This window comes from Juglans regia, chromosome 13 (assembly GCF_001411555.2).
Source record: "Juglans regia cultivar Chandler chromosome 13, Walnut 2.0, whole genome shotgun sequence".
In the NCBI taxonomy this organism is placed as follows: Eukaryota; Viridiplantae; Streptophyta; class Magnoliopsida; order Fagales; family Juglandaceae; genus Juglans; species Juglans regia.
Genome location: NC_049913.1, coordinates 15723166 through 15780783, shown reverse-complemented (window position 1 = coordinate 15780783; position 57618 = coordinate 15723166). Strand labels below are relative to the sequence as shown.

At 37.4% G+C, this 57618-nt stretch overlaps 2 protein-coding genes across 2 annotated transcripts; both read left to right on the top strand.

Moving 5' to 3' along the window:
* Positions 1-33643: 33643 nt before the first annotated feature.
* On the top strand, positions 33644-38319 carry LOC109014804 (uncharacterized protein At4g28440-like). Its single transcript, XM_035684687.1, has 3 exons — positions 33644-33730; positions 34565-34794; positions 37662-38319. Exons 2-3 carry the CDS (start codon positions 34572-34574, stop codon positions 37850-37852), a joined length of 414 nt encoding a protein of 137 aa, XP_035540580.1. The 5' UTR covers positions 33644-33730; positions 34565-34571; the 3' UTR covers positions 37853-38319.
* An 11256-nt stretch (positions 38320-49575) lies between these two features.
* LOC109013693 (polygalacturonase 1 beta-like protein 3) lies at positions 49576-52133 on the top strand. The gene is made up of 2 exons (XM_018995871.2): positions 49576-49856; positions 49978-52133. The coding sequence occupies exons 1-2, from the start codon at positions 49809-49811 to the stop codon at positions 51793-51795; spliced, it is 1866 nt and encodes a 621-aa protein (XP_018851416.1). The 5' UTR covers positions 49576-49808; the 3' UTR covers positions 51796-52133.
* Positions 52134-57618: the final 5485 nt, after the last annotated feature.

Here is a 57618-nt window from a genome sequence, read left to right as displayed (position 1 = left end):
TTTCATAAACGTAGATACGTTATCGAACCACATACAAATCTAACAAATTAATAATATTTGTTTTATTATTTTATTCTTTTGAGATCAATTATGCAGTGACCAAAAAAATCTAATATTGGCTTCCCCTCCTCTCATGTATTTCTAAAGAGCTTTACTACACAACCTCCACCACACTCCACACTCCACACTTTTTTAAATTTTTTAAATTTTTAATATTTTTTTTAAATTTTTTTTTGAGTTTATTCTTTTTAAATTATTTCAAATTTTTTATTCATTATTCATATAATAAATATTTAATAAAAGAAAAAAATAATAAAAATTAAAAATAATGTGGAGTGTGGAAGTTGTGTGAATAGTAAGAAGTTGAGTAGATTTTTTGATTTCTAAATTGCTTTTGCAATTTGCAATTTGCAATCCAAAGTATCAACTTTAGCAATAGGCATTCCGGGCCAACTCCCAAAGCGTACATGCAGGTCGGATGTCGATCGGGAATGACTTTATTCGGGGCCCAGGCTTTTTAAACCAAATTCTACGTAATAAAATTGATTGGGCTGCTAAATTTTATTGACGGTAGCAAGCCCAAAGTCTGTTTGGGGTATAAACCCTCTTTCATGTTGTGTGCATGTACGTAGACATTGTTTTATGTGTACATGTTTTGCCACTCCACTGCATGTAGACCTAACATTTATCTTCTTTAACTGTTTATGTGTATGTAGGTAGACATTGTTTATGTGTTTCATTTGAAGAATTTTAATCTTTATTTTTGGTTTTATCATTTCTTATTCTCATTCGCTGATTCCGACTGTATAACTAGAAACCAAGTTTGGGCAATCTGACAGTCAGGAAGGGGGAGAAAATACGGTTTCAAAATCCACAAATATTAATACCTGCATACAAAAATATGTATGTATATATATTAACAAAAATATCACATAAACCAACAATTGTAATGGAATAAATCTCAACTTCTCATAACAAGGTCATTACTAGGCCTGTGCACATGGGCCGACGAACCTCCGATTTATTCAATCCGATCCGTCCGAAAATACGACCGGTCATTACAAATTGGTTCTCAACCCGCCTAATGTCGGATTTGTTCTTCGGGTGTTAATTCCACCGACTCTATAAATTTAAAACTTGCCACGGAAGTTCATGCGTACGAATACAACTCCCGTAACTTTTTTTATTGGCTCTGACACCATCTTGCATTGTTTTTCATATCTTACATCTTCTGTAAAGCTTAACCATTTCTAGCCATTGATATGCCTTGAGAAGCACAAGTTCTGAAGGTTCAAGTTCATCATCTCTCTCTCTCTCTCTCTCTCTCTCTCTCTCTCTCTCTCTCTCCTCTCCATTGCCTTTGCACCCTTTATACTCATCTCTTCCAATTTCTTTCTTTTGTGCATTAAAAGCCTTTTCTCTCATGGCGAAGACTCCATTAAAACGCCATAGAGAAGAAACCCTTTAGAATATGTTCCGTCTCTATTTTTCTAGCATTGTTTCTCCTTTTAGGTTTGAACAAATATCATTATTTAGGACATTTGATTCCTCAAACCCAACCCACTAGCTGCCCACACAGCCTACATGCAAGCTCACCATATAGAAAATTTGCTAGACGAAAACCAGAGATGAATTGGGAGAAAGAAAATAAATTAATTAGAGATACCAAGAAAAATTCTTCCACGAAGGCGGGTCTCCCCCTGATCAAATTCAGCATTCCGTTTATAGATCTGGTTCTCTGCCTTCAGTGTAACTTTGCTCGAGCTAGACGCCGCCGTTTGCAGATTTGCTGCCACTGTTGCGGCTGCTGGTGCTGGGCAGGTCAAGGCTTGGGGATGCCTCACCTCAGCTCAAGATCTTCTCATTTGATCCTAAGACCACTTCTCTCTCTTCCTCTCCCGTGGTTTGTAAATCATTGAATCGATTTTCATTTTTTTTTCCCCTAAGCGAATCGTTTTTCGTTTCTGGAAGCATGAAAACGACCTTGTTTTTAAAGGTCGGGTCATACGGGTTTGACCCGGCTTGATTTTGTTCGGGTCGAGTTGGTTCGGGTTGGAGCCTTAGATGAAGGTTCTCGGGTCGGGCACAAACTTGACTTTCCAAGGTCGGGTTGCAGCCATAGTCATTACATCATAAACTCTTATTTGTATTCTTTTTTCATTTTTCCTTCATATGAATATTAGTGGTGGACGACAGGCCACCGCATTTGGCCCATTCCGATGCTCGCTTGTCAAGGTGGGGGCACCTGTCAACAAACGGACTGGGCAACAAGAGGATGGGGCTTGGGCTGGGATCAACCCGCCTGGGGTCTCCCTTGTCCTGCTTGGCCTAAATTATATATATATATTAAAAAATAAATTCTTTTAATAAAACAATGTCATTTTGATATTTGACTGAGTAGTATATAAAGAAAATTACAAAATCCTAATTCATTCTTTCCTCTTTTGTCTCTCTCCCTCCGTCGTTTTGTTTTACCTCCCCTTCTCTCTTCTTCCTATTCGTCTCCTCATCTTCTTTTTCTCCTCCTCCACATATTCTTCTTGAATGTTGTGACTATGAGACACCCACGGGCCACAATGTGGCCGTGGGTTTATGAAGACGAAACCACACTCCAGAGCCATGCCGGGTTGTGGGTCTCTACGTAGACCCACGATTAGTCTAGTCATGATTCTTTGCTCAGACCCATGACCACACTGTGGTCTTGCCTCTTGCGTCATTGCTATTTTTGTTTTGTTTAAGAAGATATTTTTGGGTCTGTGTTTCTATGATTGTTTGATGATTGATATGTTGCTTTAAGGAATAGATATGTGGGTTTGGTGAAGGATTTGTGAAATTTGGATTGTATGGTGGACTCTGCACGGCTTGCAGGGCAAACCTGCCCCCAGGCTTCCAAACGGGTTGCAGGGCTAGGGGGTTCACTGTCCGGGTGGTGCGAGTAGCACCCCTAACGAATACTCAGTAGTTTATAAATGATGTTAATACACTATTGAAAGAACATAAAAATCTATAATACATACATTACGATGAAGTGTTGTACTGAGTTGGTTAAGGCCTTGTTTGTGTAACAAGTATTCTCAGATATTTTCTTCCCAAATATCACTTAAACACAAAATACTTTTCAATTTTAAATATTTAACTTTTTCATCTAATCATTACCTAATCATTACAACTTTCCTAAATTTCCAAACAAAAAATAAAAAACAATACAATCCTTTCAAATTTCAAAATAAAAATAATATTAAAATTTTTAACTTTATGTATTCTTATTCAATTTTCTTCTCTCATTTTTCAATAAAACATCTTCAATTAAATCATTTCACTACTATTCACAGATATTCTGAATGTCCAAATGAGATATAATGAGATTCAAATAATTTCAATACTATTCACAAACTATTTTACTACTATTCACAAAATATTTCACTACTATTCACAAAATATTAGGAGATATTCTAAATCTGTCGCTGATGTACTCCATGTATTCTAGTATTATTTTTTCAAATAAGTTACAGCTCAATATAGTTTATTTTCAATCACATAAAACTCATTTGAACGGATGAACCAAACCCACTTTGAATTAAAGTAATCATCCTACATTTGGGAATATGTAAGGAAGCTTTAAAATCTCAATCAATACTTTTTTTTTTTATAAGGAAATTGAAAACTAACCTAACGTGGGAATATCAAAATAATCTCAATTGTTAAAACATTTTATTCTCATTGTTAATATCATGTTTCGTATGTCTTTGGGTCGAGTTCCAGCAACTAGGGTCTTGACACTTTCACCTGCACACTTAAGAAAACACGGAGAGTGGGGGGCCTTGGAGGAGGTCGGGGGTCTCTGATGCTAAAGTCAATATATCTCCTTAGTAGTTTATGCGTGAGTTTAGAAAAATCAGAGAGCGTTCTTTCGTACCTTGGGTTCAGCTTTTATACTAGGTTTTCGGGTGGGGACATCTCATACCTGGCTTCGAAGAGTCCATGTCACTTCAACTATTCGCTTAGTTAGAATGCTTTAATGTGACGTGATTTTTGGGGCGGCATCATTAATGCGGCGTAGAGTCCGTGGAGTGGCACCATTAATGCGGTGTGACTTCCTAACTCACTTTACCCTGTGGTCGTTTCCGGTTAAGCTCATTCATGCATGCTATCAGGAGATCAAGAGTTCTTCATATTTCCTACCCATCTGCCTGTGTAGATTTCCAAGGATAGAGTGTCATTGAGGAGGTGGCAGGGCGACAAGGCTTGAGCACCGACAATGTCGGAGTCGAAGTGCCTTACCTTTGACTTCGACTCCGATTACGATTTGCATAGCCTCTGATCTCACTCCGACTTGTCGGAGCGGAGTTTGATTTGGACTTTTTTATTGGACTTTTTTCTTAGTCCATTTTAAATTTTAATTTAAAAATCTTGGGCTCTCACTAATCGGATTTGGGCTTCCAGATTTCAGTTTTTTTTTTTAAAAATATTTTTTCAATTTCAATTTTATTAAAACATAACCAAAATTGAAAAAATAAATCATTGTATTGATTATTGTTATTGTACATGTTATTATATATTAATGTTTATACATAGTATTACATGTTATTATAAATTTATATATTTGTGTTTATACACAATACAATAGTATTAAATGTTATTATACATTAATTATGATATAATTAGTATTGTATGTTATTATACATTAGTGTTTAAACATTAGTGTTACATGTTAGTAATAGTTAATAGTATGGTGTTCACATATAATAAACTATTATTAGTGAGTTTAGTCTATTTGTATTATAGTCTAAGCATATTATTTTATAATAATTTGCTCATACTAGTATATTATTGAATTTAATTAACTATATAAGTTATAGTTATATAAAACATATATGATTAATATATAAAAATACATATATTTTTATAAAATATGTACAATATTGGAGTCGGAATCGAAGTAGGAGTCGGAGTCAGATAATTGAAGTCAGAGTGAGTACATTGCCACCTTTGACTCAGACTCTGAATTCTTTGGTTAAAAAAACTCTGACTCCAACTCTGATAAGTCGGAGCCGAAGCGGAATTGGTGCAGAGTTAGATTTTTAGATTTTTGCTTGGCCCTATAGGGCGGCGAGTCTCATCTGCCCTTACCATCCGCTTTCCCCATGCATGAGTTGCTTCGTAGGTGAGTTTCTCTCATGGGCCGAGTACTCTGCAGAAGCCCACTGACTCCTTTTAGAGAGGGGCCGTTGGGCTTGGCTGGGCTTGGTCGAGCTCTCTGACTTACAGTGGTCCATCATGGGCTTGCTATGCGGGTCAATAGGGGAAAACCCCCTTACAGTTATCTCGTTAATTCTTATCGTACTAGTCCGATAGGAATTCTTTTTTGCCTTTGTCTTCATGCTATATATTTTCCCTCAGTTGCTGTGGTTGAGATCCTATTCCCTAGAAATGGGCAATTATTACTCTCTCGACTCTTCTACGTGCTAGGCCTTTATGCCCTTGTGATTTTTTCGTTATTTTAACGACGTTAGGCAATGGTTCCTCTCCAGACTTATTAGCAGGTTTTCTGACGATTAGATTTTGTACTTGATTGCGTCCTTCTAGTTCCCTCAGCACTGATAGTGTTAAGCGGCTCCTTTTCTCCATGTCACATTGTACAGTACATGCCGTGGGATCGTGCACATCTTGCCAGCTTTGTGGGTCCATGAGTTCCTTTTAGCTGTCGCTGGGGTCTATTTAAATCCCCCTTTGTCGTTGGAGCTCTTTTCTTTGCCCTTCTTCTCCTTTCTTTTACATTTTTACCATTCTCAGTCTAACGACTAGACTCCTCAAACATGTCTTGATGCACCGTTTGGTTTCCCACATCGCATCGCGTCGCGTCATGCTTTTCTTGGGATTCGAGATCTTTCGCATCCTCATCTGACACATGGGTATGGAAGGCCAACTGTCACTTCCCCTTTATATAAACACAGTTCTGCCTTTTTTCCTCCTTTACCACATCCTCATATCTTTTAGTTCTAATCTTCTCGTTCTCTTTGCTCAACTTATTTTCCTCTTCGTCGTTTTCCTCAACTTCAATCTCAATGGCTCCCAAGAAGGCTGTTCAACCCAAGATTCTTGGGAAACTAGAACAACCCAAGGTTCACACCGCGGAGCAATTCTATATCAGTCACAATTGGCATTCAAATGTCAATCATGAGTTCTTGTTGTCGCTAGTTTTCACCTTCCATGTCTCAGAGAAAGTGGTTTTTAAGGCTCCTGGATCACTTGAGGGGCTGTCGACAATGAGGGTTATACCTCGAAGGCTACCCTCTTCCCCAACATGTTCTCTTTCGAGCTGTGGTTACCCTTCTCTGATCCTGTCCGTGACCTACTAGATCGTCTCGGAATTGCCCCCTCTGAACTCCACCCAAATGCTTGGAGAATCTTGATGTGTTGCTGCATCCTCTAACGGCGAGCTTTGTTGAAGGGCTGACCTTACTGGCTACAAGTTTCTCCTAACCCGCAACCTCATAAAACATGAGGGGAACATTTTTAGTTTCAAGTCGATACACGCCCTTGTCTCTTTGGAACAGCATTATCGCAAGGTCAAAGACTGGACCTCCAAATTTTTCTTCGTGTCTGGCTGAGGGTGGGAATTTTTTGTTGGGCAGGTGAATCGCTGTGAGTTTCTCGTTCGGGCCATATGGGGGGTAGTTCCTAACGACAAGGCGATATGACCTAAGGGAATTTTTACCTTGAAAGGATGGGAAGATTCTCTGGCGATTGCCAAGGCTGCTGCTGACCAATAGAAGAGGAGGGTCGACCAAGCATCTGAAGAGTTAAAAGGAGCTGAGAAATGGTTAGAGGATGTTGTTTCCCGCTTAGAGGTGCAGTTGAGGTCGGCTTTGTTCTTCCGTGACCAGGCTTGGTCGTATGGATACATTTAAGGCCTTAAGAGGATGTGAGACCACATTCTGGAGAACCCTCAGGCAGACTCAGAAGCCCTCGAGGCACATTTAAGAGCCCTTGACCCTAGCGATGTCCCTCCATACCCTGACGCGCTTGAGCATGGCTGCAGCTGCGTTTTGAGCAAGTTTTTGGCTGCTGAGTGAGTTCATTACTTCTTTTTTTTCATGCTTTGCCTAGTTGCGTTTTGAGAAAGAGCCCGCTTTGCGTAAAATCAACTTTTTATCGTGTGTTGCTTCCGTCCAAAGTCCAAACACCAAAAGATTGTTGGTGCCTTTTTTACTTGCCTTTTGCATTTCTTGGCTTGGAAAGAAAATAAAGAAAATAAAATAAAAATCAGAAAAAATAAAATAAAATAAAAAGGAAGAATATAATATAAAAAAACGTGTTGTGCATGTAAAGAAAATATTGCCCAATTAAATCATAAGTTATAAAATTAAGTATAAACTATACTATAAATCAATTTAAATCATAACTCGGATTTATGCATCTTAACCATTTTTCATCTAAAATCAGTAATAACGTAATGAAATAATTTAAATATATGGGTCTATATGTATAAAATATGCAATAATTCAGCTCAATCACACCCCTCAACTAGTGTTTTGCTAATCCTTGAGAAAAATAGCTAAAATTAATTAAGATAAATATTGCATAAAAATCAAAATCCAAACAGAAGCAATCAAATACAATTCTGAATTCTTACAAAAGTGACACGTTACTACTCAACCCCCAGGGGCTATACCCACCAAGACTATCTTAGTAATCTTTCACATAGAATTGAGGCAAATGTCTCAAAACTCAAATGTGTGTGTGGAACTAAACTGGTTGTGTGTTCCTCATTACTAGCCATGATTTGTGATAGGATTTTTCAACCTTAAGATTAATCATTGCTAATTCTAACTACCTCAAAGTTCAATGGACTAGCAGTTTTCACACCAGCTCTATCTTTAAAGGTTGAACACTCAACTACTAAAGTCTTGGGTAACTGTTTCTAGCCCTTAATTTAGGAAAGTTCCATAAATCTCTTTCACCTTTCTTTCTTTTTTTCTTTCTTTTATTATTTTTTTTCGTCTTTTTTTTTTTCTTCTTCTTCATTTGAAAAAAAGGCTTAGTAGTCCTGCAGTTTACTTCTCCTGTGTTAAATCAATGAACAGTAAGTTGAGGAACACTACAAATATAAGCATGTGCAAAATGTCCTTTAAAACTTGCCGTTCATTCTACAAAAATTTTACCAAGTCTCATTTTAATGAGTATAGCATCTTGGTGTTTTAAGCTACACATCAACAAAATGTGATGTATCAAAAATCATGTTTTGTACTCAAGCTTGAAAATAAATCTTCACAAAATGATTCCGCTCAACTACTCCACCAAGATGCTCAGATTTCACAAAATATTAGAAATAGAGTTTGTGTCAATCATATGTGTATCAATTGCACATCATATTAATGCAAATTTAAAAATATATATATGTGCACACACGCTACCCCCAACTAGTGAGAGTCATGGTCCTCAATGAATCGAATGAAAGAAAACAAATTGCACAGGAATAAGTAAGCAACACAGACGACCAAACATGCAATATAAAATTAAAGCAAAACAACGAATAAATACAAAAGACAAAATGCAATTGAACAAAGCCGTAAGGGGGAAAAAGATCAAAACAGTTTCTTGGAATCTTGCACAAGCAAGATCTCTTCATTGGGTTTGAAGTGAGTCATAAATGGCTTGAGATGTTGTCCATTGACAGTGAAAGAGGTACCACTCGTAGGATTCTGAACTTCTAGCGCCCCATGAGAATGGATTTTAGTTATAACATAGACTCCAACGAGATTTCAATTCACAGGAAACATATGTAAGCGAGAGTTATAAAGAAGAACTTCCTAACCAAGTGTGAAATGCTTGGGATAAATTTTCTGATCATGTAGAATTTTCATGCGTTCCTTCACCAGCTGAGCGTTGTCATAGGCATCTCGACGAGTTTTATCCAATTCATTGATCTGAAATTTTCTCAACCATGAAGTTTCATCAAGTGACATGTTAACATGTTTTATAGCCTAAAGAGCTTGATGCTGAATATCAACAGGTAAATGACAAGTTTTACCTAAAATTAATCGATAATGGAACATCCCTATATTAGTTTTAAAAGCTGTCCCATAAGCCCACAAAGTATTAAGAAGCTTAACTAACCAGTCTTTCCTATTAGGATTGATAGTTTTCTCCAAAATGATTTTGATATCTCTGTTTGCTAATTATGTTTGCCTATTTGTTTGAGGGTGATAAGTGGTAGAAACTCGGTGTGTGATAACATATTTATTCATGAGTGTAGAAAATGGTTTGTTGCAAAAATGAGAACCCTCATCACTAATGATAACTTTGGGCACTCTAAAGCGAGCAAATAAAGATTGCAAGAATTTTAGGACAACACAGTGGTCATTTTTTTTTGCAAGCGATGGCCTCCACCCATATTGAACATAATTCATAGCCAATAAAATAAATTTGTTTCCAAAGGAAACCTGAAAAGGTCTCATAAAGTCTATTCTCCAACAATAAAAAATTTCTAAAGTAAGAATAGGGAAAAGTGGCATCATGTATCTTTTGCTAATGGATCCCAATTTTTTACAAGGCTTACAAATCTTATAAAAATTATAAGCATCTTTAAATATGGAAGGCCAGTAAAACAGCTTTGTAAAATTTTAGTGACTATTTTTTTTTTTCTGAAAAATGACCACCACATGCACCCATATGACAAAATCTCAACACAGAAGAAAACTCATCATCAAGAATGCATCTTCGAATCAATTAGTCCGAACAATATTTGAACAGGTATGGATTATCAAAGTAAAAGTGTCGTACCTCAGAGGGAAATCGGCGCTTATCTTGGATGGACCACTTAGAAGGCATTCGCTCAGTCACCAGATAGCTGATTATGTTAGCATACCGGTGAGCTCTATGAATCACAAAGAGCTACTCATCCTAGAAACTATCATCAAGAGGGAGGATGACATTTGAAGGGGAGGATGGTGGCAATCTGGAGAGATGGTCAGCCACCATATTTTCGACTCATTTCTTGTCCTGATGCATCTTCGAATCAATTAGTCCGAACAATATTTGAAAATGTATGGATCATCAAAGTAAAAGTGTCGTACCTCAGAGAGAAATCGGCACTTATCTTGGGTGTACCATTTAGAAGGCATTCACTCAGTCACCAGATAGTTGATTATGTTAGCATACCAGGGAGCTCTGTGAATCGCAAAGAGCTACTCATCCTGGAAACTATCATCAAGAGGGAGGATGACATTTGAAGGGGAAGATGGTGGCAATCTGGAGAGATGGTCAGCCACCATATTTTTGACTCATTTCTTGTCCTTAATGGTGATGTTGAACTCTTGAAGTAGTAAAATCCAACGAATCAAGCGTGGTTTTGCATCTTTCTTAATCAATAAATACTTAAGAGCAAAGTGGCCAGTGAAAATAGTAACAAAGGAACCAATAATGTAAGCCTAAAATTTATCAAGTGCAAGAACCACTGCAAGCAATTCTTTTCCAGTAGTGATGTAATTTTTTTGGGCATCATTCAAGATTCTATTGGCATAATAAATCATAAAAGGTCTATTATCCACACGCTGCCCCAAAACAGCACCCAACGCAGAATCACTTGCATCAGTCATAATTTCAAAGGGAATGTCCCACTACAGGAGTTGCATAATGGAGGCAGTGGTAAGTGATTCTTTAAAGGTATCAAAAGCTTTTTGGCACTCTCAGTCCAAACAAATTCAATATCATTTTGTAAAAGAGTTCACAAAAGATTTGCAATAGAACTGAACCCTTGAATAAATCATCTATAAAAGCTAGCATGACCATTAAAAGAATGAATATCCTTAACTGCCCTAGGGATAGAAAGTTTATATATTAATTTAATTTTTACGTTATCGACCTTTATACCTTAAAATAAAAACAATATGTCCCAAGACAATGTCTTGAGTAATTATAAATTGACATTTCTCCCAATTAAGTAAAAGATTTTTTTTCCTCACATCTCTGGAGAATACGTGCCAAATTATGCAAACAACTATCAAAAGATTTTCCAAAAAAAGAGAAGTCATACATGAATATTTCACAAATATCCTCAATCATGTTAGAAAAATACTCATCATGCATCTCTGAAAGGTGGCTGAGACATTACATAAACCAAAAGAAATTCTGGTAAAAGCAAAGGTGCCAAAAGGACAGGTAAAAGTGGTTTTCTCCTGATTCTCAGGCCAACAACAATTTGGTAATAACCAGATTATTCATCCAAGAAGCAATAAAATGCATTACTAGCCACTTTTTCTAAAATTTGATCCAAGAATGGTAGAGGAAAATGATCATTCCTACTGGCTGGATTAAGTTTTCTATAGTTAATGCACATTCTACAGCCAGTAACCATTCTAGTTGGAATCAACTTATTTTTATCATTTTTTACAACAGGTAAACCAGATTTTTTTGATACCACTTGAGTTGAAATTACCCACTTATTATCTGAGATGGGGTAAATGATACTCACTATGAGCAGTTTAAGCACTTCCTCTTTGACAACTTCCTTCATGGTAGGATTGAGCCGACGTTGAGCATCACGAACCGGTCTAGCATCATCTTCAAGATGGATTCTGTGGCTACAAACAGCAGCATCAATACCTTTGATATCGGCTATTGTCCAACCAATTGCGCCTCGATGCTTGTTTAAGATTTCAATCAACTGGGCTTCATCCTTCTGATTTAACTTCGAGGAAATCACCACAAGAAAAATGTCTTCTTCAGGACCAAGAAAAACATACTTTAAATATTGAGGAAGTGGTTTCAGTTACAACTAGGGAACTTCATCCTCTGAAGATTTAAGTATGTCTGGTGGTGGTAGAGTTTCAAACTGTGGTTGTCATCTTGTGCCTGCAAATGGTACTTTAAGTGGTAAAGAAGAATATGCAAAACAATCCAAAAATTCAAGAACATTTTCATTAACATGATCAGTTTTTTCATCAAGTAAAAATTCATGTGTTTGAAAAATGAAATCATCATCAGAGAAATGAAAATTGAGCAAATAAATTCTATTGGTGTCAAACTCTCTACAACATTCAAATCACTTGTGTCATCAAAATGTGTTGGCATCTTTCAAGCATTGAAAACTTTCAACTCAAGTGCCATGTTCCCAAAAGTAAGCTTCAAAACTCCACTTCTGCAATTAATCAAAGCATTTGATGTAGCTAGAAATGGTCTTCCAAGGATGACAGGGTCTTAGTAAATAGTAGAGACTGGCTACTATATATCAAGAACTACAAAATCCACTGGGTAGTAAAATTTGTTCACCAGGACCAGCACATCCTCAACAATACCCCCTCGACACCTTAACTGATCTGTCAGCCAACTGTAGCATGATGAAGGTCTTTTTTAGCTCACCGAATCCCAACTACTCATACACTGAGTAAGGTAGCAAGTTCACACTACTCCCCAAATTAAGTAAAGCTCTCCCAATGCGTGACTCATCGATCATAATGGAAATGTTGGGAGAGCCAGGATCTCTGAACTTTTGAGGAGTCTTCCTCAATATCAATGCACTGACTTGCTCCGTTAGGAAATCTTTCTTCTTTACATTCAGCTTCCTCTTCACTGTGCACAAGTCCTTCAGAAATTTTGCATATGAAGGAACTTGTTATATGGCATCCAAGAGTGGAATATTAATCTTTACTTGCTTGAAGATCTTCTGAATCTCAGTTTGGTATTTGTTCTTTTGGCGAACTGCCAATCTCTGAGGATAGGGAACCACAGGTTGGTACCCCCTACTAGTTTCAGCATCTGCACTCACATGCTTCTTCGACTCTGGTCTCACTACCTCTGGTTCTTTTTCAGCTTCATCAGTCTTTGTTGCATTTTCAGGTGTAGGAGGAACTACCTGTCTGTCAATGGTCATCTTTGGTGGGGGAACTTCCTTTCCACTTATCAAAGTAAGAACAATCTTCGAAGTCTTAATAACATCCCCTAAGACATTATGTACCTGTTGTGGTTGTTGCTGGTATACTTGAGGATTAGACTGAGGTTGTGCGGGAAATTTCCCTCTCTCTAGAGTGCTTAGCGTCGTGCTCATCTTATTGATGGTGCCCCGTAAGTCATTTATGGCCTGAGTGTTCTGATTGTTTGTGGTGGCCTGAATCTCCATGAATTGCTGAAGTGCATTGGCCATTTGTGTCATACTGTCATTTAGAGACTTCTTCGCAGATGATTGATGCTGAGAACTCTGTGTAGCTACGTGAGGCTAAAATCCTGGAGGTGTTACAAAAGAATAGCTTTGAGAAATCTGATATGGTTGATACTAGTACTGAGGAGCAGCCTGAAGAAATGGCTGTTGAAAAGGTGGAGGAGACCGGCCAGGCTGATCATTCCCCGGCAACAGCATCAAAAACTTGACTCACTCAAAAATGAGTAACACAAAGGCTATCCCAAGTGCAGGAAGGTGTCGCGTAATAATTATGAATAAATTCCTAGATAGTCTCTTCAAGAAAAGTTACTTAAAAATCAAATTCGTTTAAAATAGTGAAAATATTCACAAAAAGAAAATAAAAGTGGTGGTATGTGCTAAGAATGGAAGAGTGCAATGGGAATGAAAAAGGCACTAGTCATGGACTAGATTCATATTTTTAGATTTTTTTTAGTATCGAAATGACATGTAAAAGACTAACAAATTGAAATTAACAATCAATGAACCAACTAACTAAACAATCTCAATTAATCATAAAATTAATTAATAAAATCGAAATTATTTATGTCCTAGTTAAACTTTAATCAATCTAATATGCAATAGAACTAAGAGATTAATAAAACTAAGCTAAGAATTAAACTAGATTAGAAAGTAATTGATAAAATACGAACTGAAAATTGAAAAGTCCCAAAATCAAGATTCTAGAGTTCATCCTTGTATTCAAATCACAAATTCTGAAAATTAATCCATAGCACTTGTAATTACTGTTAAATGAAAGCTTAAAAGAGCGAAAAAACAATTACATCAAACTTAAACAAACTGAAAATCAAATATCCAAAATCAAAAAATTCTAAATTAAAAATCTCAAAAAGACACTATAAAATTCAATCTAAAATTAAATAGAGATTATGGAAAGAAAAGAGCAAGCCAAATGAATGGAGATGAAGATGGAAAGTAGTGGAGGCTGGAGCAACTACAGTTTGGACCCCTCGAGGTTCATCAAGCCGCAGCGTTATTCTTCGATTTGCGTCTGTTTCTTCCAAAAACAAGAATTCAAAACTTTCGTCCTTTTTCAGTCTCCCAACCAAAGTGAAAGAAAAATAAAATTCCTCCTGCGTCCTTTGGTTTCTCTCTATTCAAAACCGAAAAAAACTTTTTTTTTTCTTTTCTGTGCAGTGTGCGTGAGTTCATTACTTCTTGTTTTTTTTTCAAGTTTTGCCCAGCTGCATTTTGAGAAGAGCCCGCTTTGCGTAAAATTAAAATCAACTTTTCATCGTGTGTTGCTTTCGTTCAAAGTCCAAACACCAAGAGATTGTTGGTGCCTTTTTTACTTGCATTTTTTACTTGGAAAGACAAATAAAATCAAATCAAATAAAATTAAAAGGAAGAAGAGAATATAAAAAATATGTTGTGCATGTGAAGAAAATATTGTCCAATTAAATTACAAGTTATAAAATTAAGCATAAACTATGCTATAAATCAATTTAAATCACAACTCGGATTTATGTATCTTAACAATTTTTCATTTAAAACCAATAATAATGTAATGAAATAATTTAAATATATGGTTCTATATGTATAAAATATGCAATAATTCAGCTCAATCATTATACCCTGGGCAGAGACATGATTCCTGATGCCTTCTCTTCTGACTCTGATGCTCTCGATCCTAAAACTAATGTGCCTCAACTAGACCCCAATGCTCCTGAGCTAGATCCTAATGCTTCTGCGCATTAGTTTTTGTTTATGTTTTTTTTGTTTATAAAGTTATGTACATTATTTCTTTTCCTTGCAAAGACCTCTAACCAAGTATCTTTAGAGACATCCTTGTGGCCATTTGCTCGCACATTATATATATATTTAACTATTAATAAAATTGTCTTTTTCCTTTGTTGCTTGGCCTTGGATGTTTGTTTCTCCCTTAATGTTCTTTTTCCTCTGCTTTTTCTTTTGTCGGCCTGGCAGATCTGATGCGAGGGATAAGTCAAGTCCGTGGAGAGAAGGTACTTGGCTCCTTGGTATTCTTGTCGGCATCATAAACTAAGGCAAGGGATGAGGCAGGTCCATGGAGACACTATATTTGGCTCCCCTAATCTTCTCGTTGACCTTGTAGACTGAGGCGAGGGATGAGGCAAGCCCTTGGAGACACGGTACTTGGCTTCTCTGGTCTTCTTGTCTACCTCGTATACTAAGGTAAGGGTTAAAGCAAGTTTGTAGAGACACGGTACTTGGCTCCCCTGATCGCCTCATCGGCCCCGTAAACTGTGGCAAGGGTTAAAGCAAGTTCGTGGAGACACGGTACTTAGCTCCCTTGATCTTCTTGTCGGCCTCATAGACTGAGGCAAGGGTTAAAGCAAGTCCGTAGAGACATAGCGGCTCCTGGAATCATGACTATTTAGAGGATTTGGAGAGAATGAGAGATTACGTGCTCTTAAATCCCCGAATCAATTTGAGGGCATTGTAAGTGTAAGAACTCCCTCCGAACCTAACAACGTTGAAGCATGGGGCCTTGATAGGGAAGAAGCTGATCCCGAGTGCATTCTCAGACAAGCCTGCCAGTGTCAACCCTGCCAACTGACTACTTTTCCCTCTTGTATCGATGTATTTCTTTTTTCTTCTATTTGTAACGTACTTCGCAATAATATCAATAGAGTTCCTTGTACATGCTTTTCTTTCTTTGGTCTTAACTTTTCATTCACACACTCTGGGGAGTGCATAGGGCGATGAGTGTAGAGGTGATGCCACTTGTGTGATGAACAACCACAAGTAATATTTGTCTACTATTACAATCATAAACTTGGGTTATCTCGATTTGTTGCTTTCAGTTTTTTGGGGGTGGGGGGGGGGTAGGGCTCCTCGGGAACCTACACTGTGTAGCGGAAAGAACGGACCCATATTTCGCAAGGAGAGAGGCCAAGATGCCTTAGGCTAAGCCCTCCTATTTGGTCTCCTCTGAGGGCGTGACTCTTAGCCCTCCTCTTTGGTCTCCTCGGTGGGCGTGAGTCGCCACATAGTCGAGGAGTTGTCTCACTCTTTGCCGGCAGGTAGGAGATGTCTAATAGCACTGGAAAAACTAAACAAGTTAATATAACTCGTCCCTAGCTACGAGTGTGAAGTTTGCAAACCTGGATTCTCATTTGGTGAAGGAGTTCGCCGAGGATTCTGAGGCGCTACTTGTTTAGTGTTCCATTATTGGAGATGGTATAATGTCAAGCAATCGAAGGACTAAATCCGCTCTCCACCGGGGGAGGGGTCGGGATGCCTTAGGCTAAGCCCACCCTTTGGTCCCCCAAGGAGGTAATTTGTCGGACAAATGAGAAGCCAGTCCGGTCTTTGCCTTGATGGGGTGGGGTCAGTTGTTGGGCCGTCTACCCGCCTATTAATCCTCACGGGGAGGTAAGTTGTCGGACAGTTTGGGACTGGACCCGCTTCCACCCGTTGACATCACAGGGAAAGTAAGTGTTGGATCGGGCCGATGCTGATCCCACTCTTCATCATGGCAGAGGTCAGGGTAAGTTGTCGAGCAGCCGAGGGGTCGGACCCACTCTCCGTCGCGGGAGGGAGAAGATGGCTTTAAGGCACATATCGTATCGCCCTTTAGAGTCCAGCGGGGAGGTAAGTTATTGGGCAGTTTGGGACTGGACCTACTCTCGTCTGTCGACGCTCACGAGGAAGGTAAGTGTTGGGTAATCGAAGACTGGCCCGCTCTCCATCGTGAGAAGAATAAAGCAGCCTTAGGCGTAACTCATCCCTTTGGTACCTCGCAGGGAGGTAAGTGTTGGACAGCTGAGCAGCCGGTTGGCTCTTCACCACGATATGCATCGAGGTAAGTTGTCAGGTAGCCGAGAGGCTAGACCGGCTCTCCCACACGAGGAAGGTTGGGCCGCCTACCCACCTATTAGTCCTCACATAGAGGTAAGTTGTCAGATAGTTTGAGACTAGACTCACTCCCGCTCGTTGACACTATAGGGAAGGTAAGTGTTGGGTCAGGCTGGCGGAGGTCAAGGTAAGTTGTCGAGAAGCCACTAAACCCGCTCCTGCCTGTTGATGCTCACGAGGAAGGTAAACTTCAATTAGTTAAGGGCTGGCCTGCTCTTAGCCGCGAGAGGGATAAAGCAACCTTAGAAACAACTTATCCCTTTGGTGCCTCGCGAGGAGGTAAGTAGTCGTTGATGGAGATTACATTGATAGATACTACATTGATGGAGATTACATTGATAGATACTACTTTGAATAGATACTACATTGATGGAGATTACATTGATAGATACTACGTTGATGGAGATTACACTGATGAAGATTACGTTGATGGAGATTACATTGACAGAGATTACTTTGTTGGAGCAAGGCGTAGAGGTAGGCGAGACATATTTTATTCCTGAAAAGCCACACTTTCATTAATAGAGTATACATTGTTGGCATGGAAATGTAAATTACAAGTCATGATTTTTTTTAGCAATGAAAACTTCCGTAGGTGATCGGCATTCCAGGGGTGTTGACCATATGCACCCCACCATCCCTTGGCTTCAATTCCTGCACGTAGCACTCCCTCGCCAGGACATGTTCTCCTCGAATTTCTCCCACTCCCTAAGAGGTCGAGAACTTTATCTTCAAATGGTATGTCAACTTCACCGCCCTTAGACTGTTGAGGGTGGGTCTGCCGATTATGGCGTTGTATGATGAATGAGCCTTTACCACCAAGAAGTCGACCATGACAGAATAAGTATAGGGGCGCTGCTCACCAAGACAGATAGTGTGATGGTTCCAACTAGCTAGACCATGTCCTCGGAGAAACCTTTCAATGGCATGGGGCTTGGTTGGAGTCGAGCAACGTCTATCCCCACCGGGTAAAGGCTTCTCAGCATAGGATGTATGCGGAGATGCCGTTGTCGATAAGGATCCTCCTAGTGGTGAAGTTGGAGACTAGCATAGTCACTACTAGGGCATCATCGTGTAGATAAAGGACCCCCTCCTCGTCATTTTCTCCAAAAGAGACGATGGGGGCCAGTTCATTTCCCCTATACTTGGTGGGGTGGCACTCTGTCGAATACACTTCTTGGTATCTCACTCACCAGTGTGCACTTTCCGATTGGATGAGGTTGCACCTCCTCTAGTGAATCCTCCCATGATGGTTCTGATTTCTCCCAGTGGTGGTGCTTTCTGATGTGGTGCATGGGGGCGATTATGCGGGGGTCCCTGCGCGGCTACCCTATGCCTCAAGCTCCCTTCCCTCATTGGCCTTCCAACCCACTCCGCACTTCTTTCTCGTGATCTCCTCCTCCACTCCTGCTCTAGCCTTCGGACTGGAGGGTACCACGGCCTCGGCCTGCCAACCTGCTATGTTTCCTCTTTCAAGGAAAAGTAATCTTCAGTGTTATGAGTGGTTGGCTGATGATAGGTGCAATAGTGGCGGCTAGTGCTTTTGTAGTCATCTTCTTGGGCGGGTTGACGGTTATTTTTTTTCGATGGTGAGCGCCTGCCGGTCAAATCGAAACCCCTGGCCTCTCGCAATGGCTTCTTCTTTCCTGTTGTCTTGCTGTCCTTTCTCCGGCTTCTCATGAGCTTTGCTCCAATTCTTTCTTTCTTGGTTCCGTCAAGGTTCAGACTGTATCTTCAATGTTAATGAAATTTTCTACTTGATCCATGAACTCTCGCAGCATGGCGGGAGTTCTCCTTGCCAATTCTGCCAAGAACTGGGATCGGAGCCATACTCCTCCCAAAAGTGCTGCCAGAGTTATTTTCTCATCTTGGTCGTCTATAGTTATGCACTCTTTGTTGAACTTGGATAGTTATGCTTTCAAACCTTCATCCTTTGCCTGCTTGATGGGTGTAAGGAACAGATGAGCCAACTCCCCAAAGCTGTTTACGGACCCGGGTGCCAAGTACCCGAACCATACTCTTGTTGGCCCTTTCAAGGTTAGTGAGAAAGCTCTACAAGCCACTTATCCCGTAAACCATATAGGGTCATATGGGTTCTGAAGGTTTCCAAGTGTTTGGTGGTAGGGGCACAACCATCACTTCCTCGTTGTAGGGTAGGCCTGAGCTGGTGCACAATTGGTCTATTGACGACAACGTACCCATCTTTTTCATCATCTCCTCATACTTCCCTTGAGGTTGTGCAATTTGTTCTACATGTTTCACCTTTCTTCCTCCGCGTCACCTCCCCCCCTCTTGTGTTTCTGGATCCTACATGCTCGCTGTCACTTGGTCTGGCTTCATTCTCTCGTCCGTTGATGGCTACCTTGAGTGTCTCATTTTCTCTTCGGAGGGTTTCTACTTCGGTAGTTAGGTTTCCTACCAGTTGTTCCATCGTGGCGAGCCTTGCTTCCATGTTTGTTGACACTGCTTTTTCTTGCCCTCAAGTTGTCTGAGAATAGGTTGTCATAGGAATATGAAAGACACGTGAAGTTTATAGAGATCCCATAGACGGTGCCACTGTTAAAGTCGTGTTTTGTACGCCTTTATGCCAGGTTCCAGCAATTCGGGCTTTGAGTCTTTCACCAAGTGTGCCAGCACACTTGTGAAAATACGGAGAGTGGGGGCCTTGGTGGAGGTCGGAGAGTCTCCAATACTAAAGTCAATATATCTCCTTAGTAGTTCGCGCGTGAGTTTAGGGAATCAAATAGCGTTCTTCGTACCTAGGGGCCGACTTTTATATTAGGTTTCCGGATAGGGACAACTCATACCTGGATTTGGAGAGTCCATGTCACTTCAACTGTTCGCTTAGTCATAATATTTTAATGCGGCGTGGCTTCTAGAGCGGTGTCATTAATATGGCATAAAGTCCAGGGAGTGGCGCCATTAATCCGGCGTGGCTCCCTGACTCACTTTACCCTGCGTGTATTCCTTGTTAAGCCTATCCATGCATGCTGTCAGGAGATCAAGGGTTCTCCATATTTTTCGTCCACCTATCTGCGCAGGTTCCCAAGGGTGGGGTTTCATCGGGGAGGTGTTAGGGCGACGAGTTCCATCTGCCCCTATCATTTGCTTTCTCCATGTGTGGGTTGCTTCGTGGGTGGGTTTCACTTATGGGCCAAATACTCTGCAGAAGCCCACTGAATCCTTTTAAAGGGAGGTCATTGGGCTTGGCTAGGTTTGGTCAGGCTCTCTGACTTACTTTCCCAATGTTCCCTCGTGAGCTTGCTATACGGGCCGATAGGCGAAAAACCCCCTTACACCCATTTTTGTAATTAATAAAAATCAAATCAAATTTCATAAATCTAAAAAAAAAAAAAATCATGAATTTTCTCTTCCTCTCATATTCTCAATGAACTCTATCATTTTTTCCATCTCTAGTAAAAAGAAATTATAGTTTTTCAAATCCATAAATAATTCTATTGGGTCTTCATCATTTTTACAACTCTCAATAAAATAAAATTTTTTAAACTTCGACGTGAATCTTACATTTATTCCTAACTTCAATATTTAAGACTTGCTTTACACAGCATCCTTATACCTTTTAATAAAAAATGAATGCATCAATTATTCTTGAATGAAAAATAAACCTACACTCACTCACATTAATAAAAAAAAAAAAAGATAAGAAAAGATAATAATTGGGTGTCAACCACTCCTCTTAGGGTGAACCACCCCATCGGTTGTTGACCGTTGCGTTTAGGGTGTGCCAAATAGGAAAAAAAATATTTATAATGATTCTTGAACCCAACATAAAATAACAGAGTTGTAGTCCTGCATTATAAGATTTGTGTCAATTTTAATCAATCTAAATATGATATGATTTTAATCGTATTAAATCCAAGTTGACCTAGTGGATTCATAAGGTCAACCTATATTACCTGATTATATATAATATTTAAAACTACGCGTTATAATATATGTGTGTGTGTGTGTGGAGGAGTTAATATTGGTTTGGCCCAAACTGGAGGCCTAAGGCATATTATCCATAAAGCATAGCTACTCAAATGAGTCGTGTAGTTTAACGCAGACCCCAGTCGCCCTGACTATTGGGGAGGGATAAACCCTCATATTATCTGCCCTGATTATTAGGAAGGGATAAACCCTCAAATTATGAATATGGGTAACGTGGTGCTTCCATCATTCCGATACAATATGGATAAACGTTCTAATGGCTAAGCATTGTGCAAAGTTAATCAGTTTATAGTACTCATCCAATATTCTCTATGCCTATATATAGGAGCAGCATGTAACCTTCAAATCATCTGATTGAGCATTCTTGAACTATTATCCCTTACTTATTGTTGACATAAGCATCAGAGGTGTCACAGGCACACCATGTCGTCCACATAACGATTTGCAGGTTAACGATCACTATCGGTATCCCCCATACTGTTTTAGCCGTCCTTGTTCAGGAAGAAAGGGCGGCGCAACTACCCGTGTACTACACAAGCCGTGCCCTAAGGGGAGCAGAAGTCAGATATCCAGGGGTAGAGATGTTGGCGTTCGCCTTGGTGACAGTGGCCAGGAGGTTACGCCCATACTTTCAGGCCCACTCAATCAAAGTGCTCATAGAAAGCCTGCTAGCAAAGGTGTTGCAGAGACTAGACAGCCCGGGGAGAGTAGTCGGGTGGTCAATCGAGCTTAGGGAGTTCGTCATCGAGTACTTGCCAAGAAAGGTCGTGAACGGGCAGGCGTTGGTGGACTTTATTGCCGAATTCTCAAGTTTCCCACCAGAAATGGTCACCGTCCCAATAGGAAAACCCTGGATCCTTTTTGTGGATGGCTCATCTTGTCATGTTGGTGGAGGGGTGGGAGTCCACATAATCAATGGCAAAGGGCAGGAGCATCGCTACATGGCGAGGCTCACATTCAAAACTACCAACAATGAAGCAGAATATGAGGCACTCGTAGTGAGGCACTCGTAGTAGGACTCTCAGTGGCCAAAGAACTGGGGGCAATCGAGGTAGAGGTGAAGTCAGACTCATAGTTAGTAGTCAACCAAGTATTGGGAATATATGCCACCAAAGGAGAAAAACTAAAGAAATATCTGAGTTGAGTCTAGGAGCTGCGCGATCGATTTTCTTATTTTAGCATAGCACAAGTGCCTAGAGAAAGCAACGCAATGGCGGACAGGCTGGCGTGTATAGCCACAGGGATGGAGGACTCCCCCTTCCACTAGGAAGGCGAGAGAAGAGTAATAGAAGTCCTAGTGATAGGACCAGAAGTCTACATGATAGGCGGCAACAAGCCCGAGTGGGCTGGCGACATCAAGTATTTGGATGTAGGTGAACTTTCCAAGGGGAAAGAGGAGACAAGAAAGGTAAGAAGAAAGATGACGAGATTCGTAAAGGTGGATGAAATCCTTTATAAGAGTAGTTTCGCCGCCCCCTACTACGATGCATTTCACAGCAAGAAGTACAGTACCTTTTAGCTGAGATACATGAAAGGATATGCGGAAACCACTCCGAGAGAAAGGCATTGGCCAGAAAGGTGGTAAGGGTAGGATACTACTAGAACAATACACTTAGAGACGCTAAAGAATTTGCAAAAAGGTGCGTCAAATGTCAGACGTATGCACCAGTATCACACACCCCCTAGAGGAGCTGACTTCCATGGCCACCCCTTGGCCGTTCACCCAATGGGGGGTTGACTTAGTGATATGAACCCGTAGGAATGGAATCCATTGAACCCACAATCAATTTGAAAACATACCCAAGAAAGTTAAAATCAAGTCAATGGATGGAGAACTTAGACCCATTGAGAACTCATTTCAAGAACCTAGATTATATTAAAATCTAGATTCGTTGAAGAACCTGTCTCAAGAACCCAGATTATACGGAAGATCACTACAAAGGTTGTGATCTACCTTTGATAAATTCAAAAGTTCAATCAAGAACAAGAGGAGTAAACTCAACTCACAATGAATAAATTCATCAAATTTCAAAAACTTCTTAACATGAGGCTATAAAGAGTATTTAAACTAAGACCTAATTAAAACCTTAGACAAAATAAAGCCCTTTCTTCCAAAAATACCCATGAATGAATAGTATCGCGGCTACAGTAACTCAGCTATAGTACTTCTTTAAACTCTTGTTCCTAAAAAGTAACTTTCCAAATAAGCCCTTAGCCAAAATACAAGACCTTCCCAAAAATCATAGTTCATAAGAAATAAGACATATGTGGGCCAAGCATCATCAAGCCTAATTATTCTAAACTAATTCTTATAACTAATAAAATAAGCCCCTTTAATGAAATAAAGAAGTCCAAGGCCTTCAATCACATAGTCATAATAAATAGGCCCTAATTTATGTTGCACTATTCCGTAGCTTGTATCACGTGGATGATCACTGGATCTCCTTCTCTCAAGCTCATATTGAATATTCAGCTCTTGCTAGACTCGTCCCAAGTGGATTGCACCAATTCTTGCGTTGCTTCTTTTATCTTCTTAGCTCTTGATCTTGTAATTGGTCCATCTGGAACGTGCAAATAATCTTTAAGACTAGGCTAACCTTGGTTCCCATCATTTCCCTTTTCCTCAAAAGGATTCGACCTAGAATCTCCACTTGCATCAAAGGAAAAAAGGTTAGTAACATTTAAAATGACAGAAACATGATACTTACCTAGAAGATCCACTTTATATGCATTTTCATTAATTTTCTCAAGAATTTGAAAAGGTCTATCCAAGCTACTTCTGTCATCAACAAGCAAAAGTATCAAAGCTAAATGTGTAAGTGGATTAAAACCATAAACAATTTCAAACGGAGAATAAGAAATAGTAGAATGCAATATTTTATTATATGCACACTCAATAATAGCAAATGATTGTCTCGCAAACGTCTATGTAACAATTCAATGAATGGCAAATGATACTCCCATAAACGTTCATGAAACACATCTAAAGTTTTCCTTACACCAAAATGACCACTCCAATTATATGCAAACTCAATGAATGGCAAGCAATACTCCCACAAACGTTCATGCAACACGTTAACGAATGACAAATAATACTCTCACAAACACGTTCATGCAACACGTCTAAAATCTTCTTCACATCAAAACGATCAATCAAACCAAATCCATGCTCAAACAACTCGCATAAGACTAATAGGCTCACAAGGTCTATTCTTTTTAAACCAATACCAATCTAGTCTGTAGAACTGACGAAACGATGCTTTCTCACATACTCCATACATACTAGCTAAGCCATCATCATTAACATACAATTTCTTATCATATTCAAGTCTCAAAAACTTTGCATATAAAATGATGACAAGGACATACCTTCTTTCTAAAACATCAACCACAAAATTTTCCTTACCTTGTATGTACTTAATTACATGAGGAAATGTCTCAATGAATTGCACCCACTTGGCATGCATTCTATTCAACTTACCATCTCCCTTCAAGTGCGCCAATGACTCATATTCTTCAAAGAAAGGTCGAGTAGGAATTGTCGCACTTGGCAAAAAATCAATGTAGTACTCTATCTTCCTAATATGTGGCAATCTACTAAACACACTGTTAGGAATCATGACCTCATATCCCTGCAACAAAAAAAAAAAACAACACTACGCAAATGGTCATTAAATTTGTTAGTATAAAAGCTTGTCTTAGCATAAAAGCTCAATTTTGTTTTTCCGTTTCTCTTTGCAATCTCTCTTTCTTTTTCCTCTCGTGACTCCAATTTTTTTTTTACTCTCAGCCATCTCTCTATTTTCTTTTTCACTCTCTCTATCTCTTGATGTTTCAACCTCATTCTCTTTTTTCCTCTCACTCTCATTTTCCTTTTCACTCTCTTTTTTTTCTTTCACTCTCCTTTTTTTTTTAACTCTCGGCCTCACAATTGTTTTTCAACTTATTCTCTTTTTTTCTTGAGATTTCAGCCTCACCCTCATCTTTTTTCTCTCATTTTTCTCTCTCACATTTTCGGTCTCACTATTTCTTTTTTCCCCAATCTAATCCTCACTTTTACTCCTTTTTTTTTTTTTTTTTTATCAATCTCACTTTTCAGCCCTAGTTGGTCTTCATGGACCTGTGTTGGAGTTAAAGGAGCAAGTTTGATTGTTTTTCCATCATTTTCAAAACTATAAATGTTCTTTAACCCATCATGAATCACTTTCTTATCATATTGCCAAGACTTCCCAACAAAATATGGCCAGCAAGTATAGGCACTACATCACAAAGCACCACATCCTGGTATTTTCCAATTCAAAAAGAAACTAGCACTTGCTTATTTACCCTAACCCCCCCACAATCACTCAACCACTGCAACTTGTATGGTCTAGGGTGTTTCAAGGTAGGTAAATTTAATTTCTCAACTAAAGTAGTGCTAGCCAAATTAATACAACTCATCACATCAATGATCATACTGCATACATTATTGTTAATGTGGCATCTAATATGAAAAATTTTCTCGTTATGCTGCTCTGTATCATCTATCTTACTTTGTGGATTGATAGCATGCCTGGCAACAAGAGACTCACCATACTCTTCATTCTCATACCTATTCTCACTACTAGGCTCACGTTGCCTCCAATCTCTCATACCTTGCAGATTTTTAATCACTGCTTCTTGATGATTCATCATATCCCTCACTTCCCCCAACAACAAGTTCAACCTCTCAAACTGTTGTTGCATAGCTTGCAACACAAAAGATGAGTTATCTGTCATCCCCTTTGGTAATGAGTCACTCTTATGAGACATCATAATATACTAGACAAAAAGAATGTTTGTGGAAAACCTCACACACTTCCTTTCGTGTTTACACTCGAATAATGACACTTCACTTGTGTTTCACTCTTAATTGACTTTTTTTCCTGATAATAATGTCACACTCTCTTGCATTTTATCTCAATATTTTTACCGCTTAAGTTCTTTAAGAATTTGTTGAACTAAATCAAGAAAATACAATCTTGTATTATTCCAACCAGCAATAGGTTCAAGAAACAAGAACATGAAACAATGAATAAAATGACATGAGACTCAAGGAATTTATACAAGGGAAAGAGTAATTATAAATCAAGATACCAACTAGAAAGATATATTCTGCCACTTTGATGATAAAACTCATTCAACAAATGTATTTCTTTCTCTTATTGTAACTATGTAGTAACCTTTGAACATGTTACACTTTTCTTTTCTTCTCTTTTCTTTTTCTTTTCTTTAATTCAATCACAAACAACAATATTCAATTGTTCAAATCAAGCAATTGAATTCAAGCACATAAGAATTGACAATAAAGTAGAAGAGAAACAATTGAATGACACTCCAAGCAATTGACAAATTTAGAGATGTAAGAAACCCTATAATTTTGAAACCCTAGGTGATGCATTTTTTTTTTTTTTTTGCAATCATAGAATAATGAAGCCCTAGAATCAAAATTAAAGATGTAAGAATTAAAAAATAGAATCAGACCTGATTGGAAACCTGATTTTGATACCAAATGATATGAACCCGCAGAAATGGAATCTCTTGAACCCACAATCAATTTGAAAACATACCCAAGAAAGCCAAAATCAAGTCAATGGATGGAGAACCTAGACCCATTGAGAACTCGTTTTAAAAACTTAGATTATATTAAAATCTAGACCCGTTGAAGAACCTGTCTCAAGAATCCAGATTACAAGGAGGAATGACACAAAGGTTGTGATTTACTTTTGATTAGTTTAAAAGTTCAATCAAGAACAAGATGAGTAAACTCAACTTACAATGAATAAATTTATCAAATTTTATAAATTTCTTAACATGAGGCTATAAAGAGTATTTAAACTAAAACCTAATTAAAATCTTTGCCAAAATAAAGCCCTTTCTTCCAAAAATACCCATGGATGAATAGTATCATGGCTACAGTACCGCGACTACAGTATTTCTTTAAACCCTAGTTCCTAAAAAGTAACTTTCCAAATAAACCCGTGGCCAAAATACAAGGCCTTCCCAAAAATCCTAATTCATAAGAAATAAAATATATGTGGGCCAAGCATCCTCAAGCCTAATTATACTAGAATAATTCCTATAACTAATAAAATAAGCCCATTCAATGAAATAAACAAGTCCAAGGCCTTCAATTACATAATCATAATAGTAGGCCCTAATTTATGTTGCACTCTTCCATAGCTTCTATCACGTGAATGATCACTGGATCTCCTTCTCTCAACCTCATCTTGAATATTCGGCTCTTGTTATATTCGTCTCAAGTGGATAGTACCAATTCTTGCATTGCTTCCTTTATCTTCTTAACTCTTGATCTTGTAATTGGTCCATCTGGAACTTGCAAATGATCTTTAAGACTAGGCCAACCTTGTTCCCATCACCTAGTTAGACCCTTCCCGTCTTGGAAATGTGAAGTCAAGTTCATGATCATAGCAATGGACTACTTTACGAAGTGGACGAAAGAAGAACCTCTTGGGACTATCACAACCAAAGCCATGACGAAGTTCTTATAGAAGAATGTCATTTGTCTGTACGGAATTTCGCAAAGCATTGTCTTGGATAACGAGCAACAATTTGATTTAGATCACTACTGGGTGTGGTGTGCGGAGCTAAAGATACAAGTCAAATATTCATTCCCAGGACACCCACAGGTGAATGGACAGGTAGAGGCTACAACCAAAACATTGTTAGGAATTCTGGAGAAAAAACTCACGGACAAGAAAAGGGAATGGGCAGAAGAACTACTAGGAGTATTATGGGCCTACAGGACCAGAATAAAGACCCCTACAGGGGAGACCCCATTCACCTTGGCATATGGGAGTGAAGAAGTACCCCTCGTGGAAGTCAGTCTGCTAAGTTATCAAACCCGCCATTTTTCGATGCCTATGAATGATGAAGGTATGGAAGAGCACCTTGACCTTCTAGGGGAAGAGAGAGAGGCGGCTGAAGTCAGGATGATACTGAACCAGAAAAAGGCAAAACACTATTTCAACAAGAGAGTTAGATTCAGGACATTCAAGATAAGAGACCTGGTGCTAAGGGAAAGCGGGGTCACCACCAAGAAAGAGGGCAAGCTCAAACCCCGATGGGAAGGACCATACATGGTAGTGGCCAACCACAGACCTGGGTCGTACCTCTTGAAGCATAGCTAAGGTAAAGAGCTACAATACTCCTACAATGCAGAACACTTGAAGAAATTCTACCCCTGATTATGTTAATTTCTTGATTTGTTAGAACTCTACTGTTGAATTCTTGATTATGTTTCGTAGTAAATTAAGCTTTCAGTCCGGGCTAGCGCTAACTCACCCAAGGAAAAAGGGTGCAGAGGTCAACAGACCACGCGACCCTTACGAAGGTCAACAGACCACGCGACCCTTAAACACTAATTACAAGTACAAAGACTCGCGGTGCTAAGGAAAAAAGGTGCAAAAGTCAACAGAACAAACAGACCACACAACCCTTAAAAACCAATTAAGAGTACAAAGACTCGCGGTGCCATAGAAAAAGTGCACGAAGGTGAACAGATCATGCCACCCTTAAACACTAATGACGAGTACAAAGACTCACGGTGCCAAGGAAAAAGGGCACGAAGGTCAACAGACCACGCGACCCTTAAACACCAATGACGAGTCTAAAGACTAGCAATGCCAAGAAAAAAAAAGGCGCGAAGGTCAATAGATCATGCGACCCTTAAACACCAATGAGGAATTAAAATACTTGCGATGCCAAGAAAAAATGGCGCAGAGGTAAACAAACTAAGTGACCCTTAAATACTAATGACGAGTCCAAAAACTCATGGTGCCAATGAAAAAGGGCGTTAGAAGTCAGCAAACCACGCGACTCTTAAACACCAACCCTGATTACAAAGACTCTTGGTTCAAAGGACAGGGGTGCGGAAGACAACAATGACAAGTACAAAAACAAGCCACTCGCAGAGTAAAAATAATTAGTTTCGTAAAATCAAAGCAAAGTGTAACATAATAAAAAGCCAAAACTGGCTAAGTGTTCCCAACATGCATGAGTACAAAAGTGTTTATATTATTTACAAAAAGCTATTACAAATGTAGCAATGGGAGACAACTATTACAAAGGCTAAGTTCTAGGACCACTAGAAGGTGGATGTGGACGAGGAAGAGGACTGTTAAAGGCATTGGGCATGGTTTCCCGACCAAAGGCATGAACAAACTGACGCGAGGCTGCATCAAGTTTAAACATTTCTAAATCTAAACGCCTCAAGTCAGTACGAGGATTGACTAACAAGTGCGATCTAAGCCACAACACACCAGCCCTATACCTATAACCAAAAGCATGATCCTTGATGCCACGCATCGACGCCAGTTGAGGATGAAGGTGGACAAGTTCCTCCCAAACAGCCGCCAAGTCAGACTCCAATGTCTTCACCTGCTGGGTCTTTTCCTTCAGTCGAGCATCCTTATAAAGAAGCGTTTCGTTAAGCTTGTTCTATTGTTCATCCATGTCGGCACGATTTTTCTTGTATTCTTCATGCCGTTTGGTCAGCTCCTCTAAAGAGTTGTGCGCCTTAGAGAGGTAAAGATTAACTTGTCGCTTGCTTTCCTCCGAGGTCGCCAACATCTCCTTGAGTTTGGTGCAGCGCCATTGAGAATTAGACAACTCATGGTAGATAGAATTTAGCTCCTCCTTAAGGGCGGAGAGCTCAGAGCGAGCATGACCCCGCTTTGACTCTAACTCCCCCCAAGCAAGGGAAAGCTAAGCTCTAATGAAATCACGTTCTGTCTCCAGAAGTCCCAATGAGAAGTTGTCCTGATCCTTCACCTCCCTGGCGCAACAGAGTTCATCTCAAAGGAGGAAAACCTCATCGCAAAGAATGTTCAAATCACCTTCCAGAGAGTGTGCATAGTCATCTGCTTGCTCGAGTAGGATTTCCAACTTCGCCTTCTTGACCTTCCATTTCTCAAATTCCCTCTTGGCGTAGAAAGAAAAGACACACCTAGAGCGAACTTCATCCTCCAAGTCAGCACGATTCACCATAATCTAAGTTGCCAAATTGTTAACACCCTACAAAGATAAAGCCGAAGAAAGCTGAAAAAAGAAAAAAAATATATACAGAAGTGAGAAAAGCAAAGTCAAAGGTACCCCAGAGAGGAAATTCCTTAGCCGATTAGTCATGTTGCTGACGACTTCATCTCTAGCAGGACTAGAGGAGGTGGAAGCACCTCCCCATCATACCTCACCTCAAGCCCATAGTGGGGACTGAGGGGGAAAGCCTCAGGAGACTCCACCGCTGAGCCCATTCCAATCTCGGGAGCCTTACCCAAATCCCCCAACGGGCAAACAACGTCAATGTAAGCAAGTTCAACATCGCCAAACTGATGTCCTCACTCGCGAGACCACCTAGAGGAACATCCTCCTCTAAGGGAGAGGACTCAGCGTCATCCCAAGAGGAGGAGGGAAAATGAGAGGGGATAGAAACATGGTTGCCACTAGTTGCCAAGTCAAGTAGTGAAGTCTCTCCCCCCGAGATGGTCGTGGGCAAAGAGTGTGAAGTTGAACTTTTACCTTCCCTCTCTTCTTCATGTTCTTAAAAAATAGGAGTGTCGCCTCCCTGGACATCATGGTCGCCTAGGGCACCATCTTCACTGCCCTGAGTTCCCTCATGGGCCGCCTGATCGATAAGGCTCAACAAAAAGGTAGCGTCCACATCCACATTGACCTCGTCGCTTTCCCTTGGCAAATCAGAAGCCTCGAATGTAAGGAATTCAAAGGTTGGGCTAGACGCCGAGTCAAGTTGCTGAGAAAGAGATCAAAATCAAAAGCGGTTGCCAGGTCATAAAGGGCTTGACCCATCAAGCCCTCAATGTCATCAAGACCTGGAGAAGGCACGCGTGTTGGTGAGCGATTGGGGGTAGAAGGCGGGGTACCCTCAGGTGTATCCACAGGAGAGGCGTTAACACCTGTCTACAACCCCCCTCTTCGTCACTAGAGAAGGTGTATCCATAGTAGCATGGAGAGAATGTTTTTGTGAAGCCTTTGGAGTAGACTCAAAGGAAGGCTTAGTAGGGGGAGAAGGTGCCACGACCTTCTTTAGGAAGAGGCCACCTTTGACCTTCGAATGGTCAGGCATTACCAAGAAACGATCAATATCAGTTGGTGTCAAGAGGTCCTCGGTCCAAAGGTCATCCTCATGCTCAGCCGCCGAGGCGATGACCATGTCGACATGGGATTCCTCCCGTTCAGATAGAAGTTCCAAAGCCACCACCAGGCCTTTGTCGTCGAGAATCTTACTCTAAAAAGCTCTAATTGGGAATTCTTGGCGCATAGCCTCTGAATTGGGGTATTCCCAATCTACGCCAAAGATCAAGAAAGACTTCCTCGTCCATTGTTTGATGTTTCAATGGAGGCTCTCAAAACGGGGCTTCCTAATCTGAAAACTGCAAATGTTACCCAGAGAGGTTTGCAAAAAATAAAAAACGCAAAGAACTCTTGAGCGGTTAAATCTAGGTATTCTTCCCTAGCGGGTTCCAAAACCAAACCAAACACGATGCAAGAACAAAGAAGAACCCGCCACGCATGAGAATAAAGTTGCGCAGGGGCTAGCTGAAGAAGATCAAGAACGTTGTGTATTGGGTGACAAAGGAAATCACAAATCGTGGGTTAGGGCACATACAGGAATGGCAACCTTTTCAGCGAACCCTTCTTCATCGACACAATCATGACGAGGGAGTTCCAGTAGTATTGAGTTTGAGATCCCGTAGGCTTTGCACAAATTTACCATGTCCCTGGCAGTGATGGTGGAACGCCACCTAAAACCTTTGAAGCATGGGACGTCTTTAGCAGAAGAAGATTCCAAGACAACAGGGGTCTGGGATGTGTTTCATTGGGCCAAGAGGATGACAAAAAAGCAAAGTAAAAGGAAGAAATGGGGGAGATTAAGGTCGCAGATAAAGAAGTCTAGATAGCGGGGTCTCAAGAATGTAAAGAAGACAAAAAGCAATCAGGAAGAATATGAAAAATGAGAAGGAATAGGGAAATGAAGAGTATGTGATCATTGCAAATTATCATTACTTGACTGAAAGAGAACGTGGTGACAGTTACTGGGTAACTACGCACGTTTCCCAAGTTTAAAACTCCCGCCTTTTGATTAGTGGTAACGACGAGTAGAGTAATAAATGGGCTAGTGAGGTAGTCCATAGGTCTAAAATCTTTATCGGGGTAGTATAGAAACTCAAACATTCTCGACCGAGTAAAGCAAGATATTTACGATTCCTTCATTGGTGAATTCTTCACGCTTACATGCGAGAGGAATTAGCGGAGTAACTTGAGGAGTTAATATTGGTTTGGCACAAACTGGAGGCCCAAGGCCCATCATCCATAAATGATAGCTATTCAAAGGAGTCGTGTAGTTTAACGCAAACCCCAGCCACCCTGATTATTAGGAAGGGATAAACCCTCACATTATCTACCCGATTAGTAGGGAGGGATAAACCCTCATATTATGAATATGGGTAACGTGGTGATTCAATAATTCCGATACAACAGGGATAAGCCTTCTAGTGGCTAAACATTGTATAAAGTTAATTAGTTTATAGTACTCATCCAATATTCTCTACGCCAATATATAGAGACAGTAGGTAACCTTCAAATCATCTGATTGAGCATTATTGAATTATTATCCCTCACTTTTTGCTAACTTAGGCATCAGAGGTGTCATAAGCACACTGTACCGTCCACATAACAATTTACAGGTTAGCGATCACTACCGGCAGTGGGACACATCCTTTACAGTATATATATATATATATATATATATATATATATATATATATATATAGATATTTATATATATGAACTTAGGATGGATAAGAGTGTAAAGTTTGAAATTTTTGCATTTTGAAAAAGAAATTAATTTTGCTATATGGAAACATCTTTTAGCACTTGATATTCTTAGTATTCTAGTTTTTTTGTTATTGATTTCATAATTAAAGTTTGTATGAGTTTACTGAAAAATGACTGTTCTTCTTAGCTTTATTACATGGGTAGTGCCAATATGCCGCCGAGGTTTGACCACTGTATGCACCGCTAGTGCAAATCACACTTTTTTTTTTTTTTTTTTGATTTTTTTCAACATTTTTTAAACATCTTTAAAAATTAAAAAAATAAAAAAAAATCAATATACTAATAGTCACTTTCTTATCTATTAAGTAAAGAAAATTTTAAAAAATAAAATAAAAGACATTTGCGGTTAGTCAATTTACATTTGCGGAAATATATCTTCTTTTCATGTACTGTAAGCCTGTAGCAACTTAATGGATATGATAATTAATGTTTTTAATTGAATTTATTAAAAAATATATGTAAGAGTGTGAATATTGAGAAAAATAGGTTAAGCTAACACGAATCCAAATGACACGTATTAGTTATTCAAGTCAGCTTAAAATTAGCTCTTTTATGACAGAATTTCTCAACACGATTTCGAATGAATTATTAAAAGTTATTTGATGTATTTAAGGGTATAAACGTAAAAGTAACCTCCATGTTCAAACATCCAAGATAAACGACAGAGTCGAGTAAATTGTATTTTGGTACGAGCACGTGTAAGGCCAAGATTAGTCCCCACGTGATCGAGATCAAGGGCCACTATTTTATATACCCCGGCCATTTCTACGTCCGACTGTGACGGCTACGTTTCGCATTCTCAGATCCCACTCTCCAATTCGCACCTTCTCTCGCCTCTGCAGAACCAAGGTGATCTCCAAACCCTATTTTTCTCGATCTCGTTCTTCCATTATAAAATTCTTGAGCTTTCTTACATATTATTGAATCTTGTTAGTCATTGTCCTGTTTACTAATTTATAGAAGCAATTTGTGTCCCGGTTTATGATTTCGCTTTCTATTCTCTTTGATCTGTTACTTCGACCATCTAAATCTGAAACATTTGGATTCAAAGCTGCGATTTCCATGTTTTATTTAGAACTTTATTGGATATGATTGATAATACGCATGAGTTCTAAAGGTGTAGTTTTGAGTTTTAGAGAGGAGTGAATTTTTACATGCACGATATAACTCTGTGTGTGTGTGTGTGTTGTGGGATAAAATGGCATCCCATTATTTTTTTTATCCCGCGATATGTGGGCGCGTGCGCGTGTGGAGAGGGGGATCGAATGATATTCCATGGTCTTTTTGGTTGATGCGAGAACATGACAGAAATATTAGGAATTGGAATTTGGGTCCTTTGATTATTGTAGTTATTATTTTTGGTATTTGGTTTCGGAGAAGTTGGCCCATCGTAGTTGACAGAATATTTGTGTAGGTTGAAGGGGTAATCTGGGGTCGATTGGTTTTTTTGGCTGCTTGTTTCATTATGATTATAGGTTACAAATGAAATTAGGTGAGCTGTGTATTGGTAATAGGATCAGAAGAGTTTTATTGGAGTTTGAAGAAAACTAATTTTGATAGCTCCGTGTGCGGGTCTGTGAATTAGATTGCCTTGTTACTGGTACATTGTTCCATCTGTCTTTTTTTTTTTTTTTTTTCCTTGTTTTCTTATTGAAAATATATTTCTTGCTGTGGGTTCTGTAGTGTCAAAATGGCAGAATCAAAGCCTGGATTGAGGAAACCAGTGTTCACTAAGGTTGACCAGCTTCGCCCTGGCACTAGTGGGCATACTCTCATTGGGAAGGTTGTCAGTACAAAAATGGTATTGCAGAAGGGCCGTGCCGATGGTCCTCAAGTACGCCAAATGCGAATTGCTGAATGCTTGGTGGGTGACGAGACAGGAATGATCATTTTCACCGCTAGAAATGACCAGGGTACATATCTTTCAATATTAATTGATGGAGTTTGGATATGTTTTCTTTATTGTGGCATTTTATAATTGCTATTTTCATTTGGGAATGGTTTTTACATCATCAGAGGACTATATAGTGTTTTTTCGGGTTTCTTCGATTTAATTTTTAATAGTTAGTGCTTTATAATATTTTTCTGGTGTAGACCGTATTTTTTTTCCTTCGATTAATTGCTTACATTATGCATATGAGTGAATACCTAGTTGGTTTACACATCTGAATGGAAAATTCTTGGGGTGAATAACGTGGATGATTAACACTTTCATTTGGTAAAAATAAATAAACTTTAGTTTTGAGCTTTCTGGCCAGCAATCAACCATTTTTGCAATGAGGGATTTCTGGAAAGTTTGCTTGTGGCTGGGTGGACTTATAGACGGCCTGATGCAGTTATTTGATTTGTATAGCTGATTTCCAATTAATTTGAGGGGGTAGAGTATCATTTAAGTAATGCAGTTTTTGGTTTGTTATGTGATCAAAAGTTGAAGCCCTCTCAAGAGTTGAGATTGATTTTTGTGTTGTGAACTGTGTTAAGATATGAGTGTATTCACATGCTATTTTTTTGAATTTATATTTATAAATATGCTGATGCCAGTGTGAGAAAGCCAATTGATACTTTTCTTTTACATTTCTATATATATATTCTGTTGAATGATTGGTGGCTTGAATTTCGGAGCCTACTTGTTGTGGCTCCTTTCGGGTGACCATTGTTATACACTTTCTTTCTTTTGGAAGTCATATAACTTTGACAGGATGCTTTTTAGTATGAGAGTTCAGAGTATTGAAAGGTTTCTACAAATGATTAGATTGGTGAGCGAGTAATAAATCTTGTGCGGGCCAGGGGTTAGATTCCTTGTTCAATTTGATATGATCATTGCATAGGCCAGGGAACCTTTAGTAGATATATACATTTTGGAAATGCTTATGCTGTGATTTACGGTCATTGTAATGGCTGAATTCATTGACTTTGCTTCATTCTTCAAGAAATGAAGGCTAGCAATAAATGGCATCCTAAGTGATGTTTCATTCAAAATTTATGCTGGTTGATGGAAAAAATTATGAGCACCTTTCAGTAACGGAGTGGCAGGTAGGGCCAGCATGTTTTGGAAATAATTTTGGGTAGCGGAGTACAAGATTTCTTTTTCCTTTTCATATTACTTACACTTTGCTTTTAACTAAAGATGATGCTAGGATTCTTAATAAAACAACTTTGCCTGCCAGCTAAAACAAAGATGATGCAGTTTTTTGTTTCATTTGAAAATGATAGTGCAAACTAGAGACTATTCTGATACTAGGCAGCCCAATATGTCAACATATTGGATCTCTCATGATGTATTGGACCAGAATGATAGAACTTTTGAGGGCCGGGAACAGATGTTGGAGGAGCTAAAAAATCTATATTTACTCTTTTCCGTTGGACAGCTCCTACAGACCATAATGGTCTTAACTTCTGTAATTTTCCTTTATTTTGTTCACCTTGTAGTTAGGTGTCTCTCTTGTATGCATCTCCTGTACTTGGGTTGCACCTTTTGAGCCTTTTAATTAAGTTTTATAATTTATAAAAAAAACATGTTGGGCCACCCATACAACTTGAAAGTCCAGGTTTTAAAATTTAAAGTTATTGATCAGGAGATGTGGTGCTTCCAGATTATCTTTTGTTGTGCTTTCTGTGATATTTTTGTTTTCTATGCTGCAATCTGGCTGATAGCATAAATGCTAGCACTATTAGGTTAGCAGTTACTTTCTGATACTATTAGCTGAAGATTACATAGAGATAGCTATAGGCCTCGTTTGAATATTGAGATGAGATGAGATGAGATGAAAAATTTGTGAATAGTAGTGAAATAGTTTGAGTTAAGATGTTTTATGGAGTTTTGAAAAATGAGAGAGAAAAAGTTGAATAAAAATATTATAAAGTTAAAATATTGTTAGAATATTATTTTTGTTTTGGGATTTGAAAAAGTTGATTTTTTTTTTTTTTTGTATTTTGTTTGGAAGTCATAGGTTCGATTCCCCTAGGGATAAAACTACGATTTAAGTGGTAGGCCATGGTGGTGGGTTGTTGTGCTAGTCTCCATGGGGGTTTAGGTTCTATGGGTGAGTCCTAAGGGCTTTGCCATGGGGTGGTTCCCCCGTCATCAAGTTAAAAAAAGAAAAAAAAAAAATAGAAAAGAAGAAGAAGAAGAAAAAGTTGAAGATTTGAAATTTAAAAGTGTTTGTGTTTGAGTGTTTGGATGCTAAGATGGGATGAGATGAGATTTTTCATCTCAACTCAACGTCCAAACCAGCCTTTGTGATTTAACTGATATTCTCTCTGTATAGACAACAAACTTTTCTTAGTATAATCTCAAATGCTTTTCATGCGACTTCACAAAAAAGAAAAAAAAAAAAGTGTTTCCTTGTGTTTGGAATCTTTACAAGGAGCATTGGTATTCTCAAATTCTTTTTCGTTGAGTAAGATCCATTTTATTAATGAGAGAAAGGGATATTACCTTGTTACACAGAGAGTATACATGGAGACACTCAACTAACAAAAGGGAAAGCAATGGTATTAAAATAAATGATATAATTGGGGTTAACTCTCTTGGGCCAAGTCTGAAGGGCCTTACCATGATGAGGTTTCACATCTTAAAATAAATGATAAATAAGAGTTGTGTGAAAAGGTATCGGTAAAAACTTTATAATATTTTGCATAAAGATTACGTCCAAAAAGGTGTGAAGGCAGATTCACTTTATTTTTTTTTTTTTTAAATTGTTATTTCAACACTAAGAAAAACCAATTAATATGTTTGAATTTTTTCTTCTTTAATTGTTTCTATTATGTTGTTGTGTAGTGGACTTGATGAAAGAGGGCACCACTGTAATTCTGCGAAATGCTAAAATTGACATGTTTAAAGGATCAATGAGGCTTGCTGTGGACAAGTGGGGCCGTGTTGAAGTTGCTGAACCTGCCGATTTCACCGTGAAGGAAGATAACAACCTGTCACTGATTGAATATGAACTTGTGAATGTTGTGGAAGAGTGACTTTTCTGGACGGTTGTCACTTCCTACTACATTCTCATTCTGACCAAAAAATAAAATAAAATCCAGAAGAGAAAATTACTGTTGTCTTTGGGGCTCCCGCTCTCCCAAATGCTCTTTAAAAGTTCACTTTTAAGTAGAGGAAATCTGGAAGCTAGTACTACGCAAGTTGTTTCTACCTTTGCAGCAGATCAGGTGGATCCATTGGTTGAACCTCCAAGCACATGGTGACAGCTGCAGCTCGATGAAGATAAAACAACTGGCTTTTGGGTCTTGCTTTTGCTTGTTTGCTATCTATTTAGTTTTGGCGAGTACACGTTTTTCCTCTATTAGAGTATACATTTGATACTAAGACTATGCACGACATGTCTCTATACTCTGTGTAACTTGGTCTATTTCTGCCTGCATGACACTTCTATTTTCATGTTCTTTTGCTGTGAAGTTACATGTTCACATCTGTTCATCTGAAAAATTCACTTTTCTTGATGGGTACGAAGCATCATAGGTAGCAGATATGAGGAAATGCCTTGTTTTGGTTTGGGAATGCACTAGACACTGCTCACATGGTTTTTCCCCATGTGATGTGGATAATATATACCAATACTAACTTCAATGAAGTAGTTTGTGCCTGCTTTCGCAGTAGGACTTGGTTGATTGACAGGAGAGATTAGCCAGATTTTATGAGGCGTGATTTTTAGATCATTGCCAATAAGTATGGGATGTTTACTGCTTTGCCTACTGCTGAAGCTGTAAATTTCTGTACTGTTGCACTGAATTTACTTACCGGATTGTACTGAATATATGTCAACTGTACAAGGTAGAGGAGATTTATAGAAAGTAAGCTGTAAGTTTTCAGCTGGATATGGTACACTTGTTAGTGGGTGGCACTGGATAAGGATTTCTACTTGTGAATTATATTTACATACGGCTTCTGGGCTCGGGGACTTGGTAGCACACTTCGTTTCTCGTCACCCCGTCGTCTTCACTCTGTGCTCGAGTCCTATCCTAGGTTTCCATAATTATTTGAGCTCGGTTTTAGATGCTGATTTCGACTTTTATCGATAAACTTTACTTGCAGAGTTCTTGCGTCTTTTCTCAATTTCAATCTGATTAACTAGGCTACTTGAATAATCCTAATTCTCCAGCACAGATTGCTGGCTTTAATTATTTGAAGAAGCATATCAATACCAGTAATAAAGTCGATTACATTTTCAGCATTTTACTGTTCCCAGTTTGAAAACACAGGTTTTAGGCGTGGCATGCAGTAAAAATCTGACGAGGATTGAGACGAGTTATTCATTTTTGTTTTTTTTTGTGCGCGCCAGGGGGTTGCCTCTGGCTCTGGAAGTAGGTGGGTATCACACAACAGGCTGTTAAATACACTTTTTCGAGGACGTCGAATTCACAGAATATGAGGTTTTTAATACTCATTAACCACATCTATTGTACGACAAAAGCAAAAATCCTCAAGTAGAAGAAAACAATTGCTTATCCATCTGTACCCTACCCTTCGCTGGAGTCAGTGGTTTAGTTGTGCAGACAGAGGATCACAAAGAAGTGGATGTGTTGCACTACATGTTTGCAGAAACAATTGGCCCTCTGGAAATTCCCACTTTCTTTGTCTTTGTGTATGTGGGACTCTTAGCTTATAATGCCCTCCAAGCAAGTGAAAGGACCACTCACATGGCAGATAATCAAATAATATAAGACCAAGACCACCAAAACAATGGAGATATAATGCACCTCGCAATATAGACAAACAATATTTATGTCGATTGACAGACGTCACAAGGTTAAAACGAACAGATTTTGTAGTATTACGATTGACACACGTCACATAGGCCAGGTATCCTTTGAATCAGTAACGCTAGTGATGATCAGGAGTTTGATGCAAACAGAAAATGACACGGGAAAACAGTAATAATCTAACGATATGTTTCTTAGCAGCAAGGACGAACCATAGGACATTTCCTCTATTGTCTGCTCCATTTTCAGTGCTTTTTAAAGTTGCCTTTTATCATTCTCTGACAGTGTGCGTACAGAATTTGTAGTTAGAAGTTCAGAGTACTCCATGGATAAATTTTAAGAAGAATATGGCTTGGATCCTTCTATACCAAAAGGTTAAAAAGATTGAACTCATATATATACTTAGCAGATAAGATTGATGAAGATGTTGCAGTCAGATGATGCTTGCGAGTGTTCGAGAATTCTGCTGTCGGTTGCCTCTTCGTAGCAGCTCCCTCTCAAAGTTTTCATCATTATTTTTCTTACTGGCTACTGGCCTTCTGTATATTTTGATTGCTTTCTGAGGGATATCAAGTACTAGTCTATGCTTTGTTTGGTGGGCGTGGTGGGTACAATTTGCACGTTTAAAAAGTTGGATAGATCACTCAAAATGATAATGCAGTTGCCCTTTGTTTGTCACTAGACTGATATCTTGGGCATTTGGCCTGTGTGACTTTGCTGTTGCACATGGATGGCTTGGGGTTTGTCTCCTACACTAATCGATCGAAGAAGTTATACTGGCGGTTCATTATTTTCTGGAGTAGGAATAATTACTTCTGGAGTAGGAATAATTACTAATGCAGAAAGAATTATTCTATCAAAAGAAATGATCAAATCCCACTTGCAGCTTCTTTAATTAATTTGGAAGGTTCTTCTGTGGTATCACGCTGAAAAAGCTACAATTATCGCAACGTTGTTTCTCTCTTTAGGCTATTTGGTATGACATCAGGCTGACTCCTGGAATTACGTGACAAAACTCAGGGCAGGGCGATCTGCTAATTTATTTGTGCTAAAAATCAGCTTCACGGCCTTAGAGGAATATAGATAGACGTTCATGCACAACGTACAAAACAACTTTACTTCATGACACAGTACTCCCATATAAAAACGTAGAAATAGATGATAGCAACCCCAAATGAAGTATTTTAGAGACAGTAGTACTTGAGAGAAAATTAATTGCAAATGGAATCTTGGACTGTTGCATATAGCTAGGTTAGTTAAATGCCACAATTAATCAGTCAAACCAGGATGCTGAACTTGCACTTATTAAACTTGATGCGTGGAAAGAGCACTGAAGTCTGAATTAATTGGTAATCCTTTGATGTGGCACCCACCCGATCAAATTCCAAAAAGCACTGGTGTGATCAATAAGTAGTCAAATTATAAAATATAAATGAAATTAAGTTGTATAGTACGGAGCTCTCTCTGCTTTAAAGTATGTCTTAATCTGCATACAATGCAGGAATCTTGACATATTAAATTAATTTTGTATCCCCCATATATAATTCGGGGCGTGACACTCACACGTTAATTGACTAGAATCAGTGTTCCATGCATTATCCCTCTTGCATTGGACGATTCTAATTAATTTTTCTGTCTTCCCATGATCAGGGCTTATCTGCTTACCTATTTTTCAAATCTGAAAAGAGAAGGAAGATATTCTTGCTTTAGGGAGGTGTTATTTCCAAACCCTTTTGAGCTTCTTTTACCTCCAACAATTTTTCTTGGTAACTAATTCCCATGCATACAGATCATGGTCCTTAATTTCTTGTCTTATACACCCATTTACTGGCCTGTTTATACGTACCCACCCAAGCTCACCCTTCTCTCTCTCTCAAACAAGATATAATACTCTACTGAGATACTCTGCTGCAAAAGAAACTACAAAATATAGTATGTCATGTCGGGCACAGCTCTTGTACGTAGTTGGTAGAATCTTCCTTATAATTATAACCACAAGCCTAAAAGATTAAAAATTTGTAATGAGTTGTCATTTTGCGAGACCAATGGCTGAACATGTGAAATCACACGAGGTTAAGAAGCAATAATAGAAACTTTGAGGTCTACATCAACAACTCTCCTAGCTCCTGATCTGATCTTTTTCTTATATATGTATCATAGAAAAACCATAGAGTCGAGAGTTTTAAGAACTTTCCTTTTATGTACGTGCATTATCATCATGAGCATTATATAATCCTTTAATACCGCATTGCATATATTTAATTAATTGCTACCAATCACAATCATATATATCTAATGTTTGTTATCTTCAAGTACTCTACAAAGATTAGAAAACTAGTGATCTGTACTGGACTTTTATACGATTATTCACTAAATAATCATGAACTAAATGAAATGTCTTCTGATTACATGTGATCGATCCGTATAGAAATTGAACTGAAAGGATGATGCATGGTATGTGTTGCGCTGGCGTGTGCATGGGTGTCAGTGTGTGTTCCACAAATAGAGAGAGAGAGAGAGGGCAGATTCATCAAGTGGGAATATAGGATCATGGCTGTGTTTGACAATGAGTGATTCCTACTGCAGTAATGCTGCTCATGGGAATCAAACAGTTGCGCCTTTTCTTTTCTTTTTTCCTTTCTTGATAATTATCTTTTGGAACACGACGGCTTTGAATCCTGGTGCCCACTCTCCGCCCAAGGCGGAAGGTACCATGCATGCATTAGGCTCAAATTAAAGAGGATGGGCTACATGAGCAGTCTCACTTTTTATTGCATATATAAAAAATGTAACTTAGCCAGTAGTACTGGGTTTAATTGAAACATGAATATACAAAACAGATGTCCTGGGACTGGCATGGAAAACAGTTTATGGTTTATTTCTTGGTTTCCAAAATTAGTTTGCGGACATAAAAATGTGATACAGTGCTAAAAAAAGAGAAAGAAAGCTTTACCAAGCAGAAAGCATTCATGATACGATTCTCCATGAATCCCTACGGCTAAATAAACGAAAGAATCTGGTTCCCTTTCTTTATAGTGAAGGCTTGTTTCGTTTTCTATCGGAGTTTGGTACACATGCACAAAGACAGATCAGCGAGGGAGGATACAGATAACTGATCATTAATGCATGTAAGATATATATATCCACATATATATATATAAATGGATCGAGGCATGTGCATGGGTTTTTGATAAGCTGCAGCTAGCGAAAATAGTAGTTTAAGATTCGATCGACACCATTCGATATCGATACATATAGAAAAAGTAGGGCTGAAGATGCACAAAGCTAGCTAGCTAGCCTCATTGGCGACGCGTTGTGCCCACACGGGAACTCGATCCTTTGGCTTTGGTTGGGACAGCTATATATATATTTACTTAATTTATACTTGGGAAAATAAAAAAATGAATGTTATCTGCATCGATCTCTACATGACCACACATCATCAGTACTCAGCAGTCATAAATCTCATGAGATAGATAAAATTCTGATCAGATTATTAGAAAATGATGAATTCTGGCGGAGGTATAACATTTTATAAGGTGGGCTTTTGTTTGGACATTGGATAAAGATCATATATAGAAAGATAAGTTCTTTTAAGTTCCAATGGCGGAAATTATGATGGCCGATCGATTAGGATGAAAAAGTTCTTTATAATTAGAGACCAACTGCTACATACTATGAGCAGTTTTCCTTCTTTAATCTATTAATCTCACCAAATCACAGACACAGCACCGACATATTAATCTCTTTAATCATTATGTTGGTGTCAAAAATATAATACAAATAATTAAATTATATTTTTTTATTAATCTAAACTCTTAAGATAAATGAGAATATTGTACATATATGTCATGGAGTAATTAAGGGCTAAGATCAACTGAAAACAAATGGCAGATATATAGTGCATATATATACGTAGGTCTTGGCCATAACCAAACCAAAGAAATGGTTGAACACATTTATTGCATGTGCAGCAGAAATGAATTATTAAGGGCACTGAGCATTCATGAGCCTGAAAATTAAAGAAACGATGCGATTAGATTTATATATGATCTTATCAGTAATGTTAGAGCGGGTGTTGTAGTACGTAAGTACGTACTATTTTTAAAAATAATATATAAGATTCATCGTTAAAAGATATTTATTTATTTATTAAATATATATTACTTATAAATTATGTGACTGTAAATATCTTCTCTATCTCATATTTTATTATATATATATTGAAAAGGAGATCGAAATAAAGTAAAATTCAAGAATGTGTGCTGAAATTATATAAAAATGTTAGTCCTTTATGCATTAATTCATACATGCATGGGCCGCAACCTGCAGCAACTAGGATCGACCCTCGATCGTACTGTAGGGTTTGATACATAACTTCTTTAATTATATATATATATATATATATATATAATGTCTGTAACATATTAAATACATCCAACCAGATGCATGGCACTGTTGTTTGTAATTAATTAGCCCTGTTTTCTGAGACATAGTCGAGATATATAAGTCGTACGTACGGACGTAGCACTGTACATCAAAAAAATTGGGCTTTATTTCAGTACTGAAACCGTCTGCATTAAACTTTGGTAGCTCCAGGTATATATGAGTTACAGTCAATTCAAATCTTTTTCCATCTTTAATTAGATATTCTTTATAATTAAAACACATATTTTATTTTAAAATATTGATATTTTCAATTATTAATTAACATTGTCAATAATAATATTAATTTATTAATTTTGTGCATGGTTATTAATATTGCTATTTCTAGTTATTAATTAACATGTAATTAATGTAGTTGTAAAATATAAAAAAAATAAAATTTTTAAAAAATATTATTATTAAAAAATAATATTATATTAATATTTTAGCTAATATGTATATGAATAATCCAATATAGAGGTATATGTTGAATGACTTTGGCTTTAGGCAAAATATATATGTAGTTTTAGATAAATTTTAACTTTGATTTTGGCTAAATCATTGTTAATGCTCTGAGTTATGATATTTACTGCAATCTCATGATCTTATTTTTATCACACTATATTGATATGAAAATATTCATCGACCATTGTATCAATTCTCTTTAGAGAAATGATATGTACAGATATAAAATGTGCAAACGCCGTATAATCTCTTTAAAATAAATGAATAAATATGAGATTCACATGAAAAAAAATAATTTTTTAATAATAGATCACTCTTTTTCAAAACGATTACGTGATATTTGTGAATTATACGACTGTATGTAATATTACTAAAAAAATATAATATATAATAAAATATTTTTCAAGATGTAGCTAGCATCGTGTTTGAATTGATCCCCCTGTCAAATAAAGGCATTTGGGTGCAGGTACGCCAATTGCCAATTATAATTAGCTTTGTGCGTGGAAAAAACAATGTCAGTTAGGTAAACCGAAGATATATAATTATTATTTTATAAAGTATTTTAGTTTCTTATAAATTAGCCGACAAAGGGAATCCCATGTGAAAGCTACATTTGGTTGCATTATTAGTGAAGTGAACCGGAGGCCGACTAAGTGCATGCTGCATGCCATGTCCACATAACACAAGTCTATAAGTAAAATTTCGCTGTAAATAAAATCTCGTTCTATTTTAATGCCATCATCCAATTTGAATTTTAAGCTCAAATGCTAAAATAGAAAAACATCTTTATAGGCTAGCTATAGCTATAAAATGATTTGTGCGTATCAATGTTATTCATTTTGATAAATGTTTACATCCATAACAAAATTGTACAAAATTAACTTACAAACTGACGTGTTCTGATTTATATTTTTTACGAATATCATAAAAAGATATGAAGTTAATTTATAAGTTAATTTTTTACGAGATTTTTTAGTAAATAAAGTATTTATATATATATATATATTGAATTTAATTTTTTTTAAGGAGTTTATATGAAAATCGCACACCTAAAGTACTTACATGTGGAAAAAACAAACAAATAAAACATGCAATTAGCTAGACTCATTAAATAGTAAAAATAAAGAAATAAACTAATTAGCTAGAAAAGGCACGCATGCACTTGTCATTGATGAGGACTTGCAGCAGCCACCTTCTTATAATAATTAATACGGTGGGTATGTAACTTTAGTCTTTCGACAGCAATATTCCATCAAATCTTCGAGACATGTATATTATATATATATACACGTATAATATATATATATATATATCATGCATCAAATTAACTATCAAGTCTGTACGTAAGATTTTCTCACAAAAGGTGTGTAATTCTTTTGGATTTAGAAGAGAACTTTTGGCCATATTCAAGGGACAATATATGTAGCCCGTGATTAATCTCAATTCATGTCGTCTTATCCCCCAAACCAAGTAGACTAATATGTTCACGGTCCAAAATTCTATATAAATCATGTAGCAACTATTTTCTTTTTCTCTCCTAGTTTAAGTACTACTTCTATATAATTTTCACATGATGAGATGATCCGTCTGGCCTCTACTAGAATGTGACAAAAATGAACTAGGCCAGGTGGTAACTATATATTTGGATCATGATCATCCTGATCTCGATGATCATGCATTTTCTACTACAGATCAGGGAAGCAAACCCCATATATATATATATATATATATATATATATATATATATATATTCAAAAAAAGTGTCAAATCTGCAAAAATTTCCTCCAAAAAGGGGTATGACTCATACTCAAGTGACAACATAGCCTAGTGTGATTTACCTCAATCAATGTCGTCTTATAAAAAATAAAAAACTACCAAGACTAATTTGTACTGTCATATTCTATAAACTATGTAATGGGGCCATCGTTTGTCAACTCTCGTTTGTCCTAAGTTCTACCGATAAAAAAAAAGTTATTTGAACTAATTCTCTACTTTTTGGCCATCTGCATCTACACATGTCCTGCTTGCACGTGTATCCCACTTTATTTAATTCATGACTAGTGACTACTATCAATTAAGCATCTGCAGATCATGATCATTACATACATGATCATCATGTTAATCAACTTCTCTTGATCTTCTTAAAAAAAAAATAAACACAGTTTCGATTTAATCACATATTCATCAATTGGCTTTGCATTCTGGCTAGAGTTCATGTAATATTGCAAACGTGGCATCATCAAATTATATATAAAGAAATTCTATACAGAATGGTAAGTTGATCTTCAGTTAATGAAAAACACTATAGATATAAAAACAAATCCTAAAAAGGGATCTCACACTGATGACAGTGTGCCATGTCTCCCCCTACCCCTCCCCTTTTATAAGTTATAAATTGATGAGAATTAAAGTGGACCTAATTTTAAAGATATTTTGCAAGTTTCAGATGGACTAGTTCTCATCGGGTCTAAATTCTCCGCCCGTTGACTTGATTTTAATTTTTTTAAAGAGTTTTTAAATTAATTAGAGATTTAATAGATTTCATTCACGCGAATTCATATCAATTTCTTTATATGATCTCTAGCAGCCCTCTTAATTAATTGACATGAATTAAAGATATGTGTTCGAACTCTCCTTTGGCAAAAAGGTGATCGTATTCGAAATAGTTTGGCAAGACAAGTTTTAATGATGACTTTAGAAATTAGCGAAATGGAGAATTTTAGTCCCATCCTATGTATCATGCTATCCAAATTGATGAACTTTTCTTCTAGGATTATTCAAGTATATTCTAGAGAAATATTTAGTCATAAAGGATTTTATTAAAAAAAATTATAAAATCATGTTGATAGATGTGGTATATTAAATTATAAACTTATTTTTATTATAAAATTATCTAACTTAACACATAAAACGATATTATTTTATAAATTAATTTTTAAAAAATATTTTGAGTCCTCATTTGGATATAAACATTTGACTAGTCAAAATTTGTCGTGTTTGAGAGGTTGGTGATTACATCATTGATAACTCTGATAGATTATATATTATATCTGCAAATGGTTGAACGTGGAGATGATCGGGTGAGATAGAGTAGATCTTTAAGGTTAAGGCCTAAAATAAACTTGTTTGTTTTTTCACATTCCTGATAATGCTAAAAACAATAATCAACAAAGAATAATGCCACAATTCACGAGCCTTGTCGCTGCCCCAACGGATGGAGCTTACGTTGAATCAGTGTAATAATGCATCCTTCCCATGTTGGAAAAAGAAAGAAAGAAAGAGGATTCACGAAAAGATTCCGAGTTACCAAACAAAAAATTTAGCGGCTAAACGCGTCGAAATCTAACTTTAAAAACGACGTCTGACTAGTCAGTGACTGCCACGTACTCCGAACGCGGCTCTACAGAGTTGGACGCATCCTAGTGCTTCCACCTCTGTTTTGCCAAACTTTATTTTTTTCTTTTATTATTTTAGAGTTTTAAAAGAGTCAGAGCTCTCTCTCTCTGTCTCCCTCACTCTGCAGTCTGAACCCTTGTGGAACTGGGCAACTGCCCTTGGACTTCTGACGTAGGCCATAGAACGAAAATATTTGTTTTTCGTGATTTATTTAGAATAACTCTTTAATATATTTCAATTATATATTAGACGGGATTGTAATCAAGCCGAGCCCATCTTTGATTTCTCGAGTTCGGCTCGATTCGAAATATTCGGATTTAAGTCTAAGGATGTTGAAGTGAGTTGAGTTGAGATGATAAAATATTGTTAAAATATTATTTTTTAATATTATTATTATTTTAAGATTTGAAAAAATTGAATTGTTTATTATATTTTATATTGGGATTTGAAAAAATTGTAATGATGAGTTGAGATGAGTTGAGAGTATTTGAGGAACCAAACGAAGCCTAAATTTGAGATTTTTATTTTATTTTTTATTTAAATTCGACTCAATAAATTAAATTCTCAACTCAAATTTATCCCACAAATAAATTCTCAAAGAGAGAGGAGCCATAGAAGTCTTTTAAGTAGCATTAATCTTTACTCTTATATTTTATCTTTTTCGATCTACACCTTAAAAATAATTAAATTATTCATCGTATTTTTCTTATTAAATTAGTCGATCTACATTTACAATAAGGTGGTAGCATACTAAGAGTTTTAATATTAGTTTTTTTATATGCATATGTAAATTCACATCTTTTGAAGATTAATTTTATATATTAAGAAAAATTCTCATATTAGATTATGCATATTTGAGCCTAATTTTATTATTATTTATTTTTTTATATATTTTACAATTAACACCCACTACACATTAATAATACAAATATAATAATAATAAAATATAATTTTTTTATATATTATATTAAAAATATAAAAAATGATAAAAAAAATATTATAATAATAAAATAAAGATAAAAGTAAAAGTAAAGGTGAATGTTCTCTCGTGTTCTTGGATGAGAGAGAGGAGGAAATAGTTGTGGGAGAGAGAGTGAGAGGAGAGAGAAAAAATTAATAAAATAATATTTAAAGAGTAAATAGTGCATCTTTAAAAATGTTAAAATACTGTTCATAACTATTTAAAATTATAGAGATGTATAATTCAATACAGTCAAATTAAAGATCATATTATGTAAATATGTCTTTGCATTTACATGCTGTTCACATACCAGTGTCAAAGCTAAGTATGCATGCTTGTCTTATTTTTTGAATATTATCGTCTCATTTAGATAATAAAAGTATTTCATCTTATTATTATTTTTTTAAATTTTTACATAAAATATAATAAAAAATTCAATTTTTTCAAATCTCAAAATAATAATAATATTAAAAAATAATATTTTAATTTATTTTCAACTTTCACTTAAAACTATTTCATCTCATTTTATTATCTTCTTTTTGCAGCACGTACGCGTATCTGTATTGATTATAATGCATCTAAGTAGAAATTAGAATTCAGGATTTCACGCTTTCATTATAAAATGGTGACGTACGGATTGAATTACAATAGAATAAAAATATAGGAAACTAACGTTTTGAAGAAGTTGTGTGTGTTGGAAGGTAGACTCGTTGAGCTTCAAAAGCACCATTAAAGCCTGAATTTAAAGAGCAGCTGTCTCTGAGAGACCCATCTCTTTATTAAAATCAAAGCAAAGACACACAGAAGCGCGCACACACTCTCTCCCTTTCTTTCTCCACACTAATATAAATCTCTGCCTACTACATCCCTACAAACCCACCAACATTCTCACTTCACCACCTCTCAACTCATTTTTTTTTTTTTTATACATACAACAAAATCAATTTGCACAAAAAACTCAGCGCCATGACTCTTCTCCTCCTCCTCCTCTTTATCTTTTTCATTTCCCTCACTGTAAGTATTCTCAGTCTCACTGTGTGTTTCTTTTGCCCTTTATCTTTTTTGAAAGTCTCGTATTCTGTTCCCCAATGCCTCTCTGTCTCACCCATGTCTTCTTCGCTTTCTGTCGATGCAGGTTGTCTCAGCCGGCGCCGGTGGTTCTGTTTCCGGAGAGAACCCATTTACTCCGAAAGCCTATTTGAGTCGTTATTGGACCAAAGAGATCCGAAACGATCTGGCCAAGCCCGCCTTTCTGCTATCCAAGGCGTCCCCATTGAACGCGGTGGACTCGGTCGGTTTCTCCAAACTCGCCGCGCAGAACGATCTCTCCTCCCACCTTCCGGTATTCTGTGCTGCTGCGAACCTGCTCTGCTTCCCCGATTTATCACCGAGTTTGGAGAAGCATGACAGAGACTCGAGCTTTGCCGGGTACTCGAACCGGAATTTCACTAATTACGGTTCCGATCGGCTCGGCGGGGCAGACTCATTTAAGAATTACTCCAAGGACGAGAACATCCCCGTGGACTCGTTCCGCCGGTACAGCCGAGACTCGGCAGGCCATAAGGACAATTTCGTCAATTACGGCTCGAACGGGAATGTGGTGGATGAGAGCTTCAACAGCTATGCCACAGGGGCTACTGGCGGTTCGGGCGAGTTCACCACGTACGCCGACTCAGTCAACGTACCTAACCTCCGGTTCACCTCCTATTCGGACGACTCCAATGGCCGGGGCCAGTCATTCAAGGCCTACAGTGTAAACGCAAACGCTGGTGACCAGAGATTCGCCAGCTATGGGAAGAACGGCAATGCGGCTGTTGACGAGTTCAATAACTACGGGACGAGCGCAAATGTAATCGGATCGGGATTCTCAGGTTATGGACAAAAGGGCAATGCTGCCAACGATACGTTCATCAATTACGGGAACGATCAGAACAATCCGCAGAACACCTTCAAGAACTATGCCGAAGGAGGTAATTTTGCCGTCGATACGTTCATGAATTACAGAGAGAACGCCAATGTGGGTGACGATTCGTTCCAGAGTTATGCCAAGGATACGAACTCGGCTAAGGTCAATTTCGCCAATTACGGCAAATCCTTCAACATCGGTACGGACAAATTCAGTCGGTACGGGCGGGGCGCCGACAAATCCATCGGGTTCAAGATCTACGGCGTGAACACCACTTTCAAGGAATACGCGAAAAAGGGTGTCGCATTTGCCAAGTACACCAATGTGAGCTCAGAGAAGAGTACTAGAATGGGGGTTAGTGGCAATCTCGTAAAAAGATGGGTGGAGCCGGGCAAATTCTTTCGGGAGTCGATGCTTAAGAAGGGGAATGTGATGCCAATGCCGGACATTAGAGATAAAATGCCCAAAAGGTCGTTTTTGCCCCGATCGATTTCGTCAAAATTACCGTTCTCGACCTCGAAGATCTCGGACCTGAAGCGGATTTTCCACGCGGGTGATAATTCGAGTATGGAGACCATGATTGTGGACTCGCTAAACGAGTGCGAGAGGGCTCCTAGCCAGGGCGAGACCAAGCGGTGCGTGGGGTCGGCCGAGGACTTGATCGACTTCGCAACCTCGGTCCTGGGTCGCAACGTCGTCGTTCGCACTACCGAGAACGTAAAAGGGTCAAAGCAGAATATACTGATCGGATCAGTCAAAGGAATCAACGGTGGAAGAGTCACGCAATCAGTGTCTTGTCACCAGAGCCTATTCCCTTACTTACTCTATTACTGCCACTCGGTCCCAAAGGTCCGGGTCTACGAAGCGGACATACACGACCCGAGTTCTAAGGCCAAGATTAATCATGGCGTTGCCATCTGTCACGTAGACACCTCAGCATGGAGCCCGAGTCACGGAGCTTTCTTGGCTCTGGGTTCGGGTCCTGGCCGGATCGAGGTTTGCCACTGGATATTCGAGAACGACATGACCTGGACTGTCGCAGATTAAAGAAAGTTGTAGTTTTAACTTTTAATTGAGAAGGTGGTGTGTTGGAATCGGTGGCTTAGAAAGCTTAGCTGCCGTTTAGATACCAAGTTGATTTATTTAAGCCATATCTAAGTTAAGGCTGTTCAGCTTTGATAGGAAAAGTGTGCACTATGGTTTACTCTTTACATGATTTTGAGTTTTAGTAAATGTTCCTAAGGTTACCAATAAATAATAGGAGGAGGAGAAGGAGGAGGGCAAGCAAACGAAGTCCCCCACCCCCCTTTTTTACCCTTCTATTTCCAGAACAGAACATTTATGTGAAACTCTTTATTCATGAATAATGCAATTAATTTTATAAATGATTTATTTATGTGATTAATAAGGTGTGGAGAGAGAGAGAGAGAGAGAGAGAGGATGTGAGATTCAAAGCGTGTAGAACATTTGGAATGGCAACTAAAAAAACTAACAAAAAAATGGATGCCTCTACTACATGTAAACAAAATCATGTGAACAAAGGATGAAGTGGTCCAAATGAACCATCCAAAATGTGCTTTTGTTTCGTATGGGGGAAAGGCTACTTAGACAGCTGTTGTTGGTACAAGGGTTGTTTTTTTGTTTTTTGGTTTATTTTAATGATAAGATAGAAATCCATATTGCAATATGCACCCATCCTTTTATTATTTTTCTTGTGTTTTTTTTTTTTTTTTTTTTAACGAGACAGCTTTGTGTTCTCCTAGATTTTTTACCCTCCTTTTTGTATCACATGCAACCAGTTTTAAAACTTGTAACTTGGTTACAAAAATAAAGTACATTTGTTGATTTTGATATGTTTGAAGGGAATCCACGGAAAATTTGGGTGCAGTATTAAAGATGGCCCCCAACTAATTTATTAATTAATTGATTATATGATGCAAAAGAATGAGGTGATATTGAAATGATATGAGATAGTTTTATATGAAAATTGAATATTTTTAATATTATTATTATTTTAAGATTTGAAAAAATTGAATTGTTTATTATATTTTGTGTGAGAATTTGAATTTTTTTTTTTTTAAATAAGATGAGATGAAATACTAGAAAAATCTTCTTACAAGTTAGTTCATGCACTATCGCACACCGATATTGACATGTAAGGCATTCGTTTAATGAAACGGTACAAAATGAAGACATAAATTATTTTTGTGAGACATGATATTTTATTCTCTAAAATATTTTTCTTCTTTTATTTTTCTTTTCAATAAAAAAATAATGTCAATATCAATACGCAGTTTGGTGCACCAAATTGCTTGTATCTAACAAGACTCTACTGTTATTATTCAAACGATGCTTGTTTAGGTTGGCTCATGGTATTTGGGATTAGTTTAGTTTATTTTTGGTGCTGGATGGACTTGGCTTGAATTGAGTAATGCTGTGATTTTGGATTCTTATTTCTTTTAAAAATAATGAGTAAATATTAATTTTTTTTGAAATAGTAATAAATGAGAAATGTTACTTGTAATCGTCGAGCATACAAGTATCGTATAATCATTTTGAAAAAAGTGAAATCTAGTATTAAAAAATTAATTTTTTTATTTTTATGTGAGTTCTATATTTTTTTATTTTTTTTAAAGTGATTACACGGCGCTTACATACTCACGATTATAATTATCTTTTCTCATAATAAATATAGTACTACAAAATGTAAATTTTGTGCAATCCTTTAAAAAAATAATAAAGTTTATATTTAAAAAATAATTTATTTTATATAAGACTTAAATTTATCTAAAAATTAAAGAGACTGTAGAAAGATATGTACTGTAAACTATATAAATGGTTTCTCTTCCTGAAAAACTTTGCTGAGATGCACTGAATGAGGACTGAGATTCCAACGCAAGGCGTGGATCACACTCGGCTACACTTTATAGGGTAACCTTCGAGTCTATCTACAACACTGTTTCGGAAAATGTTTAACGGTTTAAGTTATCATTTTAATCATTGTTGATATGATATTAAATAATTAAAAATAGTAAATAATTTCTCAATAATTTATCATATTTGTTTTTTTTTAAATGAAGTATAATAATACTTTATGCTGTTTAAATAATGGAATTTTCAAAGCATGGAGTCGTTACAATGATCACCAATGCATAAAAACATGGCCAAAATATATCATATTATTAAGACTGAAGCGTCGTGATCATCATTTACACCACCCACTATAAAGCAGTGTGTTTAGTTCCCATGTGGAAATGCTCCAATGAAATTGAAAAGGGAACGACTACTTGGTTTCAAAAGGCTCCATTTCAATCAGTGTGAGATGGAAAAACAAACATAAAAAGGAAGAAAGAAAAGACTCAACCTTCACTTTCTAACTCACTTACTTCATGGCTAATTTTCAAATTTCAATCAACGGTAACACAAATAGAAAAAATATTTTAATTATAAAAAAATTTAATAAAATTAAATTTATAAATTGACGTAATTTAATATGATACGTTAGATTGTAAAGTTATTTTTTTTTTAATTTGTTATCATTCAAATGTTATGGGAACATTTGGATATCATTTTAGCATCTTAGAGACAGAATCAAAAACAAAGAACAGCAAATTTGGAAGTGAATTTATAAAGTATTATTCATTCTATTAAGATAATGTGAGTGGGGAATACATATTTGCAACAAGAATAAAAAACCCAACAACTCTAGTACTATTCTGTTTTTGTCATATAGGTTTAGATTAAGTTAGGGACCCATATATGGCTTCAAATTTCAATGAGGGAATCCCCATAAATGCTTCTTCTATTGCACCTTATTATTGTTGACTACTATTCCAATCCCAGTGTGAGGGCCACTTTGTGTGCACGCATTGTCATCTTTTATGATACTCTTATCAAAACAGAGGGCACCCACATAGGAGTGTAGGACAACGTATCCCATACTTTTTTAAGGTACATCGAGTACTCGGCATTCAATGCAATTTATGCAAAGCTATACGATTTTAACTGCTCAGAGCATTGATAATGGACTAATCATTTATTAATGTAAGTATAAATTAAAAGTAAATAGAGAAAAAAAATCTACATTAGCCTAGCTAAACATCCAAAATTTAACATTTATGCTACAGTAATTCTTCACCCCTCGCCAAACTTGGCGAGCTACTGCACACGGACCAAATATTTATTTTATCATTTGTTGCCTCTCGCTAAACTCTTTCCTCGGTTTTTCTATGTCTTCTTCCCGAAACCACCATTTATTCTATCTTTTTTTTTTTTCTTTCCCGAAATTCATTCTCTTCCTTTCTTCTTTGTCCTTCTTTGTCTTTTTCCCGAAACCCCCATTTCCTTTTTTTTTTTTTTTCTCCCGAACTCCTTCTCTTCCTTTCTTCTTTGACCTTCTCTGTCTTTTTCCCGAAACCCCCATTTCTTCTTTCTTTTATTTCTTTCTCCCGAAACCTCTTCTCTTCCTTTCTTCATTGCTCTTCTCTTTCTTTCTCCCGAACATTCTCTCCCGATACTCCATTCCCTTCTTCTCTTCCGCCCTTTTCTTTCTCTCTTATTCTTCTCTTCTTCTCCATTTTCTTTGTTTCTCCCAAAACTCCCTTCTCCTCTTCTCTTCTTCGCCCTTTTCTGCCTTCTCCCGAAACATAGCAGGTCTTCTTCGTCTTTTCCTCACTGGAAGTGTCGGCTGGTGGTAATTTTTTACACTCACTCTCTGTTTTACTCACGGGATCTCACATCCCCGATTGTTTAAACGCACACACACTCAGATTTCTTTGCTTTCACATGATGAAATTTTTAGGTTTTACAATACCAGAGTTGGAGGCGATTTTCATCATTGGACCGTGTGGCACGCTCGTGAAAGCAATCGATTCTCACGTCCAGATTTAGGTATGGATGATTTGTTTCGCGGAGTGTGTGCAATTTATACAATATTTATTTGGGGGATGTATATTTTTTTTTTATAAGAATTTGGGAGATGTATATATAGCCGTGATTTGTGGAGATTTATGAGGGTTTTATTAATTGGATTCAAAGTTTGTGCAATGTTGTTGATTATTGAAAAGCGTTGATTGGTATTCTGTGAGTGGAATTCCTGTGATTGGTATTATGTTATTGCAAATCTGTGATTGTGATTAGTCTTATCCCACTTTGTGATCAACCTATTCCTGCTCTTCAAATATATTGGTACTTTGCCAAATGAAAAACAAGATTGTTCATATAACTTCAAAACACAGAAATTAATTCATTGTCCTCCTAGTGAGATTATAATTTATTGAAAAATGCTATTTTATCCATTATATTTATCCCCTTGTTTTAACATCTCATGTATTTTCGTTTTTATTTTTTTATTTAATAATTAAGAAAGTAATTATTAGTGTATTTATATATATTTTTATATTTTTAAGAAATGTTTTTAAAAGACAAAAGATATGAATAAAAAAAATTAAAAAAAAAAAATGATTTATAACTAACGGTATGTTTGAGCGGTCTACTCTGAGCGAGTAGCACCACTCTAATTTATTTGTGTGGTTGTTAGTCTGCTAAAAACATTTCATCTGAAAACAACCTACTTCATATATTCATACATTTCAATTAAAAAAATTAAACTTGTCTCAATAAATTTACAAAATATTATTATTCATGATTCAATTCAACTCATCAGATGATTGATTGATCAGTACCAATAACCTACAGAGTATTCATTCTTTGTCTCTCATCAAGATCCTCGATTTTATTTTTATTTTCCCTACCGAACTCTCCGCCCATTTATGTGTGTTTGTTTGTGTTACTGGTTGGACCATTTGTGAATTTCGATATTGAATATCAAAATCTGCAAGCTTTTTAAAACATCATCATGCGAATAGATGATGATGATGAAAAAAAAAAAAAAAAAAACAGGAAGACATCATTATGCAGCAGCAATTTAATGGTTAAATGTGGATGTAACGTTTATATCTGTCATGGGATGGAGAAAGAAATAAAAGAGGCGTACCCTCTGCTTGCAAGCCAGATCTACAGACATCAGCTTTTTCTCCCCCTCCTATTTTTTTTTTAGAACTTAGTATTCAAGGCTATCAAGTCTTCTGGACAGAAGGCTTTTCTCAGAAACTGCAGCACAAATTTTGTCATATCCAGCCAGTCAATGAAATTAATAAAAAGGTGTTGCTGCTGCAGTATATTTTTCAATGCAATGCTGTTCCATTTATACACACACTCCTCAATTTGATATAACAATTGCAAAAACTCCCTGTCTAACAAGTGTCCAGCAAACTCGTTGTTTTTGTAACTTTCTGATATAGTTTTTAACTAGACTCATGCATGCAGTTTTAATTAGGATTAGTGATGCATTATTTTCAAGATCATGTGCCCCATCAATGGAAGCCATCATGTAAGAGGTGATTGGAAGTTTGTTGCTGCTTACTGGCAGATACAGTGCTTAAGCTAGAGTCCTTGAAATTTCTCCCTGATCAAAGCTTAACTGGGATTTTCAAGTGGGAGCTTAGAGGCGAAGAATCGGGGATTCTCTCAACCAACTATATCTTGTATAGACATGGTCCAAGCAGTAGCGTCCTTTGCCATTAACTTGGTAGCCAGGGAGCCATAAAAGATGTCCCCTTCTTAGGTAGCTCTGCATTTCCTTTCCCAACATTCCCAACATATGAATCATAATCAATGACGAACGTATTGCAGTATGAACTCAACCGACGTTTTTGTTGGCTCATAAATATATAGTACAGATTTTTAAATTTTGTTGTTGGCCATTGTTGTCCTCTTTTGTTTTTATCGACACATAATTGAAGACACAAGCCCAGTTCCTTCAGGACGATACCTTATCATCTCAAGCGAAGGACAAAAGATCTCATGAAA

Bases quoted from the DNA above. Each gene is read 5' to 3' on its own strand.
- LOC109013693 (XM_018995871.2), top strand. From the start codon at position 49,809: ATGACTCTTCTCCTCCTCCTCCTCTTTATCTTTTTCATTTCCCTCACT. The intron at 49,857-49,977 runs GTAAGTATTCTC...CTGTCGATGCAG, and splicing joins TCTTTTTCATTTCCCTCACT to GTTGTCTCAGCCGGCGCCGG.
- LOC109014804 (XM_035684687.1), top strand. From the start codon at position 34,572: ATGGCAGAATCAAAGCCTGGATTGAGGAAACCAGTGTTCACTAAGGTT. The intron at 34,795-37,661 runs GTACATATCTTT...GTTGTTGTGTAG, and splicing joins CACCGCTAGAAATGACCAGG to TGGACTTGATGAAAGAGGGC.